This window comes from Microtus pennsylvanicus, chromosome 16 (assembly GCF_037038515.1).
Source record: "Microtus pennsylvanicus isolate mMicPen1 chromosome 16, mMicPen1.hap1, whole genome shotgun sequence".
NCBI lineage: Eukaryota > Metazoa > Chordata > Mammalia > Rodentia > Cricetidae > Microtus > Microtus pennsylvanicus.
This window is the reverse complement of record NC_134594.1, coordinates 43,824,523-43,896,611: the sequence shown is the minus strand read 5'-3', so window position 1 is coordinate 43,896,611 and position 72,089 is coordinate 43,824,523. Positions and strand designations below refer to the sequence as shown.

The following is a 72,089-nucleotide window of genomic DNA, read 5'->3' as shown; positions in this document are numbered from 1 at the left end:
TTCCTCCAGTTGATCTAAAGGTCCCAGCACCTCTGAAATAGTGACACCAGCAAAGGACCAGTCATTCCTGTAATGAGCCTATAAAAAGCATTTCATAATCAAACCACAGTAAAACATAGTCTCGTCTCCGTGCTTGGCAGTGGAGAGAACACCCTACAGAGAGACTACGGGATTGTATCCAGTAAGCAGAGGAGGCACGGTTTTCAACCGCCTGCTAATAAAGTTCGGGCAGACAAGTTTCTTGAAATGGAGTCAAGGGTTCCGGGAGGCAGCTGTTGTCATTGGCCTCCAGTGGATAAGAGAGTCTAGTTTTCACAGCTGGACCAAATGTTCTTAAGTTTGGAGGCTGCTTCCCAGCACAAGGGCCAAGGGGAAATAGGAAGATGACGTTATTGTATCCCTTCTTTCTGTAAATGAGAGGAATGGCTTTTCCCCCAGAATCAGACTGCAGTTTAGAAAAATTACAAGTTTTCTATTTTATATGAAATATGAAATATATTTTATATAAATATTTATTTATTTTTCAATGTTTATATTTATGCAGGGAACCATAAATATTTATAATAATAAAATCTATATCATAGTGATGGGTAGATATAGCTTCTCACCTCTCTCTCCTCCTCTCCCACTCTGTGTGTGTGTGTGTCTCTGTGTGCGTGTGTGTCTGCGTGTGTCTGTATGTGTGTCTGCATGTGAGTGTGTGTGTGTCTGTGTTTTCTGTGTGTGTGCATGTGTGTGTCTGTTGTGTGTGTCTGTGTGTGTCTGCGTGTGTGTGTATCTGCATGTATGTGTGTGTCTGCATGTGTCTGTGTGTGTCTGCATGTGCACATGGGTGTGTGTCTGCATGTGTCTGTGTGTGTCTGCATGTGGATGTGTGTGTGTGCGTTTCCTGGACGCCCAGGTACTAAAATATCTTCTGCTCACACCTATCTTGTACTTCCTTTCAACTCCTTGAAGTATCTCAGACATAAAATATCCAAAACAAGCTTCCTTCCCTCACCCCCACCCTCGCCACCATGCCGTTACCCATCTGGTTCTTGTTTCTCATCAGGTTTCCTATTTCCTTTACACCAGCATGCACCCAGTTAGCGCCATCTCCAAATCGTGCTCATAGTCTGACCATTTCTCTTTTACGCCACCGTTCTTACTATGCTCCCACCATGGCTCAGCTGGGCCACTTAAAACGGCGTCCTCAATAGCTCTACGCTTACCCCTTGGTTCTCAGATTGGATTCTCCCCCACATAAAGGCCACTAACAAAGGGTCAGTTAGCTAGTTCTCAGCCACAGCCCCCTTCTAAAAGAGAAGTTGTCCACAGTTACACTTGCCATGCTTTGAATGTCACTGTCCCCCAGAGCGCGTATATGAAGATCCAGTCCCAAGCACGGTTCTGCCGAATGCTGGTGAACTCTCCAGGAAGGAGCCTCGTGAGAGGTCTTTGAGTCCTTGGACGTGTGCCCTTGACAGGGACTGTGGAATCTCTGTGTACTTCTCCAAGGTCATGTAAAAAATGGTCTCATTGCTCCCCTTGAAAAGGCAGGGACTCCCCTTTTCCACTACAAGCAATATTCTCTCCTTGGTGCTGCTTTCTCTCCCTGGATTACCTCAACCAAAGTTCAGTAATAAGGTCCCGGGCAACACCTGTGTTGTCATAACGACTGCTGCTTTTCTAAGGATCTCAAGACGACCCTCTACTAAAGTCAAGGAAATTGCTCTCTGCCTGGAAATACCCTTGCTCACGCTCCAGCATTGCTGAAATTCCACCCAGGAGAGCTTGCCGCCACTGACTAGAATTCCTCCAAGACGCAAGGTCCAAACCAAAGTCAAGAATGAAAATATGTTTTCATCCAAATCAGAGGACGATTGCATACTTCCGAACATTTTAAAGTTCAGATTTTCTTGTTTGCATAGTAAAAACAATGTACCTTTTCAAGAAGATGCTAAAAATTAATTTGAATATTGTTTGGAATATGTAGAGCATACAGGCAAGTATGTGCTAATGAAAAAAACAATCTGTAGACTCTAGGAATTAAAAATTAGTTAATAAATGAAATACTCAAGCGCTTGCTGAAGCTATGTGCACACTTGTCATCTTGACAAGTCAGAGCGGGATGCCAGGCATTTCTGGACCTGAAGAGACTGGCTGGGGAATGCCATGGGCTCCCTGGAGGACTGGAGATTGTAAGAGAGGCCTGCCTGACCAGGGGAAACTCTGATGCAGTTGCTTCTCAAAGACAGCACCAAGGCCCATTCTCTGAGCCGATCCTGTGCATCGACGATTTTAATGAATTATTCTCTTTAATCCCCACTGCATCCATATCAGCTACATTTGCTGATTCATCTCCACCTTCCACACGGAAAGCCTGGAGCTCAGAAGCTTGGCGATTTGTCCAAGGACACAAAGCGAAGAGTGACCTGGCTGGCCCTCAAACCGAGAGTCTGCAGACGAGGTCAGGTGTTTGTCTTTGCACTCTGCTGTTTCTTGGCCAGTACTGAAAACAATTAAATTAGCAACTAAAATGCTGCTTTCCCATCATTTCCTATGGGAACAGAAGAACTACCTGTTTCCCTATCATCCCTGGAGGACTAGAACACCAGGATTGAGTTCATTGACTCTGGAGAACAGTTTCCTTTCCTGGGTGTCTTTTCTTTCCTTATAAAATGTGTCAATGCCAGCATAAACAAATGTAATGAAAACGGAGTGGATATGCAGACAGGAAATAACCTAGCAGGAAAGCCCACTGGCCCTACCCCCCCCCAGCACTGACCTCACCTTTTCCTGCCATCTGAAGGGGGGGCTGACTGCTGGTTCTCAGTCTGGTCTCCTGCCTGTTTGTCAGGAATTGTGGAAATCCTTCTCTTCTAGCAAGCTGCTAGCAGCGTTAAGACAGAAAATCCTTACACTAGAAAATGTTTGGTAAATCTGAGCCTTGACTTTTATTACAAAAACCCATCTGGCAACCACAGACGCTGGCTGTTAGTGTTCTGAGTAAATAGAAGATAGCTGTCTGAAAGGATGGCAAAATAAAAATGCTACCTCAAATAAACAGGTCACACCAAAATTAAAATCACACCAAGCGAAGTGATCTTTATAACACATAAAATAAAATAGCATACATGAAAGTAAACTCTCACCAACTAAACTGCAAACCCAAATTTAGTGATTAGCTACACGAGGAAACACACAGAAGTTAGATAACAAGGATAGAGTTCAAATAAGATGAGCTATGACAGTAAGCTTTGTAGTTCACTAGTAGAACAGTGAAAGCCAAGAACACAGAATGAATTTATGTGTGGTTAGAGGAGAAAGCAACTGCCAACTGAATGGTATCAGCCTGTCATGAAAAATTAAAATTTAAGTCAAGAATTCTAAAAATTATGTTTATATTTCTTAGCATGTGTGTGTGTGCGTTTGTGTGTGTGTGTGTGCTTTGCATTCAAATGAGCACAGAAATCTAATGTCATCATTGGGTGTCTTTCCTTCATTACTCTTCAACTTATTTTTTGAGACAGGCTCTCTCCCTAAGTATGAAGCTCATTGACTTATCTGGATTGGGTAGCCAATGAGTTTCAGGGACTGCTGTGGTTACCCCTCCATCTGGCCCCAAGTTTCAGGTGACAGACTTCCACTGCCATGCCTGCATGTTCTGGGTTTTGAATATCCAAACTCAGGTCCCTGTGCTTACGACACAGGCTCTTTAGGACTCCACAATCTCTCCAGCCTTGGTTGGCAAGGTTGCTACTGACAGATCTGCCTAGGACTTGCTCAGATTCAGAGATCCGTCACTTACCAGTTCTTGCCGTGTTCAGCAAAGCTAGCACCAGGCAGAGAATTCTTCTAACTCAAACGACTTTGCAGGCCATATTTGATTTCATCAGAAGTTCATAAAAGCAGAAAAAAAAATATTGTTCCACATATAATTGATTCTTGACTGCTTTCATAAAATAAAATGAAAAAATTGGACAGCAACTTCTCTTAATGCCGAGTGACAGTTTGGAGACTGAGGATCTTTGATGTGATTTATGTTATCAAAAGAGAGTCCCAAGATCAAAGCGCTTTATGAAGAAGCAGACTGGCTTCAGGCGAGGTGCGCATGCTCCGCAAGGCCAAGCTTTGTTTAGTGGGCTTCATGGCATGGGGTAGTCGAACAACCCTCCCAAGAACAACCTGAGAAGAGTCGGGTCTTCAAACACCTCCTGTGCTCACCAGCATACCTGACAGTCACCAGCCTAAGGAGTGGGTCTCTGGCCTGTTTTGTCTGGTTCTATTGCCCTTGCCTGGGTTATTTCTCTGGAATTCGTGCTCATTTTAATGTCCCGTGGCGCGTCCACTGTGTTTGTGCTGAACTTTTTATCTAAACTGAGGTCTGTGTTACGCTGTTTGTTTCTCTAGTTGGGAATATGTGACTTTTGTCTACTGTGGGAATGAAGACAATTGCTCCTCCCACACTGGCCACCTCTCCCTCTTTCTACTACGTCTTGGTAGATCTCCTAGTAGATACGTACAGGTCTTCCCCAGCCTTCCTTCTGATAAAGCTTATCTTCGGCACTCTTTGAGAACAGTTCCTCGTTCAGACGGCCAGCCGTTCTCTGAGCCCTGTGCTCTTAACTCGGCTTACGTAACTGTTATTTTAAGAACTCAGTTTTGAAAAACAGAAATTCATTTTGTCTTTTTTTCTCCCATGGTCTCTTGTTCTAATCTATATAAACGTCCTTCGACAAGGAAAGTTCTCCGACTTTCTTCTAGTATTTGAGGGACTGCGCACATTGTCTGGGTTGCCCCCCTGCATCGCATATTGGACCAGTTGATTGGAGGAATTTCCTGCTTCTTTTGTCTATAAACTCTGGCGCATGGCAAATGATCTCTTTCCGTTTGGATTTAACTTATTTTAGGGAGCCTTATATTTTCAGTAGTGTCTTCACACAGATGACTACTGAAGGTGACCCTCCTCAAATTTGGAGTATCATTTTTTTTCACACCCAGGGGTACTTGAGAACCGGCTTTTATATTACTCTCTTATCTGGTGATTCTACGCTTGCCACACACTGAAAAATTTGAACTCCCACCCAAAATGGCATATCGGTAGAGGGTTTTATTGATCTGAAATATTTTTCCCCTGGCAACAGACGGAGAACTGAGCTTCCTTGTCAAGCACTGGGTCAAAGGGCAGATAGTTACTACCCACCTGTCATGGAAGCTTCACAATTCTCTCACCCATGCTTTATTGGAAGTTTTTTTTCTCCATAAAGAAACTTTTGCTTTCTAAAGTTCATGTGCAGATATTGAAATATTCAAGCCTGGGGCTGTTTCCACTCCCTTCCACCTCTGCTCGGGGCTCTTCTGTGCTCACTGACCTAAACTCTAATCCAGTTTTGAAAAAGTAAAATGTTATTGGAGTGTCCAGGCCTTTCTTTGCTATGTTCTCAGTGTTAACTTTTAATGCCAGCATAAACTTTATCAAGCAGCTTTGGCACAGTGGGAGGGTTTGGCACCTATTTGTCACATCACTTAATGGATCTGAAACTCTGTGGGTGATTTCTTCTATTTATGTGGATTTAAAATCCACGTGCATATTAACTGCTCCTCAATTATATATACTCCAAGATCAGTGTGGCTGTCAACGGGGTGGCTCCTTGGCCATCTAGAGGGCATTTGGTCATGCCCATGGGAATTTCTGGTTGTCATAACAGGTGAGGCCACTCCTGGCTCATTGTGAGTAGAAGCCAAAGAGCTGCTAAACAACCTATAAGACCCACAGTAGACGTTTGTCACACACCAAATGCCATCAGTAAGAGCCTGGTGGCGTTTGTGTACTTTATACCATTCCTCTATTTTCTAGACCTCCCCCCCCCTTCCTGCTTGAATTCATATTTACATGTATTAAACTAAATATTGGTTAAGGTTTTATTCACCAGATTATTCTTCGTTCATCTATCCCATCCTGCCGAGTGGCAAGCACGATTAAAACTGACTGCCCAGCTCAGAAATGTGGTGACCATTCTTAAAATCTCATTAGCCTTGTTCTGCTGATCAGACTTGTTAAGTATGAGCTCATCTTTCACCTCTTGTCCTCCGAGCTTACCTACCTTGTTCCCTCAAACGCTTCCTGGCTGCCTCGTCCAGCCTTGCCAATCCCGGATTTATTTTCCATGTCATCTGTATGATTGTCTCTCTGGAAAGCTACCGAACACTCGGTTTCCTCAGCAGGATGTTCATGACCATAGCCCCCCGCCCCCACCCCGAGCTCTTGAACCCTCACGCGTTTCATATGTGTCCTTAGAATGGTCTAATCATTTCTGAGTCTCTTTCCTAGAACTCAGGACTTTTGGGGTTGCCTTACCATTAGTGTTTTTATAGCTTAAGTATTTTGCTATTCTGAGCTGGAAACCAGGTATGTCAAGGCTTTTTATGGAATGAGATTGGAAAATTAGCAAATATAAATCAATTACTGTTCAAGGAAGACAATGGATAAACCGAATTTACAGAACTCTGTGTTGTAACAATTAACTTTTTGTAAAATGATTTCTCAACTATTCCTTTGAAAAAGAGAAGCTCTCTCTCACTTCTGTTAAGGCAGAAGTCTGGACTTTATAAGAAAGAATATAATCTTCAGAAAATGTATTTTATCCAACAAAATAAAGCTGTACGGAGTCATGAATTTTACTCTACTCTGCCTATCACAAAGTAAACTCAGCTGCGTTTGATGCTGTGTCCTGCTAATACCAGGATGCTGCATGGAGAACCCCATATTCTTAAAATCTGTGCTTATCTCTACAAGAGTTATGTATATATTGATAATTCAACTTCCTCCAATCCTCAGTAAAAAGGCTCTAAAACTTAAACCCACTGAATAGACTTTGAGTTGTTGAATATATATTGTGCTGTCATAGTTAAGGCTGCCATTGCTCTGATCGCAGATCACGAGGCTATCACTCCAAAAATATTTCAATCAAAATAATAATATCAAGTTTTGAAAAGTATCAGTCCTTAGTCTTGAAAATAAACTGACTTCTTGCACTCTAAGAAAAGACTTCCCAGTAGAGAGCAGGTTTTCTGAGTGTAAATCTGGCCTGGGTTCATGCCTACCTCTTGCTTTAAAGCACACTAACTGGCCAGTCAACCAGGGCTGCATTGGCCATTATGTCTACTTGCAAAATAGCAAATCCAGCTTTTAACCTAACAACACAAAGGAAAATGAAGTGGAAATGCTGTGATTTTAAGGGCGCTTTGGCCTCTTTTGTTCTGTGAACTTTGACAGCTTTCACACCATAGCAGCCCCACAGTCCTTTGTCCGAAGTCACATCAAATGTAAAGAATGGCTTTACGTTGTGATTTCCATACCAGAGCAATTCAAAGGAATCAAGGAAAATGCTCATCAAGGCTTGGGACAGAAAGAAGTATTTGTTTAATGGGTGCCCTCGTTTTGTGCAACTCAGCATCATGACAGACGGATTGGGCTTACACATCCAAGTCTATGCTCTCTTTGTCTCTGTGAATCAAGAAGCCCAAACCCATGCAGAGCATTTATCCTGTTCAGTATCAGCAACTGGTAGGAGGGGACATCGAAGGTTATCACCTCACAAACCTGGCTGGTGTCAGACAGGAAAGAGATATCAGAAAAGTCACGGTGACTCCCGCAGGTGTCAATCAGTTTTACAAGTGGCTGTGGTAACTGAAAAATATCTCATTGCAGGCACCAATACAGATTCTCTCAGGAAAGCCATGGAGGCAAGGTTGAAAGAGCTCAGGGTGGAGCAAGGAAACTCTTGTGACCTAATTTTCACAAACGTAAGTGTGTCGGCTTTGCAACTAAGTTTCCCGCTGTGTGCCTCTTTGCTCCTTGTATTCATTTTAATGACATCCAACATTTGTGTAAAGGACCATTAAAAATTTGGAAGCACAAACAGACAAAAGCCAGACACAGTGGTATACACGTTAATTCCAACACTCAGGAGACTAAGGCAGAAGGATCCTAGAGACCGATCAGAGCCAACACACCCTAAATACTGAGGTCGTATCTCAGCAACACACACACACATGCACACACATGCCCGTGCTCGCATGCCTGTGCTCATACACAAGATATCTGTGAAAATAATGAAGCCAACACTGTGATTTCCCTCAGAGGTAGAAGCAAAGTTGCATATCCGCTTGTGAGCACTAACCTAGAAGAAACACGGCCCATGTGTTAAGGGAAGTAGAAGCCTGGGAATGGCAGAATGTCAAAGGGCACACCTCTGTGGCCCAGCAGAGAAGAGAGCAGCTTTAGTGAAAAAAGAGAGGGAGAAGCCCTAGAATTTGTACAGAGATGAAGTGTCCAGACAGTGCAGAGAAATTACTTCAATAAGCAGAAATTGCACTGAGGAGGATTCTAGAGAAAAAATGATGAAATAAAGGTAGCAATTCTGCAGTGTACTTAGGCACAAAATATAAGGGTTTCTGGCAGCAGGGAAAGTTCTGGGGCAGGGTTGAGCTCACGGAGGACAGCTCTTGAACTTGACTGTCCCCCATTCGTCATCTTTTTCACAAACACCATCCATTTCATTCAGAGGAGAGCATCTTGCCAAGTATGCTCTTTAAATATTGATTTTTTTTTAGAACATTTCCTTGATTTGAAAGTTCCCTACCAAGCCTGGCAGCAATCCAAACACCTTCTTTCTGTAGTTGTTGTGGTAATTTATAGGGAGCTCTCCCTCCCAAAGACTAAGTAGAAGAAGACCAGATGGTGGGAGATTGCAAAGCTCACCACTGCTGACAGGAAGGTGCCCATCAAGAGGCTGGGGGGAGCAGCCACAAGCATTTGACCCAAGAGATCCTCACTGTGTACACAAAGACGTCTGGACATTTACTGACCCAAGAGATCCTCACTGTATACAAAAAGACGTCTGGACATGTACATTTCCTCTCCTTGTAGGGACCTTTGAAGACCTGGAAGGCACAGCTAAGGGAATGGACCATGAAATTAGTCTTCATGATGTGTGCATAGCTTAGAATGAGCGCTCCTAACTCCTGTTATTCCACAGATGCACTGGCGTTCGGTTGGAGAAAATAAGCGGCCAATGAGGAAGACCCTAACTGCCTGTTTCCTGGTTTCTTGGCCGGGGGTGGGGGGCGCAAAGCAATCCTGACAGACAGCTTGGCACTCAAAAAAACACTGGTTATATGGATGGATAGATAAAAAAGCACTAGAGAAATCACATTAGCAAATGAAGTGAATTCTTGTGTCACAACCTGAGAAGCCGCTGCATCAAAAGAAGCTCTGAGAAATTTGAGGAATGAGTTTTATCTCATGGTTCCCGGCACCTCAACCTGAGTTCACAGCTCCAGTTAGAGCTCGTAAATAAAGCTGGTTTGTCATCAACCATGAGGAGAAATCAGTTATTCAAGAGGAAGATAAGAAAAATGATCTAGCTCACTTGGATTTGTTTGTGTGTTTGCGCTCACACTCATGTCTGTTTCTGTGTCTATGTGCATCTGTGTGTATGTGTCTGTGTGTCTGTCTGTGTCTCTGTATGGATTTGCATGAGCACACATGTGTGCTTGAACAGGTGCACGTCCTTCTGAATCTTTCTCTTTGATGTGTCCTCAGTGACCTTCTCTGGTTTACATAATTCTCTTTAAAGACTACTGGTATGAGAGCTGAAGAAATATATCTAAAGCCTGAAGCAGCCTCCTTTTATCTGTGCTTCTAAAATATTTTTTGAACTTTTATCTCTTCAACAGCACTTTTATCAGAAGTCACTATATTTCCTATGGATTTTTATATGACCCACAATTAAAAATAAAAAAACTCTTGAAAACTATACCTTATCCAGCCTCTTCCCTTGATTATCTCATGCCTAAAACTCCTCCAGAGCTTGCTAAATTACTTTCCCACATCTCCTGCTGGCCCTTCCTGCAATATGCCCCAGTCTACTGGAACATGGCCCATCACATAGTGACTTTTCTGAAAAACACATTGAAGTCTCTCAATAAAACATGACCAAAAATAAATAAATAGAACATTTAGTGGGAACCTGGGTAGGGTGGAAAGACAGGTAAATTTATGGGGACATGGAAAGGGAAAGGAGCCCTCACTCCAGAGGTGGATTGAAGCCAATAGAGAAACAAGAATTTCAGTACAATGACCATTTGCCCACACCAAGTTACTATCTCTCTGTTAATGGATATTTTGTTAAGGTTATAATGAACAGGCTTAAGACTGAATGTACATGACCTTGGGAAAGGCCTCAGTCCCTTCCCCAGACATCACCTGAGGACCCCAAATAAGACTTATAATGAAGTTATCCTGCCTTGCTGTGACACTAGCTTTTTACCTTATCGATTAGAATTCTATCGGGTGCCTCAGAGATTACCCTGGGACCGTATGTAGATTCCTCAGAGCCCTTTAAGCTAGCAACCTTGAACTCTACCAGAATCCTGTCCATGGCTGTTGTAAAGAGTAATGAGGTGGTGCAGCTCCTCCTTGCGAATCCCGTGCCCATGATCGCCAGTGCGTCTTACCTCCTTCAGAGCACCTGTGTCTCTTAGCCCTGGTACCTAAGCCGTTATCAACAGGTTTACTAAACCTCATCTCTGCTTTATTGGCTGCCTAGACCTGAGGTTCTTCTCAGCGTTGAAGCCACAACTCCCACTTTGGTTTCAGTCAACTTGCCCTTAAAGTTTAAGGGCACACCCCAGGTTGCTGAAGATGACAGTCGGGAGCTATTGGGAGCTGTTTCTCTTGTGCCTATACCCACAAATGAGGACAGAAACACTAAAATTAGCTGAGGCCAGAAACGCAAGAAAGGCGTTGGCTGCCACCAAAACCAGAGACAGAGAGCATCAGAGAGTCATAGTGAACTGAAGGAGGACAAAAAAAAAAAAATCACGTGATCACAAGCTTATTCTCCAGTCAACATGAGGCGAAATAAAGGGTTTTGAGAGACCTAAAACAAGACCTTCACTCACTCCTTCTGTGGAGAGTGGAGAGAAGGGAGAGGGCTAATCTTGGTTGTCATGGAAACTGCTCGGGGCAGCTAATCTTGGTTTTCAACCCTACACACCTGGGAAGAGACAGTCTCATAGAATTACCTCCATCAGATTGCTTGTGGGCATGTCTGTGGGGGTCTTTTCTTTATTGCTGACTGATATAGGAGGGCCTAGCCCAGCAGGGGCAGCACCGTTCCTAAGCATGTGGACCTGGGCTGTGTAAAAAAGCTCACTGAGGGTGAGCCTGGGAGCAAGCAAATAGGAGCATTTGCCTTCAGGTCCTGCTTCCTGGCTCCTGCCTGAGTTCCTTCCCTGGCTTCAGTGATGGACAGTTACCTGGAAGTGTAAGCCAAACTCAGCCTTTCCTCCTCCCCAAGAGTCTTTTGGCACAGTGTTTGCACCACTAAACCACCGCACTGCACCTAACTGGTGTCACAAAGGCCCTCAGGCTTAAAATGTCTCCAGTCCAGACAAAGCACCCTACGGTTGAGGTTTGACTAGGAAGTTTTGTTTTTAGTTAGAGGCTTGCTACTCAGGATCCTGCCATGCACTCCTGTTAAAACGCACCACCTCCCTCCCACAGAACACAATGCTTTTGACATCCCCATAAGAAAGGAAGTGGCACAAGAGACTAAGACGGGAATATCATAATACGAGCAAACAATTAATATTGTCACAAGAGCTGCCAGAATATTTGGGGCTGTCTTACATTTTAGCTGTCATGTTAACTGATTAAAAGAGATTAATATTGAGTCCTGCATGGAGACAGCTATAAATTATTCCTTTCCCCTTTTTAAAAATGTCTGAGACTAGCAAGCTTAATCATAACTTATTCTCACCAATTTAGAAAAAAATATCTAAATCATGGTTTGTGCTTGTTATTAAAATGCTACAAAGATTTAAAAAAAACCAATGCAGTGACCTCAAAGTCTAATATTCCTGAGATTAAGACCCAAGTGTCTTATTCTTTTAACTAGAAGTTGAGCCAATAACAAATGACAATTTATAAACCAAATCACGCCTATTGTCTTGGGTCTAAAGAGACCACTGGCAGCCCTGCAGACTCGCAGCGTTGAGCCTGGCTTATAGAGCCATGCCTGTCTCAGAGCCCCGTCTCGCCTGCCGGACTAGAGCGGCAGCCTGCTATTCTGCAGCATGGCGTGAGAGCTTGGGGGAGGCCAGTTTCAGTTTTCAGCTCTGTATTACAATGCACTAGAAATTCCTGGTAAGTACTGTTATGAAATGCAGATTGCTTATTTCAGAAAGACCACATATGAGGGTCCCTGAATGCACACAAAATTCTGCATCATTTTATCAAAGGAAGCGCCTTTTAGAAGAATAACGAGAGAGGGTACCCAAGCTTCCACAGTGCAGAGAGCTGCTGCATTGATTGCACACAGTGCCCTGACCGGAAGGATCCCTGTGGTCCATTCTCTCAGCGTGTGAGTCTTCAGGCTGTGCAGCAGACTGCCAGCAACTCTGAGTCAGGCCCTTCTTACAGCAGAGCCCCATCCCGGGGGACCAAGAGCTTAAAAAGTAGGGAAGAAGTCATATTGTGACACAAGACAGCTGTGTGTAAGCAGGGACAGGGCAGAGTTGATAAGGGCAGGAAGCCCAAGGCCTCTGAAAGACAAGGGCGTGGGTCACATGGCATTAAAGCTTTTTGCAATGTCAAAGAAATAACTCCATTGGCAAAAGTTCATTAATTTGTTTAGAAAATTGTTTTATTAATGTTGGAACATTGCTAGTGTTCAGTAAACTATTGGGTAATAATCACATAGCTTATTTTAATACTGCACATTAACATAGCTTCTCTCCTACTCCAAAACAGGCCATGTTTTGTTTTCTTTTGTTTTTAATAAGAGCAAATAAGTCAGGTAATAGAATTTTAATAAATTAAAGGATTAAATAATACAAATAATACAATTGGTGTCAGTGGATTGGGAACTAATGGTGTGGACTAAAAACATTTAAGAATTACTAACAATAACTGGTTCTTCAGCTTTCATCCAAAAATAAAACAGTTTGTAAACTATTTCTTCCAAAAATCAAAGTTTCAGATTATGTATATAAGTAATTATTTGCTTTATTAAGTGACAATCTTTATTACTATAGGTAATATTTCTTATCCTCTTTATTTCGCTGGAAAACAGGCATTTTAACCCTCAGAGACTGCAGAGCAAGAGCTAAGTGATCCACCCATAACTGGGTACCTATGGGTATGAGATCCCACTGGGATCAAAACTTTTCGATGCTAGTGTCATAAGACAGAACACAAGTGAGTGGGGTTTTTACTAGCCAAGGTATGGCTTGGGCTCACACCATCATGATGCCACAGGCTGCTGGATGCCTTGAATTCCCCTAGCTTGATTTTTGACTATATTGCTTAATTTTTACAAAAAAATTATCAAATTCATTTTCCCTTTATCCATATATAGTTTCAGTATATTTTTCAAACTAGCACATTAAATGTGTCTTACCTAAGTCTGTGTTCAAATAGACACTAGGATTTCATAAAGCAATGTGCCTATAAGTTTCCATCTAGATATTTTATTCATTACATGTAATATAATGCATATTTAAAGATATAGTATAATAAACACCTCATTATTCAAGTCCGGAGATAAAAATAATTAAGAATAAGTCTAGGATATTTTACATTTTTATCAGTCCCTAAGTACTTAACAAATTTATTTAATATAAATAATAGGAAAGAGACTTTAAACATACTGTAAGGATCATGCCAGCCATGGACAGTTAAGCAAAAGTTAAATCTCTTCCTAAGATGTATGGTACCTGCTAACTAATTTCTTTTGTCAACCCTATAGTACAGTGCTTATGAACGCCAAGAGAAAGCATAGTGATCATGACTTATCACATCAAATGTGTGCGCACATGATCCAGGCAGACGTCTTAGCCCTCAAATTGTCTCTTTTTTCACATCCTTCCCACAAAAAAAGTATTGTTTGTTGTTTTCCAATTTAAGCAAATTATTTGCTCTTCCAAAGGACAATATAAAGCAGATTGGTGGAAAACTCATTCACACACATGCACACACGCACACACCCACACACATGAGTATCTCACAACTTTAATTTGGAACATTTTATTACAGAGTCTAAGATGTGTGCATTTTCATATCCGCTAAAAGGAAAATGTCACAGGAGAATAAACCCTTGTATGTGAGCCAAGGCCAATTCTTCTATTCTAAGCCTGCTGTAACAGAGCAAATAAACCACAATATGGGCTAACGCAAACCAAATCACAGTAGAATTTGAGCACGTCTGAAACGCACAAAGCATTCTCATCATGTCAATAAAGGAAGACTTGTTAGTTGTTAGAACGCAAAGGTTGGCTTGGAGCTATTTTTCAAAACTAATGCACCATTGATTGCTTCCTGCTTACAAAATAAAATGCATTGTTAAAGGGTGACTGGAAGGACTGGTGAGAAGCTCAGCTGATGAGGGCACTCACTGCTCCTCCAAAGGACCTCAGTTCAGTGCCCAGAACCCACGTCAGGTAGCTCACAACTGCTCCAGAGGTTTCCATGCCCTCTTTCGGTTCCCATGAGTACTGCATACACATGCATGTATATACATAGGTAACATACACATAAAAAGTAAAAATAAACCCTTAAAAGAAAAATTATAAAAATAATCAGTGTTTTTGAGCTTTCTGTTTAGTATCAAGCATGTTGAAATAACTAGGAAAAAACAGTCTGACCCACCTGTGGAAGGCCAGGCTGCGGCCCAGAGGCAATGTAGATTTAGACACATGAAAGCAAGCTTTTAAGATTCTCACAGTGCCTGAAATTAATATCACTATGTGGATAAAATGGTAAATTTTCTAAAAATAAAGAAATATTAAAATGAACACAGCTCATCTTGATAAGGCATGGGACAACTTGGTAGAAATTCTTTTAATTCTAAGTCAAGTGGGGTGTACAAGTGTTTGCAAGGATAATGAAGACGAAGATTAATGAGATAAAACTCATAGACAGAGGCCAACATAAGGACTGACCAGGGCCACAGTCAGACTCAGGTCACAGTCTGGGGGATTGAAGAGATGTGACAAAGGTCAACACTCCAAGGGAAAGGAAACACACATGACATTAAATGCGGGTTTGGAATAAGAGAGTCAGAGGCTGCCTCTCCCCTTGGTCTGTCTTTGGTTAAAGTTAAGATTCTGTTAGCATAGTTTGGGATGTTTGTATCAATTAGCACCTACACAAATGTTTTCCTTCTATGATGTAGCCTATACTGTTGTTTTTTTTTTAAGTTCATGTTGTATTAAATTACTCTTCATTGGAATACAGAAAATGTTGTGCAGGTTAGGAACAACAACTGAAAACAAAAGAGAAGACAAATATGAAAAAAAAATTGTAACGTTTTATTTTTAAATTTCCAAAAGAAAGAAAAAAATCAGTAAGTCAGGTTTGTGAAGGGAGGGATACATTTCAGACAGGATGTCACTATGCAGACCAGACTGGCCTTGGAGTTGCAATCCTCCTGCCTCAGCTACCTGGGTTCTAGGAATTCAGGTATGCATCACCATCTCAGGTTAATCAACCAGCTTTTAAATAAGGGGTAGGAGAGCTAAATGTGAGAGAGAAATAATTGGTTCTGGGTTCAGAGCTTCCCTATAAGTAGAAAATGTAACATCGTTGCACATTCCCCAAGGACAGAACAATTCAGAGCATAAACACCATATCCCTCAGTCACCCCAAACAAACTAAAAAAGCTGGTAGAGGGATTCAGAGGAGAATTGTTTGAGGTTAATTTTGCCAATTTGTTGCCCCATGTTCTCAAGTCGTGTGCTCGTCTTAAAAAGATCCAGTCACGCAGGTTGGGTTTCATTGAGACTTCTCATATTGAATTGATTGACATAATATATTTAATATGTGAACTTATCATCAATTCCTAGATAACAACAATTAAATCAGATGAAACCTAATTATACAAAAGAAGTCTTCTATGATTAAAAAAAACTACAGAAATTACAGCATATCCTTTATAAAATGGCAATTTACTAAACAAACAGTCATTAAAAGAGGGCTGGGAGCCAGGCGGTGGTGGCACACGCCATTAATCCCAGCACTCAGGAGGCAGAGGCAGGCAGATCTCTGTGAGTTCAAGGCCAGCCTGGTCTACTGTAGTAATAAGGGCGGCGGGGCTACGTCCGCAGCACCCCGGCTGCCTGGCTAGCTTATGCCCGAAATAACAACACACAAACTGTATTCATTTAATCACTGCTTGGCCCATTAGCTCTAGCCCTTACTGGCTAATTCTGATATTCCGATCAACCCATTTCTAAACTGTGAGCATGGTCTTACCGGGAAGATTCTAGCCTAAGTCCATCCTGGGTCAGAGCTGGGGCATGGCGTCTCTCTGAGGCGTCTGCTCCAGAGAGGAGAGCTGTGGAGTCTGAGCTCACTTCCTCTTCCTCCCAGCGTTCTGTTCTGTTTACTCAACCTACCTATGTTCTAACCAATAAAATGGGCCAAGGCAGTTCCTTTATTAGCCAATGACCTTCCTCCATCAGTCTACAGAGGGAGTTCCAGGACAGCCAGGGCTACACACAGAGAAACTTTGTCTTGCAAAACTAAAATCAAACCAACAAGAGAGGGCTGGGGTCATGGGCTTAATCACACAGCACCTATCTAGCATGAACGAAGCTCTGAGTCTGAGAGCAGGCACTGCTGGGCATGGTGGCGCACATCTGTAATCCTAACACTTGGGGGATGGAGCACCAGAAGATCAAGGGCATCCTCAGATGTATAAGGAGTTCAAAGTCTGCCTGGACTACATGAGACATTATAATCATTTTTGCAAAAAACCAACCAACCAACGTATAAGAACATTAAGAGATGCCACAAAATAAGTTTTCAAGTAGGTAACATCATGCCTTATAGCGGTTTAGTTTTCTAAACTCCAGACATAAATTGAATCAAAATTAAGAGAGTAAAGTGAACTAATATAGCCATTGTTACATACAGATATTTCTATGGTGATGGTTGATTTCTTAAAAGGAATAGGTATGAGATTTTGGTTGATCAGAGAGACCTGATTATTTATGGACTCTAGGAAAATACACTGCTGGTTTGCAAATGAATCTACTACCATGTCTGCTTATAAGGTGTTTTAAGACTCTGCTGCTTTCACAGCCCACGTGTTCCAGTTTCCCGATGTAGAATTGCTTCTGGAGAGGGTTAGGGAAATGGTTGTAATATCATCATCAGGATAACATCAATAAACTCTCTGCTGGGAGCTGGTCAGATTGGTCAAACGGCATGAGAATGGTTTATGAGAAGAGTCAGTGCCTCTGGTTGATATTGCTCCATCAAATGGCAATGACAATGGTTTAAATATTAGTGGGAGTAATAATTGGGGCTGTTGTGTAATAACAAGGCTGAGACACACATGCCAGAGTGTTAGGCAAAAAAAAATACCATCAGGCATTTTGCAAGCAATATGCTATTCCCATACTCCTTGAATATGCATATCTTTCAACTCTGCAAACTTTTTTTTAAACTGGGTTTATGATATATACTGGGTCAGTTTTGTATATTCAGCTACGCGGCCTCCCTCCTAGAAACACTTATGGTGGATGTGCTGTATTTAAGAAAACCCAAAAGTCACACACGTGCAGCCCTCGAGGCAGAAGGCCCTTCGTCACTCGTTCATAGGCAGTACTTTGACGCCATGCGCATTGATGTAGGTGACAAGGATTCTGGCTCTCTGCTCCACCACGTCAATGAGCTTCTCGATGCCTGGCCTGCCTCCTTGACTCTCCCAGTAAACCTTATCGAGGAAGAGAGACTGAAGGAGCTTCTGGCGCAAGTGCTGGCTCTTCAACACAGAAACGGCAGAGTCTGGAAACCTGAAACGATAACACAGTGTTTCGCTCTTCGCGATTGCTCAGAATCATTATTTTTCCCCCAGCTGCTCTGCCTTCATTGATCTGGCACACATCACACTACCAAATGGGACCTTGAGAACCAGAAGGCTTTGTCACCGTCAAGCAGACACTTCTCTTAAAAATAAAATACAAGAAAATTCTGTTTCAATTGAACCAAATTATCTAAACTAGAACTTGACATCCTAATTTCTTACTTAAAGGTTGTTATAGACTAGCAAAGAGAAGGAACAGAAGCGAGATCACTTCATCTCAAGCTCCATACGTCCCACAGAAAGTCTTTTATCTGCTTTCTCAGTAGTAAGGTGGATCCAATAAAAGAAAAGGTGAGAAGCAAAGTGTGGGTATTCTCCCTGAGCAAAACCTAGAGTTTAGAGTTCAATTAGCTCAAACTTGTAAGAGAACAAAAGGGAAATTATTATTTTTTTACGAAAGCTCAAGAAGAATTCCCTCTGGTTCAGATTACACTTTTGGAACTTCAGTGTTTGCCAGTACTTATCTTTTTCTCTTCTTTTTTAAGTCATTTCTTTTATTTTTGAGATTATAATATAATCATTTCCCCTTTCCCTTTCTTCTTTCAAATTCATAGCTTCTTTTGCATTGTTATTACATAAACATATGTGTATTGAATTCATATCTATTCTTAAATAAGATCTGCCCAGTCTACATACTATTACTTGTGTGTGTTTTCAAGATTGACCATTTGGTAGTGGACAACCAATTGGTGTACTCTTCCCTGGATAAGACTGTTTCTCTGGCTCTCAGCATTCCTTTGTTTCCTGGAACTCTTTGAGTAGGGGTGAGGACTCATATAGCCAAGTTCTAATGGATTATCTATTAAAAACAACTCCCACACCTAAGGCTCAGAAAACATTGCAGAGGAGAGACTGGAAAGATTAAAAGGCCCAGAAGATCAGGGAGTTTGGGGGCTGGAGAGATGGCTCAGAGGTTAAGAGCATTGTCTGCTCTTCCAAAGGTCCTGAGTTCAATTCCCAGCAACCACATGGTGGCTCACAACCATCTGTAATGGGGTCTGGTGCCTTCTTCTGGCCTTTAGGCATACACACAGACAGAATATTGTATACATAATAAATAAATAAATAAATATTAAAAAAAGATCAGGGAGTTTGTAGACAAAAAGTCTCACCAGCATGACATGATCTGACTAAGGACAACAACAGTAGACATGACAGAACGGAAGGGAGAAAGGCCAGTGTTTTTCTTAAATGATGCTCTAATTTATATCTTGAAGGTCCCCCCAAATGTCCAAGTATTAAAGACTTAGTCCTTAGTCATAGAGTACTATGACTGGAGATGGTGCTCATTTCAAGATGTGAGGTATAATGGAGGGTGTGGTCATTGGAGCATGCCTTGAAAGGAATACTGGGACTCCACCCTCTCCTTTTCCCTCTTTTAATTCCTGGCCATTCACTGAAAAGGAACCTCTCATCCTTGATTGCAAACATGCTGTTCATAGAAGAAAACAAAACCATTACTCTACTATTGTTTTTTATATCGCATTGGTTTATGAAAGTGTGGTGACATTTAGCACCACTAAAAGATCAAAGAAACAGAGTCCGGGTGGCTGTGGACGGAAACCTCTGAGGCTGTGAACTGAGATAAGTCTTCCCATTTTGTAAGGCGGTAGCCTCAGACATTAGTTGCAGTAACAAAAGGGTGGCAACTGTAAACTTTCAGAGCAATGGCATTTAATGACATCTCACTAGACACTCCTGAGGTCACTTAAGAAGGATCTGGGTGAATCACCTTGAGAGAGTTCGCTGGACTTGCTTTTTCTCGTGTAGAAAGAGTAGAGTCAGTGTCTAGCATATATAGGATCTAGCAGTAGATACAGAAATCTTAAAAAATTTCTCATTTAAATCATAGATTATATTCTGCCACATGTCAACTTGGCCTCCTCCAGCTCTTGTTAAAATGCTGCTAAAATCACCATATAATCACTGGAGTTCAAGAGTAACTTTCAAATCTATTCAGCTGTACCTCAAAAACTACATGGCAAGAATGTGCACTTATTTAAAGACAAACCTGGAGACAAGATCTGGGATGCATTGGCACTAGGGACCCAGGCCAGCTGGCCTGGGTCTGAAAAAGCATGGGATAAATCCGGACTAGCTGAACATAGAGGACAATGAGGAATACTGAGAACTCAAGAACAATCGCAGTGGGTTTTTGATCCTACTGCACGTACTGGCTTTGGGGGAGCCTAGGCAGTTTGGATGCTCACCTTAGGAGACCTGGATAGAGGTGGGCGGTCCTTGGCTTCCCACAGGTCAGGGAACCCTTATTGCTCTTAGAGCAGATGAGGGAGGGTGACTTGATTGGGGGAGGGGGAGGGAAATGGGAGGCGGTTGCGGGGAGGAGGCAGAAATCCTTAATAAATAAATAAATAAATAAATAAATAAATAAATAAATAAATAAATAAATAAATAAATAAATAAATAAAGAATTCTGAGGATGCTAGAAGACCAAAGGTCACAGAGCCGAGTATGCTTAGTAAATCTCACAAGTGTGAAGTTAAATAAGGTTTATTGTGTGTTCTGGGTTCTGTAAAGACATGGACCATACAGTCTTGTGGGATATGAATTAACCAAGCAGCATTTTGTTGTATAAAGTATTAATATTCATAATTAATCAATAATTAATTAATTATACTTAATTAACTATATATTTTATAAAAAGTATTCACATTTATGTGAATGTTTAAGATAGATAGATGTATGCCCTTGGCACTCTCAATTCTCCTAAGAAATTTAAGCTCCTGTAGTATCAATTTACTAAGTGATGTCTTGAGAATGTCAATTTTCCTATGCAATAAATTCTCCTTGCCTTAGACATTTAAAAGGGAGACTCTGTCACGTGTTCTGCCTTCAATTCACAGAGCTGTGAAGAGCATCAACAGGGAAAGACGTGGGGAAAAATAGCCTCATGGGACTCTCAAAACTAACAGGAAGAGTATGCTTTTTCAGTATTGAGAGTCTATAAAATCCACATTGTCTAAGCGCAAAGTCAAGGAGAAGCAACTGCAATGGGCTGCAGACAAAGGTTCATGGGGGAGTCCTACCCTTTTTGTGTTCTTCTGGGTTTGCCTTCAAGCTCTGGGCATGGAACACATTGAGTAGTCACATCAGAACACAAGGACAAGTATCCGCAAGAAAAAAACAGGGGGTGCAGGCTTGGAAAAGCCGAGATCTATCACTAACTTCAGACTTACTGGGGTGTTTTCCTGACATTGCTCTGCTCTTGGGGAGCTGTTGCTATCTTATGGACTCTTAAGCTTCCAATCTAATTATGGAATCTTATTTCTGACTAAAATGGGTAATGATCGTGGGTGGCTCCACAAGCTATGAAATTTAGTCACGACTTATATAACTGGGATGGGACTGATCAGACTCTGTGGCCAGTTCCTGCGACTCAGGAATCTGAACCTCCTCTATCCACAAATGCATGAGATCGGCTGTGTTCTTACTTCCACTGGGCACAACTATCTTCTTTAGCTTCACGCTGCTGCCTCTCTTTACTCTGTATCCTTCCTAAGTTTCACCAAATGTCTCCCAAATTGTTTAGATCACCTCTGAGTTTTTGGTCAGTAGTGTGTATAACAGTACTTCATGGTCTAGCCTTCTACAGGTCTTCCTTTGCTCAAGATCCAACCCCATAGTCTGTCTACTGTAAAGATTTCTGAGTCCTCCAAAGTCCTCCTACCCAACTTGGAGGGTCTGCTGTCCTGTTGTGCCCTGTTCTTCAGAGAGTCTTTCTTCCCCTGTATTAATAGCAGTCGTGTGGATTTATCATGAATCTGACATCCTTCCACACTTATCAGTTCTATTGACATGCCAAATCATTTATTATTGATCTGGACATCTCTGTTGTTTCTCCCATGCCCTAATCACAGAGTTTCTGCCACCTGATTCTCCCTATTCCTGACAGAACCGAATCTGTCCAACCTCACCCACACAGGTTCTCACAACGAAGGCTTAGCAAGGCGGTGAAGGTAGAATGTGGTAGGAGCTATGTAGGCATTGTGGACTGTTGATAGGTGCACTGGCTGCTTTGGGAAGGTTATTTTACTCCCTTAGGTCTCTCTTCCCACACTCACAACTTCTTTGGAAATCTATCCAACATCAGGCCTGAGTTTTCACGGAACGTGTCTAGTCGTTTACCACACATGTGATCATCCAAGATGTCAGGTCCTTAGAAAGTGCACTCTTTGTTCTGGGTGTGACAGCTTCTTCCTGTAATCCTAGCCCTCTGAAATCTGAAGCAGGGGGCTGACTGCAAGGTTACAGTCAGCTTAGAAGTCAGTGAGTTCCAGGAAAGCCTGAGCTACACAGAGAGTTCCAGAACAGACCAGGCTAAAGAAAGATGGGACTTGCACAACAGACCAAAAACTTACTCTCGGATGCCTTCTAGCAGTTTGAAGTTTAAGTTGTCTTCGCTTCTGTCAAAGAAGCCCTTATTGTTTATGAAGACCAAATGCCTTGGGTCATTCTTTCGCTGGACAATGTGTGCTAAAGTCACAGAATTCTGGTCGTCACAGTTTGGCCTCAGTCCATTCTGCATACAGGCATCCTCCTTGCGAGGTCTGAATCCACAGCAATTTGTATCTAAGCGATTATAAATCTGAAAATGGAAATGAAAACAAAATCCAAGATGCTGAGTAAAAGCTTGGGAAAGTCAGAACATTTCCAAAGAATGGGAGTTTTCTGAACAGCTGACTTGCCAGAATCCCAGCAGGCCAGGCTGGCTTAATTGAAAGCAACTGTTAGAAAAGTCCACAGTTCAAAGTCCTCTGACTCAGAGTCCTAAGCACTTCCAGCTTCTGCTAACAGCTCCAACGTCAGGTCGTCCAACTCAAGCGCCTCCACCCTTGGTATCCGCAGTTCCCACGGAATCACATTCGAGCATGTGGCCAGCACAATCTCTGACTCGAGACGCAGCGCCATACTTGTACATACCCAGGGGTCTAGCTCTTGTTTTCTCCCTAGGCTGGGTTCTGTAGATTCTGATGATTTTGTTGACTGTAAAGTCTACTGTACAGACTTCAGTATTGTAGTAGCTAACCAGAAATAAGACAGAGGAAATCTCTAGGAGGTATATGACCCAATAATGAAGCATCAGCTAGATCCTGAATACGTGCCAAAGCTACTGAGATTTCAGTTTTAATGCAGAGGTAGAAAGATTGGTTCCAATACTGTCCAATGTCACTTCTTTTGATCAGGACAGGGCTATTACATAGAGCAGCCCTGTCTCAAACAAAAACAAAATGAAATGATCAATAAATTTCTTCTAAAGAGTTAAACTCCAACTAAAATTCCAATTATATAGTCTAGTATAATCAAAACTATAAAACAATTCATTTCCCCTACAAATATTAATATAATTGAGCATGAATGTATGATGGTAATAATGAAAAACAGGCTCCAGGCAGTTTAACCCTAACTAACAGTTTTGCAGAATTTGGTCCCTAGTTGGCTGTCCTCCTTGCTTTCGGACTTGTGGGAAGGCAGAGGAAGCTGAGAACCAAGGAGAGGAAGAGGAGTGATGAGGGTTCAAATCCCTTCCTATGATCTAACCTGATTACTTTAAAACTCCTACTGAACACATCCTCTTAAAGGTTCTATTACCTCCCAGCAGTGCCTTCAACTGGGGACCAAGCCTTCAATACATGGGAATGTGGGAGAGAATTATGATCCAAACTATAACAAAAACCATGAATATTCAGTGTATTCATGTTTGATCATAAGCTCTCGTAAATTTAGGCCTTGTCGACATTTCTGAAAATATATTTTATGGTTTTTTATTTTTAAACCCCATGAAAGCATGGGCAATTAGAGGTGGAAAGGAATGACATAGAACAACTTTTTATTGCTTTCCCCAAGTTCAGCTGTTCCCTGCAGTGTGTTTTAAAGCGTCCTATATAATCTAATTTAGAGTCATGACACATTCTGATGATTTCACCAATTCTCCGACAGCCTACTGTGCCAGGCAACTCTGACCAACATCACAGACGGTGACCAGCATCTTCTAGGAATGTTGCCACAGATGCTCTTCAGATTCAAACATGTGCTTGGTGAATACATTACCATGTGCTGAGTGTATGCGAATGTATACCTAGGGGTATAATATATAACATATATCAGTCAGACTTCAGGCCCCAAATGATTTCTTTTTCTCTGTTTTCCTTGCTTTCTGACTAGAGTAAAGTATGCCCTTCTATTTTTGTACTTGTTTAGCAATGGTTTATGTAGCTATTAAATCATGCCGTCTAACTCTTCAGAAGTTTGTCATAATTTTCCTTCTTAGTCCCCCATTCAATATACCAAGGACCATTTGACCGCCGTAACCCAGACCCTTAAGGTCAGCACCATTTGCCTGGCAGCTGATTTAGGTATAGACCAAATATAATTCTGCATGCTTTTAAGACAGCTCACCAATTTTTAAAGCCTAATGAAGCACATCCCACACAGCTATGAAGCCCAGATGTCTTTTTAATGAGCTTGTTTAGTGCACACATTAAAACAAACACTGAAGGATTGTGAAGAAAAGCACCCGCAATGCCCATCTGTGTCTCTCTGTTCTTAAGCGGGTATCCTGCAAAGAAGCCTATCGGAGGGTAAATATTTTCAGGTAAGCAATAATGATGCTAATCACATTGGTGTTTGAGTTCGTATTACTTTATTAATTTACTTATTCTGTGTGTTTGCGGTGGTGCGGGTGTGTTTCCATGACAACCTCCACATGTGGAGGTCAGAGGACAATCTTTGGATATGGGCCCTATCCTTGCACCACGTGGGTACCAGAGACAGAATTCAGGTCATCAAGTTTGACAGAAGGCACCTTTACCAACTTAGCCATGTCACTGGCCCTGACTGAATTCACACTTTCTTCAACTGTAAGACAAGGAAAAATCATTTTTGCAAAACTGATCTACCGCTGAAGAGGACTGCCAACTGTCATTTTTCGTAAAAGTGCTCTTTCCTTCTTTAGAAAAATAATATCTTTTTAGTGTTTACCTAACTAAAATTACACTCAGAAAAATCCAGGTATTCCACCCAATTTTTTAAAGAGATGGGGATGGATATTTTTAGGTATATTTCCTTCAAAACAGTCCACCCTTAGTTCCATTTTCGTTTGGTAGCAATAGTTTTGTCTGTAGGAAAAAAAAATACATCATCCAAGTGACTTAAAATGCCTGCTATAGCACGGAACCAAGGGAACCTCTGCCTAGCTGCATGGCTCCTCAAGAGCCACTAGACAGCTGCAGAAAACCGACTCCTTCTACACAAAGGGACGAACCCCACCCAGCTAGGTGTTCAAGTCCCCCAAGGACTCAGGTTAGCTTATTCATCTCTCCATTGTCTTCAGAGTAAGATGATTAACCAAGTCTTGCAGACAATGTCTCAACAAAGCAAGAGACGCTAAATGAGGAGACTGAGCTAGGAAGCAGAGCTAGCTAACATCTCGGGGTCCCTCTTCTCACACAGGACAGAACTCAGTATCTCAGCTCAGAAGTCTAAGCTGCTCTCACCCACGCTCTTATCCACACTGATCGTATCATTCCGGTACTGTCTCCCAGTGGGGACAAAAAAAAAGCATTTGTTTACATTTGCATAAAATGTTAAATAATTCAGTATTCAGTAAATACTGATTACTATAAGAAGTTCAGAAGAAGCCCAAGAACCTCAGCCCAGAACTGCAAAGGAAAACGCATGAAGGAGTGCTCCTAAAACTTGAGTTTAAAGAATCAGGCAGCATTAGCTGGAGAAGAAATATTTCATTACACTTGGTGGACAAAGTGCTCTCCTGAAATGCTATGGAGATCTCTAAAGAGCTCGCACGCACTGTTTGCATGGCTGTCACAGCCTGGTCCTTGAGACACATTGCACAGCACAGTTACAGTGCCCTGTTGGGAAGGATGGGGACATTGAGCCTATAATTCGTGATCCTAGAGAAACTAAATAAGAAGGTGAACCCAAAGAAAAACATATAGTCATCCTCCTGGATATTAACCTTTATCAGGCGATGAAAGCAGACAGAGACAGAGTCCCACATTGGAGCACTGGACTGAAATCCCAAGGTCCAAATCAGGAGCACAAGGAGAGAGAGCACGAGCAAGGAACTCAGGACCGCGAGGGGTGCACCCACACACTGAGACAATGGGGATGTTCTATCGGGAACTCACCAAGGCCAGCTGGCCTGGGTCTGAAAAAGCATGGGATAAAACCGGACTCTCTGAACATAGCGGACAATGAGGACTACTGAGAAGTCAAGAACAATGGCTCTGGGTTTTGATCCTACTGCATGTACTGGCTTTGTGGGAGCCTAGGCAGTTTGGATGCTCACCTTACTAGACCTGGAAGGAGGTGGGAGGTCCTTGGACTTCCCACAGGGCAGGGAATCCAGACTGCTCTGCTCTTCGGGCTGATGAGAGAGGGAAAGTTAATTGGGGGAGGGGAAGGGAAATGGGAGGCGGTGGCAGGGAGGAGGCAGAAATCTTTAATAAATAAATAAAAATAAATTACTATCCGTGTGTGCCCATTCACAAACGAAACTCTAGTTTATCACAGATCACAACGAAAGGCATAGTAGCTCATCTCTGTTCCAAGTGCAGTGCGGGGATGTATTGAGATCATCAGATGTAATGTTGTAAGTTTTACTGCACCACAGAAAGGCTCTGGAGAGAGGCACCAGGCAACTAACAGCCTATTTTAGGGAAAGAAATTCACTTCCTATAATTTGAATAGGCAGAGCTGAGTAAAAATAACCCCTGCCAGAGACACACCCACCTCCCTGCAATGACTTTTAAAAGGCATGCCAACTAACAGAAGAAGACAAGTATTTTTGTATCTTGTAAACTCTTGGTTTGTAGCCTGAATTTATATTAAGCAGGGAAATCTAACACAGAAAGGAGGGGACTGGAGAGATGGCTCCGGGATTAAAAAAGTATTGCTGTTCTACAGGACTCAGATTCAATTCCCAGCACCCACACAGTGGCAACTCCAGTCTCGGGGGATCCGATACCCTCTTCTCTCCTCCCGGGGTACCAGGCACATAGGTGATACACATACATGTAAACAAGATGTTCATACACTTAAATCACATGTTTAACATTAAAAAATAAACAAATTGAGAATGAAACAACCTAAATTTTTTCCTTAGGAATTTATACTGAGCAAAAAAATTTTAAATTAGAAATGAAGTATACCTAATCTAAGAAAATCCTCTTAAAATGCCTTCCTCTAATGAGAAATGAGACAGCACTTTAGCTTACATGAGCTAGGATAATCAAGGAGCTAAAACTTCCACCTGTTCAGGTATGAAGGGATAACATCACTGGAAAATGGTCTCTTGTACAGTGACCTTGTCCATAGTTAGCATTTGCATAGAATTCCTGTCGATTTTATTTTTTTCAATAATAGGAATTTATTAAAAGAAAATTAACAAGAATAAAGACCAACTATGTGACAATGCTCAGATGCCATTCTGATCACAGCTGGAATTGGCGTGACGAACCCAACAGCTGGCTAGACCCATATTCTTTTTTTTTTAATTAATTTATTTATTTATTTATTAAGGATTTCTGCCTCCTCCCCTCATCCGCCTCCCATTTCCCTCCCCCTCCCCCGATCAAGTCACCCTCCCTCATCTGCTCGAAGAGCAATCAGGGTTCCCTGACCTGTGGGAAGCCCAAGGACCGCCCACCTCTATCCAGGTCTCCAAAGGTGAGCATCCAAACTGCCTAGGCTCCCTCAAAGCCAGTACGTGCAGTAGGATCAAAAACCCACTGCGATTGTTCTTGAGTTCTCAGTATTCCTCATTGTCCTCTATGTTCAGCTAGTCCGGATTTATCCCATGCTTTTTCAGACCCAGGCCAGCTGGCCTTGGTGAGTTCCCGATAGACCATCCCCATTGTCTCAGTGTGTGGGTGCACCCCTCGCGTAGACCCATATTCTTAATGGAACTCAGAACACTAACCAATTCTGACAAATGGACTGTTGTTCTCTAGTCTTTCAAAATATTTTGTTTTTGCCTTCTACATTGACCTTGCTTTCAAAATTATTTTTACATCCACTATATGTGGAATCTCCCAGTCTAACATGGATTCATTTCTGTGCTTCTTATAAATCAAGGCTTTATACATAACTGACTAAAAGTCTTTCAAAACATTAAGGCTTATTACATTATAGATGTTTTAATCATTAAGACAATCCAAACTGGTATGTGGATACATACCAATGTTACATACAAATGAAGAGAACCACTCCAAGAGGGTAACTCAGCTGCCTAGGAGGAGAAGCAAGAGCCGGTTTTCTCAGCAGCTTGCCTTGGCGTCTCATGCTTACAGACCAGTGTGCTTACTGCCGTGATGTTACAGCCTCTTGTGCTAGGCATGGTTGGTTTTGTATGTCTTTACCAGTGCACTTCCTATCTTAGAAAGAATGTGTACTTGATAACTGTTTGTTAATGAAAAACACGAATTCTCAGTAGTCCTCATTGTCCACTATGTTCAGCAAGTCCAGTTTTATCCCAGCTGGCCTTGGTGAGTTCCCAATAGAACATCCCCATTGTCTCAGTGTGTGGGTGCACCCCTCGCAGTTCTGAGTTCCAATGGGTTTTTGATCCTACTGCACGTACTGGCTTTGTGGGAGCCTAGGAAGTTAGGATGCTCACCTTACTAGACCTGGATGGAGGTGGGTGGTCCTTGGACTTCCCACAGGTCAGGGAACCCTGATTGCTCTTCGGGCTGATGAGGGAGGAGGTTAAAATAAAAACATAAAAAAATACTCAAAAAAAAACCATGAAAACTGTCTCCCCAAGGGTCCACTCACCTACCTGACATGAACAATACAAAACCCCTCCGACTGGCGATGAAGCCAGACATCCATGTTCCTCCATCTATTGTCCTATTAACCATCTCAATATAACAATTGAGTTTTGAGATGCAATACATGCGATTTCACTCATGGTATTTAAAAAGTATGAGCTTATAGGCAGACATTTAATAAAGCATCATTTCATTCACCATGGCCATTCTTGAGAAAATCTGGTGTTTATGTGTATTTTCCTGAGACATGCAGATAGACACAGACTCGGACTATTACTGGTGGATTACTGCCTACCCTGATTCATGCTAAGACGTCAACAAATCCATGTGGGGGATCTTCTTTCCTTCTCGCTCTGTCAGTCATCAGTTCAAGACAGGAAAGAGGCAGAAAGGGTGACAGAAAGCTTTGCATGCAGCCGAGAACAGGAACAGAGACAGTCTTCCGGAGACAGATTTTAGCAAATCAGCTCAACTTTACTCCAGAGTATAAGGAATACATGGGATTGGGGAGCCTGCGGACAAACAAGTGTGGCAGTAGGGTCCTATAGCAGAACTCCCAGCACAAATCTCCTAGCCAGAATCTGTGCCATAGGTCAAGCTCGAGATGAATCAGGCATCTAGTTTAGAGACAGCTTTCAAATAAGGTCAGTCCTCCAGGCCCAGGGACATTCTCCAGATAAGGACAAGTCGAGGCAGAAAGTTCTGCTGCAGGGAGGGAGTCCCCAGCTGTCTAACTTTGAGATAAGCTGCTAGACAGTGTGGAGGCTGCCGCAGCCTCTGACCAGCCAGCAATATTTTCCGACAAATTCACTTAAGAGCGTGAACACTAACAGAGAAAACGGCAAAGGGAGAAAGCAAACAAGTCTCGGTATTATGAAAATATTTTGACCTTGTAGTTCCTTGGAAAGCCTGTAAAAGCCATTGCCCCAGACCAAATCTCACTTGATCTGATCCCATCACAGTAATGGTTTTTTGGAAGCTCCATCCATCTCTTAGAGAACGATGTCTATAAACAACAACATTAACATGACTGGGGAGTACATAATGGACCAAGCAGCTCCTGGTTCACCCTTAACACTGTCTCTGAGTCTATATCCTCAGTAACTAATACCAAACAGTGAAGGTTTTTAAATAGCCATACACTAGTATATTGACTAGCAAATGTGTGAGTAGATGATGACACTCTATGCATTATAGTGGTTCTTTAGGAATGTCTGGGAGAATGGGCAGGGCATATCAATATCCATCAGATTCAATGACAAGTTCAGAGTTTTTAATTTACTTCACAACAGATCAACCCAGAATCGAGACCAGCCTGGTCTACAAGAGCTAGTTCCAGGACAGGCTCCAAAACCACAGAGAAACCCTGTCTCGAAAAAACAAAAAAACAAAAACAAAAACAGATCAACCCAGAAGTCCAACTCACAAAACTCCTGTCTCCCCGAAACATTAACATTAGTAAGTGGGTCTCGCAAAGGAGCAGTGATACCGGGAAGAAGGTGAACTCTAGCTCACAGAACGTGTTAAAGAGGCTTTGAGTCTCAGACATAGCAGGCTGTCTCACACTCACCATCTTCCCATCACCCCATGTATGACCAGACACATGACTGAAAGATTCTAACTGTGCATTATTCATATCAGTACTGTCTGGAAAGTTCACAGCAACTGTGAAAATAGATTTTAAAGTTGGCCCATAGCTAATCAATATGTTCTTTACTTCTGACTAACAATAAAATTAGAATTGAACAATAAATATCTGGTTGGTTATCACAAAGAAATATAGGATTATGTATAGCATAGTTTTAATCAAACATTTCTCTCTTTGACTCAATATAAAAGCAATCACTTGGGTCAATTGATCTCTTAGTTTAGAGAAATAAAAGACAGGGGTTTCTGGGATATGTGCAAAAGCATGTACAAAGTTCTGCTACTGTATGACCCAGAAATCCGAGTCCTATGTACGTACCCAGAGAAGATGAAATCAGTGTGTCTACTGGGCATCTACATCCCACGTTCACTGCCATACTCTGTGTATGACAGTCAAACCATGGAGTTATATCAGGTGTCTACGCGGATGAATGGAAAAGGAAACCATGAGTCACACATGGAGCATTATTTATAGAAGAGAATAAAATCCTGCTATTCTGGACAACATGGACAAAACTGAAGAACATTCTATTACATGAAACTAGTCAAGCACAGAAAGAGAACTCACATGTGCCCCACTGATCTGTGAGAGCTTGAAGCATTGATGCTGTGGAAACTGTGTGCAGACTCATGTTCACCAGACACTGGAAGGGTTGGGAAGGGATGGTAAGAGAAGATGACTAAAGGGCACAGGGTTACAGCGGGGTAGAAGGAAGAGTGAGCTATTCTGCAGTGCAGTAACGCAACTGCGGCTAACAACTATTAACTGCCTCTTTCAAACGAACTATTAGAGATGATTTTGGACACCCAAAAATGAGAGATGATGGAGATGCATCCTTCTGCCAGCACAAATCGCATATACATAGTAGAAGACTGCACTCTCAGGCAAATATGGACAATGAATTATTTTCAATATTTAGAAGAAAAATATATTAACATTTTTAAATATTTCATGTTGGGATCAGACATCTTGGGAAGCTATGTGTTCCTTCCCAAGGGGCATAGGTTTTTTGAGGCACAAATTATTCAGAAAGTGAACAAAGCAGACGTGGTGGCAGCAACACACAATCCTAGCATACAGGAAAACAATGAAGGAGAAGGATTGTGAGTTTGAGGCCAGCCTGTGAGACCCTGTCCAAAAACTGTTTTTTAAAAAGTGGGGGTGGGACTGGCTAGTCTCCAGAAAGTTGGCTCCTGAGCCAAGTGTGAGTCGATGTAGTTAAGGACCGCTCTTCTTCCTCTCCCCCTCTCTCGTTTCCAGAACAAAACAATTAAATAGTTTACATGTTGTGAAGTGAGAGAATGTGGTTTCTAAACCTCAAGTCTCCAGCAGAAGACGAGGTCAAAGCCCAGATGGGAAAACCATCACAGCTCAGTGCACATGCATTTGCTTTCCCTCCTCATACAGTCACAAAGAGGACGTCAGCACCACAAGTATGTTCCTTTTAAGACCCATCAAAGTGAAGCATTTGCCCCTTGAATTAGAGACCCTATAATTCCACTGTCTCCTTCCTCCCATCCTGAGGTCTTGAGAAAACCTAATTCTCAGAGGAAATCCTGTCCATTTCTGCCGAGGAAGATTCTGTAGACCTTCCGATGAGACACAGTTTGGAGGCAAGAAATCGAAAGGAGCTGTCCTGTTGAAAGGAAATATATCCAAGAATGGTCAAAGAGGAAGATGTGGGATCAACCCAAAGACACCTGGGGAGGAGTCTCACTGAGAAACAGGGCAGGGCAATGATGTTTTGCCAGCGTCAAGAGGCAAGCCCTCAAATCTCAAATGATAATTGAGGCCAACAGAGAATCAAGAAATCCCTCAATCGAAATACATTGACTTACATAGAAACCCATCGATGGTTTTCTAAATGTCTCTAATTCCCAATTTGGATTCTACAGTAAAATAAGAAGTGCTGAAATGCACTGTTTACTCACTTCGGACCTGAGGATAGGTGCTGGGGCCTCACCTGTGTCAAGCATGTCCTCCATCGCTCAGCTATACCCCTGGCTTCCACAATAATTTTTAAAGCACGAATGCATTTAAACTTAATTATCCAATCAAACGGAAGTCCTTACAGATATAGTTTAGCTTTCTGAATGGTAGATTCAGCGACGCTTCTCACGGTAAATGGCAGCTAAGAAAGACTACCCACAAGATCAATTGGGAGCTCTGGGTGGCATCTGGCTCATAAAGGAGTCTGTTAAAGGTGGCGTGGGCAGGAAGAGACAGGCTTTGGGGGCCGTTCTGAGGAAGTGTCAAACTTTGCTGTTGCTTGACTGTGAAACTCTAAGGAGAGGCAGGCTAAAAGGTGGCTCAGGATGCACAGACCGGGCAGATTTAACTCAGTAAGGAGGAGAAGCAGGTAGGTCAAGAGAGGAAGCCTTTAGGGATGAGCTGATAAAAATACCCTCAGGCAGTCTGAGAACCTAAGGGACCAGCTGCTCCTGAACACAAATTCGTGAGCTAGGCATGCATAAAAATAATAACTAATCGAATGTGTGGTTTACTTTTAAATAAACTGTCTTGAATTAAATGTAGTGTAATGAGATAATTGAGTAAAGTCTGTCAGCTGGATGTAATGAGGCAGACTTGGAGCCCCACACTCAGGAGACTGAGGCAGGAGAACTGGAGGTTTAAGGCCCATGTGGGTACATAGCAAGACCCTGTCTCAGACAGGAAAAGAATAAGATCAATTCTTCCTAGAATTAATATAAAATAGCCCCAAACCTTCCTTAATAGCAATAATTTTTACATAGTTTCTCCATTGAAGGCCCAAACCCTCTGTTTCTTATTCTTTTAATCTCACAAGTAATCCTTCTTTTTATACTACATCCAACGTCTCTCTTCCACTAAATAGTAAAAAGCAAGACACATTGTGCGCGCACAATAAACAGCGAGGTTTCTGGTCAGTCCACCCTGTTATTAGAAACAGTATTGGATATTTAGAATTAAACTGCACTGTTGCAAGATAATATTAAAAGGAAGGGAGACCTTGGGAGGACTTTTAAATAAGATAGCATCATTATCATCCTAAGCATAGCCATTAAGTGTGTTAAGAAGCCTCGGCAATGCTGAAATAGTGTCTTCTGAATTTCACGGACAAAATGAGACAGTTTAATAAAACTAGAATTCTGTAATAACCATAAGATATGCACGTCCATCCCGGTGAAGTTTGACCTTGGCAAGTTTTCTAAAATGTATCTTTTTTTCCTAGAGAATTTCATACATGTATATAAATCAAAATCATATACACCCCATTCCCTGACTCTAATTCCCCCCAGATGCCCTCCAACCCATCCCCCTTACAACTTCACATCCTCTCATTTGTACATTTGTCAGTGACTCATAAAGTCCACTGAGGGGTGCTAATATGAGTGTTTGATCATCCACTGGAGACCTACCAGTTACCACACTCTCAAAATGTGATTCTCCTTTACCGAAGACCTCTAGCCTGCTAAACAGCTCCTCAGTAAGGAAGGCCTGGGGTCCCGGAGAATACATCTATGAACCTCAGTCATTTATATTGTGTAGAGAAGCGTCCTTTACCTGAGCAAGTGATGGATGGCCAAGGAAATCAACCAGGTGATCTCAATCTCCCCATAAGAATTGGGCTGCTTTCTCAACAAACAATACGAAGCAAGAATACACACTTCTGTGGCGCCATTGTTCCTCTCCCTCTTCACCCACTAGGTCTAAACCAGTTCATCAAGATAATTAACAGCTATCCCTGAAGCTAATCCCAGACTTTCTTTGCTACTTGATCCCAAGACATGACTTGAAGCCGCCATCCCTCCCTGTTTGCTGTCGGGTAAATGAGAAACTGCACCGTTTGTTGGAACTTCCAGTAATAATACACAGACAGAGGTCATTTACATCGATAATGCCGCAATACTGAAAACCAATTAGGTTGAGCCAAACTGTGTTTGGGAGTCCTTTTTCATCTATCAAGGGGCCATAAACAGAATCTTTCTTTGCCTGGCAGAGAAGGTTCAAAATGAGTAAAACACTGTTTTGTAAAAGAGAGTAAGGTTCTCCTTTGCATAGAAGATGGTTGAACGCTCACGGGGCAAAGTGTGTGTACGTGCATGAGCACCTGAGTTCAGGTCCCAGCACCCACATTAAAAGCCAGGAGGCTCACACTTGTAATTCCAGTACCAGCAAGCAAAGACAAGAAATTCCCAGTGCCTCAGTGGCCAACCAATGAACATCTGATCTCCATACACTAGGGCATACACACACACACATACAGATGTGTTCACATGTGTGCACTTGCGTGTACACACACACACATACACAAAACGGTTGGCATTTTTAGTTTTATCACACCACTAAGTGAGAAACTAAACAACCCACAAAGATCAAAGCAAAGGGGATGCCATGGAATTCATCCCAGAGCGAATTCCTTAGGCACCAGATGAGAAGGGGAGAAAAGGTAACTGGAGGAGACAGCTGTCATGACAAGACAAACTGTGGCTAATTGCTGAATTGATGACCTGGGCTTCATTACTCACAGCCAGCTAAGAGGGAAAAAAAAAAACAGGAAGCGCTTCAGGCGCCCTTTTCCCGCTCGACAAACTTTTTCACACATTGAGCTCATTGCTAAGATTCTTCTCCATTAAAATTTCTTTCTATGGAGTCTTGTTTTCTGGTTTAAATGTCAAACTCCCTAACTTCATTCTCAAGCCAGCCATTTGAAAATAATCCACCGCTTCTGGTTTCTTTCCATAAGACTTATTATGGTACCAGGTATATTCTATGATAGCTATCTTTCTCTCATAGGAAATCTCATGATCCTTGAGGCAGAAGATGGCCTCTTTCAACCTTTTTATGCGCAGAATTAAACTTCCCTGTGTCTAGGACAACAAATGAGAACTTGGGAAAATATGTGACAGTGCAAAGAAATATGCTATAACTTTTGGTGACTGTGAAACCAACTATCCCTGAACACACAACTGTTGCTCCCTTAAGGAAAATATCCATTCATTTCTCATCCTACAAACAGTCTCGGAAAGTGTAAGTCCATCAAACAATACAAAGTGCTAACCATTTTCTGTTCATTCGATTCTTTGCATATCCCCCAATCCCCTTCCTTTAACAATGTTACTTACTGTCTGTGTCACAAGCAGCTTTTCTTCTACTTATAACAATCCTAATTCGACACATCAGATCTAATATTTTAATATAATTGGATAGATTTCCCTAAACAAAAACAGGGCCCAGATACTGTGACATTTCCAAACATTTGGCTGCTAACAGGATGGTTACAAGTCCAGTAAGACAGGAACTTGCCCTTGAGGAAATCAGACTTTATAAGAAAAGACAGAGTTGTCATAAAGAATTAAACCTCAATAACAGACAACCTAGAAGAAAAATATATTGGTCCATAAGTGTTCAAAGAAATTAAATTATTTGTCAAATTACATTCAATGAATAAAATGAAGGGAAGATTGGTTTACTTAACTTCTACTTATGTCTATGAATGTCTAGGTGCTTAACTTGCAGAGTTAATAAATATTTATTAATAATAATAAATTAATAAAATAATATTAATAAATATTTATTAAATATGTATCAATTATCATTCTAAATACACAAAGTTATGTATAAAAGCAATTTGTTCTTTCAATAGCCCTCTAAACAGTGTCCTATTTTACAGGTGGAAAAGCCAAAAAGAGGGAAGCTGAAGGGATTTCTCAAGGCTAAGAAACAACTAGCGGCAAGGTTGACAATCATCTTCCACAAACTAATCCATCTCAGTTTCTTACCATGATAGTAAAGTCTCCCAAGTCAGAAAACAGGGATTCCACGTGCTGAACCTGCTTCTGTTATTTTATCTAATCTTTTGAGAGAAATTGGGCCAAGCCTTAGAAACAAAATAGTCTCTAGAATGCTTAGTTTTCTCGTCCCTGTGGTGATAAATTTTGGCCTGTGCAGTTCATACCCCCACACTTCAAGAAGAAAAGATTGCCTGTGGCTCTTCTGCACTTTCCAGAGGCAGAAATATGGTCCGGCCTTTCTGACTATAGATTTGTTAATTGTGTGAAACTAATGGACAGTGTATGCCAAGAATAACAACTGTCCTGTGTCCCCTGGCCCTTGCTCTGACAATCACAGAGCAAGTGACTGTAATTCGCTCCAGGCATGACATCTAAAATCGTTCACAAAAGCCACTAGCTACATTCCCAAGCAACACTTCGATAAGGCATATTTCTGTTTCAAAACCAACCTCCATGTGAATGAATAGAAAAATTTTACACCAAAAAATGTTAACTATTACAGCACTCATGAAACTGGCCAGTTTATGTAGACTTTGTTTCATAAACTCCTTCAAGTGCATTAGCCCTGCTGTGGGATAAAGCAGATATGCACAACTGATTCAGATGGTTGGTACAGTGCAACCTTTCCTATCCCTTATACGGAATCCAAGCACTTGAGGTGTGAGACACTCGGGGACAGAGCTCCAAGTTTGTTTTCTCATGTTACTGAAACTGGGAACTTTACCCAGTAAGCCACAGCCACGTAGCATATACAGATTAATAGAAATGGGTTAAATTAATATGTAAGAGTGAGCCAATAAGAAGCTAGAGCTAATGGGCCAAGCAGTGATTTAATTAATACAGTTTTGTATGGTTATTTTGAGCCTAAGGTGCCGGGAACTAAGTAGCGGCTCTCTCCTCTTACACCTGCTCACCAAGCCTTATGGGATGGGTTGGCTGAGGACTAAGGAAGAAATTCATTCCCAGAATGTGTTTTTACTTTACTGAGCCCCAGGTGGGGCATGATCTTGATGAGGAAGAAGAGGTTATGTCAGATCGGAATGACTTAAACATTTAAGCTGGGAATTATGCAAAGGGTGTACCCAGGACACCCAATATCCAATGGAACAAGGTTTGTGTAAACACAGAGTTCCTAGGGTAAGTTTGAACAGCGAATGTTTGGTGAGGCACCAGCTCACCAAAGACACGAAAGAAAGAATGGGAGACAGAATGGTACAGTTAAAAGGGATGCCTTGTCCTAGAAGTGGGCATATATTACTCCCCACAAGAAAATATACTGGGGGTAGAGATTATATACCCAGCCCAGGATTCTTCAGTAGTCAAATATGATTATATTTGAGATTATAGCCATGGCACTGGCCCACAGCCTGTGCTTGAGCAGCTGGTCAGAGCACACCATGACCCAGGCTTAGCCAAGCAGCTCGAGGCAGCCCAGTGGAAACCATGTAGGGTGGAGAGATGCATAGGGGTCACATGGTAGCGCCCCAGGAAGAGTGAGCAAGGACAGCTAATGGAGAATAATTGGATTGAAGAAGGCTAAATATGGTCCTGCCTCCCATCCTTTCTACTCTATTCAACAGTGTTCTCTTTCTAAAACAGTTGATAGAAATAGTAAGATCTTTTAGTGCTTTTTTTAAAGGACCTTTCTACATTTTGAAAAGTATAACCCTAGCTACTAAATCCAAAGACCAATTGGCACTTGCTTAAGGTGGACAGAGGAAAGCCTTAAGACATCTTGCCCTCCATAAAAAGGCTTCATTACACAATGCCTGCGAGTGTCTTGGGTAGGCTACAAATGTGGAAACACATCTAGAGGGAAAGTGAAAGCAGATGTTAAAGATTCTGAGTGAAGACTCTCAGAGAGGGAAAGGGCACTCTCAGAATCCGTAAGTTATTAAAGAGAATCCTTGGGGCCAGGAATAGATTCCCCCCTATTCTAACTACCTCTGTGGCTAGGATAAACACTCTAGCCAAAAACCAGCTTGGTAGAGGAGGGGGTGTGCTTCTTCTTACATTGCCAGGTCACATCCATCACTGGGAGAAGTCAAAGAAAGGGCTCAATGCGGGAACCACGAGGCAATGCTGCTCCAGCTCACTCTGAGGCTCACCCTCAGGCTCATACTTAGTGAGCTTGCTTTACTCAGGACCACCTTACAGCCAGTAACAATCGAGACAATCCTTCACTGTCAGGCCCACAGTCCACCTGATGGAGAAAATTACCCAGCTGAGACTCTTTGCAGCTGAACCTAAGCTCTGTGAAGTTGACAGCTACATCTAAGTAAGACATAGACCTATAAACCTATAAACTGTTAGCTAAGGAGGCCCCTGAGTTCTCACAAACCTCAGAGTCTATTATTCCTGCTGTTGGTTAATGTTGGAACTAGAGAGTAAGTCCCTATTGCCGAAGACATTGCAGGTTTTGGTTTTAGGATATTGAAAATTCAAGCTGGAACTAAAATGGAAGCTCCTTCCATATTGCCCGGGTTTTACAATCCTGGAAAGTCCTATGCGGTCACTTGGGAAGAATTATCACCAAAAGCCCTGCTGTTCTGGACTCTATATAGTACACCACCAACAAACCAAGCAAAATGTGCATAACTGTTATAGGTCCAGTCAACTGTTTTCCAACTGGACCTAAGACTGTCTCCAGAGTATTATTCTTAAATGTTCAATTTTTATGAAAGTGTTGTTGAAAAATAACACTGGAGCCAGGCACGGTAGGAAGTGTGTACCATTAATGGCAGCGCTTGGGAGGCAGAGGCAAACAGATCTCTCTGAGTTCGAAGTCATTCTGGTCTACACAGTGAGTTCTAGGTCAGCCAGGGCTACACAGTGAGGCCCTGCTGAGAGAGAGGAAGTGGGTACTAGATAGAAAATACAGGAAATGGTGGTTATAGCATTCCACGGAGTGCTGGAACACGACTAAGGAGTACGATAAGAGGATAAACCTTCAACACCGCCAAGCCCCTGCTGAGACTGAGCTCTCATTCTTAGCAGTTGTCAGAACCTGAATGAGTTACCCATCCGCACCAAGATTTAGCTGGCCCGGGAAATATGTAAAACACACCCCTGTGACTCAATACCCTGTAGCTATGATGAGCAGTAATAGTGCAGGCTAGCCAGTAGCTTGCTTCTTCAGAAAGTAATTTTATAAAGAATATTCACAACCATTTCCCAGAAGAATGTAAACTTTCATAATACGGGTGCTGCACTTGGCCAGACATAGCACTCCAGGACTTAAATACAACTTCACAGAAACTCCAGGTACTGATGATCCCTTTGAGGCCTTACAACACCGTCAATCTCAGAGAACCACTTAGGCAACTGGATAAACTTACCTGTAACAAGAAATCGAAGAGAGCCATTTTGGACCACTCGTGGTGATGGACTTCAGAGCAGCCCCACTCAGGTCTGGGAACCCGGCCGTTCAGCCAGCACTTCTGTTTTAGCAACTGCTGATAAGTTCCCCAGGTGATCTTAACAGAAGAATGGCTATCATTGCTCGCTGATGCTAGAGATGAGTCCCAGAGAATGAAAGGGCGAGGGCGGCCGTCTGCGGGATGAGAGAAGCAAACATTTCACTCAGCATGCTGCCCCATTGAGAGGGCAAGTGTCCTAGGGAAGGTCACTCACTCTTCCACACCCTCTCCCACCTGTCCTACGTGAAACAACTGGTTAAACAAATTCCATCGTCCCTGCATCTCCACAAGTTTTGATATTCTTGTATCAATGATACCCCTGGTTAGTTATAAGTCTTATGAAGTGGGAAATTATTATAGACAATGAAAAGAAAATTTAACAAGGTTTATAGATGTGGCAGGAACAGGATACTAACCACTCACTCAAGCCTCCTCTGGTTTGCATGGTTTTATTCCACATCTAAAAGCAGCCACCACAAGGAAGGAAGGAATCCAGACATTTATAATTGTCTATTCAGGGTCTAAGCAGAGCGGTCTCTGTTTGTAATAACAGCTGTCTGATTTTTGAAGGCTACACCAGGATGCCGGGGGTGGGGAGAATTTTTAGAAGTCACAAATTTCAAAGAGGAATTGGATGCTTCACATCAATTACTGGAGTCTCCAAAGAAGGAAAGATGTGTGCTTGTTTCTGTTTTTCTTTTCTGATAGGAGCACAACGGTGCCCTTGGAAAGGAACAGACACACAGAACCTCATACGGTGTCTTTCAGCAAATGCCACATTCTTCAACTGTGTGTGCACAGATGTTTTGTAAAATGTCACTCAAGTTGTTTGGATCTCAGGCGCTAGATAGAAATGCCATTTGTATCATTGCTAAACTAAATAAAGTATGCTAAACCCTGGTGGAGTCATCATCAACAGGAAGGATCATGATTGAGTCCATTGAACATTTCAGGGTTAAAGCCAGTACTGTCGCTGTCAGGACCCCTCCCCACCAAATAAAGTCACAGAGATGGTGATGAGCGGCTTTGCTTTTAACTCAGAAATCCGCGTGGGGCTCTTGAAAAAAAAAACAGCTCAAACACAAGCATCTAAAAAGCCCCCTTCACTCATTCTGAACAAGCCTGAACAATAGAGCCCTGAGGAATTCCTGCCAGGATGTCCAGGCATGCCCAGGGAGTTTCTGAAAGCCCTTTGAACAACGGCCTTGGGTGTTGGGAATCTACAACTTTCTTCGCCCAGCTAGCAGCTCAGAGTGTTCTTATCTGCAGGAAACAGTCAGCTGCTTGACCCGTTTCTGAGGCTGGTGGCACACCAGTCGTTTCAAACGCATGCACTTAATCATTCCAATTGCCCCCACCTCAAGCTGTTCCCAAGAAAACTCGTTATCCATTTCATCTACAGTGTGGGGTAGCCATTGTATCCCTTCTTTCTGTTTTCTTTTACTAAGTGACAGGGGTTCCTAAGACCTAATTACATTCTAAGAGGATTAAGACAGTTCTGTATACCCCAAATACTGTGCTGATTTAAAAAAAAATGAGAGAAAAAGAGAGAGAAATAAAATCTTTGCAAGATCTGTCTATCATGTGGGGAAGACACATCAGGCCTGTGTCACCAAATATGAGTAGAAAATGCAGCTTCCAGAGACAAACACATGGGACATCTGGACTGTGAGAGGCTATGAGCCTGTACCCTTCACGTGGTGACTGACAAACAGCACTTTTCATCTCCAAGCAAGGAAGTGTTCAAAAGTATAAAACTAACACCACATGTCACAGCCACTACACCGGACAGGCAGGCAGCCATTTCCTATACAACCCCAGCCCTGGGAGGAGCAAGAAGTGATCTATAGAAATCAGAGAAACCTTCGTGGCTAGCTCCTCATCTTTAAGAGTACTCACGCCTTATGGTAAAACTAAATAAAAACAAGTCTCCTCAACCCAGGAAATGAGGAAAATTCTGCATGAGAAAGAATAGCTAAGAAAAACACTCACCTGCTGCAGCCCACAAACCACCTGTAATAGTCTGTCCTGTTCCTTTAAGAGACAAGCCCTGCCCATTCCCACCTCTGTAGACCACCGAGGCAAGCAGATCTCCCTTCTGCTTCCAGCCTGAGCTCCCTTCCTTTCTGTCTCTCTCCCAAAGAGGTAACTGCTGCCATGGCTCCTCTCCTCCCCTCCCTCTCTCTGCCTCTCTCTGCTCTTCTTTCTTTCCTACCCTCCTTTCCTTTTCCTTCCATAACCCACTAAATAAATACCCAGCCTCACTCTCCTGTTCTGTCTCTCACCCGCTGTGGCTGCGGCTCCTTGTTATCATTACACCACCACATTCAGTTTGTTTTCCTTCCCCTTTCACGCTCCCCTGAATAAATAAAAAGCTATAGACATTTAGGAAGAGAACATGATTGACTCGTGGCTGAAGCTTAGACTATCGAACCCAACAGACCCTGGCTCTCTGATCTATGACCCCCTTGCTCTGTAACATCAGACAAGAAACAAAGCTCCTCCAAGCCTGCCTCCTCCTCTGCAACAGAGGTGTGATCATGTATCTTTGTCAACTAACTTTGCTATTATTAAATAAGGCTGTGCTTTAAAAAGAAAAATCTATCCTCAAACTTTTATCACTTCTACCTGGTGTAAACATTATAAATCCCTTTCTGAAGATTTTTGGACATATTAATTATATAACTGTTGTCTATACCCGCCCACAGACCAGCACTATAGATAGGTCTACCCTGATTTGAACATTGTATGTTGGCATGTATAAATTAAATGAAAGAAAAAAAATAAGGTGAATAAATAAAATCATCATCCTAGTGCTTAGAATAAATGCATAACCAGGAAATGTTTTTATCAGCTTTTCTATACATGCACCCCCTCCAGGCTCATAGCTCATCAGCCTCCAGCCAGCCTTCACTGCTCACTGGGCAGCTACTAGACACCATGCAGTGTTCTAGAGACAGAAGCTAAATTACAAACAAATGGGTGCCAACTTTTGTTTTTTGCTCTCATGATGCTTGACTTTTTTCCCAGGATAAAGAAGCAAAAATTATAGAAAGGAAAAAATAGGACTATTTCATGTAGACAGATCCTCATCATTGTTTCACTAAATATAGCACACCTGTTGGTCTTACAATTAAATCTTTAAGTAGCAGAGCTATAACCATGTTAGGGTAATGTAGCCTGGTGGTCTGCACACCATGCAAAGAGCAATGAATAAAATACCTGGGGCTTTGTTAGCCACGTGGTCTCCATCACAGCCATTCAGTGCCATGCTGGCTCGGTATCACCAGGGCACAAAAGGGTGACAGCAAAGCGACAATTGGTCACGACTAAGCCAATACCATTTGACTATAAACACTAAAGTGTGACTTCCATATGATTCCCAAGTATCGCATTAACATCATCAATCTTTTTATTATTTTCCAGGCATATGAAATGCAGATGTCATCATGTAGAATTGCCTACATCAGTTCATGAAATCAAAATAGGTAGTAGGCCACCTTTGGCCACAAGCTGTAATCCTTACTAGCCCATGGGTTTCCCATTTCTCTTCTGTAAATCACCAAATTCTTTGGTGACTTTGGTTGTTTTGTCTTTGTTTGTTTTGAAACATGGTCAGACTATGTAGCCCTGGCTGGCCTAGAACCCGCTATGCAGACCAGGCTGGACTCAGCTCTATAGAGATCTCCTGTGTCTGTTTCCCAAGCACTGGGATTAAAAGTGAGCATCACCACGACTCGTGGCTTTCTCCCCTCATCCAGCTGCACGTTTTCAGCCACAGCTGGACTCCAGTCTTCATTCCTCTCATTTCACAAGCGCTGAGACCACAGGCACACACCGTGCTTGGCCATTTGACATACTTCCTATTTGGATTATCAAGAAGTCGTTCTCTAACTGGTGCTTCTGCAGAAAAGCACAGTTGGGGTGTCCCCACAGCCATGCATGCTTCTTCAGCAAAACAGCACTCTTCCCTGCCTGTCAGGGAAAGGGATTCCCAGAGGACAAAGAGAGCTGGTGATCTGAGGCTCTGTGGTTGGTGAGTGGAGCCAGGGCCTCTTTTCCGTCCTTGTGTCTCAGTCTTCCCACTATACCTGAGTGTGTGTGACCCCCACAGATATCTGTCGGTGTAGCGGCAGATCCCAGAGCAGGGGGTATCACTGAGGGGAGAATTCCATTTTTATAAAATATAGGTTTAAGGGGAGTAGAGGCACATTGATAGGTCTGAAGTGATGATGGGAAAATGGTCTCTGGAAACAGGAGCCTTGTTAAAGCCAGGCACCCTGAAGTGTTTTCGAGCTGAGCCGTGTCCATCTCCTCCCATTCAGATTTGTCAAGATGATACAGTGCCCTTCTCTCTGGAGAAATCTTAATGGTGAAGAGATAAAATTCTGGCTGTCAGAGTGGTGGGAAAGCAGCCTTTGACAGATGTATGGATGTCCGTGTGAATTAAAGGTTACACGGCTGTCGTAAAAATGAGACTTGCCAGTAAAGTTCCTTTCTTCCCATATCTAAATATCTCCTCAGAATTTTGATGTTCTTTTAAGTCATTATTTTTTTTACTCCCCAGCACAAAGAAGACATTCTTCGGAGAAGATGGACGCGAAAATTAACCAAGAATGTATGCTTTGCACAATCTCCTTTGTCCACGTGTATTAAATTCCTTTCATTTTAAACACTGTCTGACTGGTTCTGCTCCACTATAAGGGAAGGCCAAGCATGCTGCTGGAGTGCAAATGTCTCCCTGTATTTATCACCAGGCAAAAGTAAGCAAAAGTCTTCTGAGCTGTGGATCAAAAGGCTTTTCTATCGCACGAGCCAAGTTCCCAGACTCCTTGTGAATGAGACTGAAAGGGAGTAGTAGTTCAGCTCCGGGCCTTTCACTGAGCACAGCTCTACAGAGCCATGAAAGAGAAGGTGGCCCAGACAAAGCCAGAGGTGCATCTTCATTGTGGGAGGCGAGTTCCAACTCCATGAACTCAGGCACCAGCGAGACACGGATAGAAAGGTTTATAGTACAGTGTCCCTTGCCAGAAAGCAGTAAGAGGTCCATGCATGCTGCTCCAGCAGTCATGTCGAAAACATCGAGGTATGAAAATTCACTAAGTCCTATCAACTCCAGCAATCTCCAGTGCGGGCAAAGCAGGATTTGGACAATTACATACATATGTGTGTATTTGGGCCTGGAAAGAGGCTCAGTTGTGTAGCTCTTGCTGCTCCTTTGCAGGCCTGGAGCCCAGTTCCCATCACCTATGTCTAGCAGCTCACAAGCTCTTACAACGCCAGCTCTCAGAGGTCTTATCTCTTCCTGCCTCCAAGGGCACCAGCACGCATGTATGTCACACATACGTGGACATTAGAGGACACGCAAATAAAGATTAAAAATTAATCTTTCCAAAACCGGCAGGCTGGTGCTGGGTGTGGTGCTGCCGCCTCACCCCAACATAAAGAAATTGAGGCTACGGTGTTTTAAGTGCATGACAGCCTGGTTTATATTACTGTCTTAAAGACAGCCTGAGCTACATGAGACAAACACTATCCCAAAATGCCAAGGGATGGGGCTTGAACTCACTGGTAGATATTTGCAGCATGGCCAAGAATTTTGAAATCGCTTCTCTCCTCTCTCTCCTCTCTCTCTCTCTCTCTCTCTCTCTCTCTCTCTCTCTCTCTCTCTCTCTTTCTCTCTCACTCACTCACATACACACACACACACATTTTTCCACATATCTCTTTTTTATTATAAAATGTAATTCCATTTCTCCCTGCCCTTTCCTCCCTGCAAACCCTCCTACATGCCTCTTCCCACTCTCCTTCAAATTTATGGACTCTTTTTCTCATTAATTGTTACTTCACAAATTTATGTGTATGTAGATACATATGTATTCCTAAATACCATCTCCTCAATCTGTATAATGTTACTTGCGTGTACACAACTTGACAGAAACGAACAGGCAGGTGGACCCTCTCAGCTTGAAGCTAGTGGGTGTGACAAGATAACACACATAAGAGAAGCCCAAATAGAAATTCAGACTCTGTGGTAGCCTTGAGAAAGGAGTCAGTAGGAAGAATAAGAGGAAATTTTACACATATTCAGGATTTTAGGGATTGTTAATTCATTTATCCATTGAAAGTACTTTAAAAATGTCATTTACTGGACTTACTTCTCTGGTCCCAAGTTTGGGTAGAAGAAAATATAAGTGAAGTATATTTTTAAAAAGAGAACTTATTAGGAATTTCCCTAAGGTTCCAGGCAAGAGCTGAACCTTGCAGATCTTAGAACATAATAGTGTCAACCAAGTATACACACACGGCGTGTTAAACAGCCACGTGAAGAAGTGAGTGGACAGGAACAGTGAAGCCCTGAAGCCTGAGCTGACACACCTGGTCACTAGGACAAGTTTGCTAAAAAGTGACTCAAGGCTTGAAAAAAGGCACATATGGTTGATGTTATCCTGACGCCACCACATGCTCTTCAGGACCAGAGGCAAGACCCAGCCCTCTGAGGAAGATACCAAACTACCAAAGACGCATAGAGAGAAGTTCCTCAAGCCATCTCCTAAGATTGTGTGAGTCCAGCAAAGCAAACTCCAGCACACTGAGTCTTAAAAGGAAACAGATCTCCATACAGTTTTAGGTTTGTTCATTTTAAAGGAGAAAGGGTATAGAGACAAAATTATGGAGCTTCCTTCTGTATGTATAGATGCTACAAAACTAACCAAGTAGTGGGCTTCAGGACTAGTCATGGAAATAGATTTCTCTGTCAATTGAAACATAGAAGACATCATCACACATCTATTGGAATGGCTATTATTAAGATGTAAAATAAGTGTTGGCAGAGTTCTCGAGAAAAGAGAAACCTCAGACACTGTTGGTGAAAATGCAAATGAATACAGTCTCTGTGGGAAACTCTGCATGGTCCTCAGAAGAAGGAAAAGAGAATACACGACCCAATAACCCCACTTGTAGATGCTGTCCAGGGACGGAAACCAGGACCTCACCGAGGAGCCTGCACTCCTGTATTCCCTAAGCATCATTCCCCGCAGCCAAGGACAGAGGCAATCTGCCTGACCATCATTATATGCTACCACACACATGACAGAATACTATTCTGCCTATACGAGGGGAAATGCTGCCACATAAGATAACATGAAGGGAAAAAGGAAACCTTGTGCTGCCCAGATAAACAGAAAGGAAAAGACAGACATTGTGTGATCTCGTCTGTAGACTCTAAATTAGTTGGATTTTTAGAAAAGGATAAAATGCTTGTTACTGGAGTCTGGGGAGAAGAGAAAGTCTACTTGATGGGCCACACTGATTAAAAGAAGAGGAAGAAGGAGGAGGAGGAGAAGAGGAGGAGGAGGAGGAGGAGAAGAGGAGGAGGAGGAGGAGGAGCTTGAAGTTTCAGTTATATAGGACAGAGAAGATTCAGTAATCTCACGGCAGGGTGATGGCTCAGTGGATAAGGTACTTGCTGTACAGGCATGAAGACCTGAGTTCTGGGTGTGGCTGCCTGTGCTTGTGAGTGGGGTCAGGGTGGAGGCAGAGAGAGGGAGATCCAGATAGTCTAGCCCAAACAAGGAGAGCCAGTGAGAAGCACGGTCTCAAAAGAGCACCATGGAAATCATAAAGGAAGACCCAAGCCATGTGCATGTGAGAACACTCCCATCTGCATTCATAGAAGAGAGACAGAACTGTTTTTAAAATTAATGATCTGTTGCACGGAATGGTGACTAAAATAAGAATACATTGTGTATTTCAAAATTGCCTTTAAAACAGGGGGCAAAGCTAAAATGTTTTTATTATGAAGAAATACCAAGTATCTGACATGATAGATTTAATTAGCCTGTTTTAACCATGCCCCTTCAAAGCAGCAAATTATAACCCACAAGTATATACAATTATCAACTAAAATTAAAGAGGCATTAGATTTCTAGGTAATTTAGACCACTTCTGCCAGCAAAATAAAACATGTCTGTGTATTCCGGTAACTAGTGCTCACCCATAGCTCATCTTCTCTGGGCTGAGCAGAGCTCAGTTCATCATAGGCATTAACTGCTCAGGGAAATGTGTAGCCTGGGAACCAGGAGGAATGCTTTATGACTTACCCACCTTGACCTGCCTCAGCAGTCTGAGCCACTGCTTCCAGTTTTAAAACTACCCTTGGTTCTGAAGGTTGTCTGTGGTGCTACCCTGAACACCTTCTCCCTAAGTGTCTCTACTTTACCAACAAAAACCCCTAGACTCTTCCTGCTTCCAGGTTTGTGTTAAAACATCAAGAATCAGGCACCTTTATCCCAGCACTTGGGAGGCAGAGGAAGATAGATCTTTGAGAGTTTGAGGCTATCCTGATCTACATAGTGAGTTTCAGGACAACCGGGGCTATGTAGAGAAGCCTTGTCTCAAAAAAAAAAAAAAAATGTAGGCTCAAATTGACTTTTGAAGGTGGGAGTAATGTGGTAGGGGTGCCAGACTCAACAGTGACAGTTGGGAGGTGACACCCTCCTTATCTTTGGATGACCTAGTCTGGAGTCTTGGGTTTATGCTGTTAAAGGAGCCATGAGTGACTGAAAAGAGTAACCTTAGAATACAAGCCCAACCACATCACTCTCTTCTCTAAAACTGTTACTCCTCATTGCCCACATACTGGAGACAAAGCTCAGGGTCCCGATGGGATAACCATCACACTGCACATCTAAGAAGACTTGCCTCCCTCCATGCTCCAAGCCCCAATCTCCAGTTTAAAAGTATACTTGCATTTTCCTGAGTCTACACTGCCTTCACGTGTCTGTAAGGCTTTCTGCCTTCCTACACCTATCCCAGCTCCTACTCTACCTATAAAGATTTGTAAGAGACAAGCCTGAGCCAGTTAGATAGCTCGTTGGTTAAAGCACCTCCAGGGCACATTGGATGATCTGGGTTTGAGCCTTGGATGGCGCTGTAAAAGAAGAGAAGCGACTCCTGAACATTGTCCTCTTACACACACACACACACACACACAACTAAATAAATGTAAAAGCAACTCTGATACATGAATGATTTGCTTCATAATCTCCCACTGTTCTCAAAGGACTCTTATATTCTATGACATAGCTATTGGGCTCAGAATAAACATGTAGCTGCTGCAAGACCCCAGTAACCTCCCATTCCAAAGACTCTCTGAAATTGAATGAGGGTTAGAGAGAAACTTGAGAAACAGATCTAGTGTTGTATAAAGATTTCCATGCCCTCATTCTCTCCACCTGGTACTTGATTCTCACAAATTCATGATGCCAGAGAACTCAGGGACAAGAAAGGTGGGGTGGAAACACAAAGAAACAGACATACACATGCACATATGCAAACACACGCACACACACACACTCCTTCTGACCTCAGTCTACTGATATGAGACAAACTATAAAGACATCAGCACTACACTCAGGACAGACAAGAAAATAAGGCTGTTGAAATAAGGAGGTTGCAGCCTGCATGGCTGAGGAATGGGGGTAGAATCCCTGCAGGGCCTCCTGGGACATGACTGATCACAGAGGCCACAAGGCAGGATGATGAAGGATGAGCTACTGAGTCCTCCCAACTCACACCTGTAGTTCAGCTCCAGGAGGCATCACCTGGGACCTATGTCATCTGTTAGGCTTCAGTTTCTCCACAGGATACCTGTACCGTGAGATTTTTGCAGGACTTAATGAGCTATGGAGTGGAAAGTGTTCTCTTTCCAAAACCTAGAGACAATAGTATCATCCACTGCCAGCTACAGGGTTTGCTTCAAATCAGTTGTAGGTGCCCATTTACTGATCTCAAGTGAAAATATAGAGAACTAGAAAGCACACCACAAGATGCTAAATCAGATTAGAAACTAAATGAAAACAAAGGTCACATTATAAGCATAAAGTAGGTACTATACTAAATATTTGAGTCTATAGATATGACTCAATTATATTTATATCAATTTTATATACGTTATGTGTGTTAATCAATTATACATATTGATATATATGTGTGTGTGTTTAATCCATTTTAATAACAAGGCCAGGTTAAATATTATTACAAATATCATTATTCTAATCTCCATCATCATTATTATGCTAATAAAAAGGCTCAGTAAACGAATGGATCAGGAATCAGACTCAGGCAGTATATATTGCCAGTATACACCCTTAGCCTCACACCTACTTGAATGAGAAGCCCTACTCCCTTCCCCTGTTCTGGACAGTGCTCCACGAACAAAGTTAAATGCCAATAGATTAAGATGATTAAAGCCAAATTGTGCTGGAGTCATAAGCATTGCCCCTTAGGTTGTCTGGTCCTGCTGAAGCTATGCAGCCCCTCCAGCAACCCAGAGTTGCAGAGCTATAGAGAGAGATCATGACCTTGAGCTTACGGGGACGCTGCCTGAAGCCTATAGTCAACGGCAGTAAGAGTCACTCTCACAAGATTCGGTGATGTCCGGTCCCCAGGGACAACCACCCTGAACTATGGTGTGTAATCTTCCAGTCCAAAGGGCCGGAAGGGAGACTGCTATAAAGTGGGAGCTCCATAAACAGTTGTTAAAGCAATGGACGGAGCTAGAAAACGTCATTTTGAGTGAGGTAACCCAGACCCAGAAAGACAATTATCACATGTACTCACTCATAGGTGGTTTTTAAACATAAAGCAAAGAAAACCAGCCTACAAACCACAATCCCAGAGAACCTAGACAACAATGAGGACACTAAGAGAGACATACATGGATCTAATCTACATGGGAAGTAGAAAAAGAAAAGATCTCCTGAGTAAATTGGGAGCATGGGGACCTTGGTGGAGGGTTGAAGGGGAGGAGAGAGGCAGAGAGGGGAGCAGGAAAAAATGTAGAGCTCAATAAAAATCAATAAAATTTTTTAAAAATGAAAAAAATACATAAATACCCCACATATACACTATTCCCAATATACCATACAAACAAAAAAATAAAGCCACCAGTATTCAATGAATATATATATATATATATATATATATATATATATATATATATATATATATATATATATTTGAGAAGATTTGTGTGTAGTAGAGACACATGTTCACAGTGTGAACACCATGACAAACACTCATTATCACTTCTGTTCCAATCCAGTGTGAGATAAAGGAAAAATTTCTGGATGCATAGCAGAAGGTTGCCAAATCTCCAGTGTGTCTGGGAAGGTATGTCATAAACAAATAAGAGGACACTGCAGCCAGCCGGTGATGCTTGGACAGGATGCTCAGGAAACTTTTGTCCCCAAATGAATGCAAGTATTAAGCCAGACAGCTCAATTCGATTGCTAAAGAAAGAGCCTTGGGACTTTTCTGATAAAGAGCACAATGTGCTTTTGAGCAAAATAAATTAAGAATAAAGCATGATTGCACACTCCCTAAATAAATATTTTAAGAAAGCTTGCAGACATGCTGGAAGTTTGCAGAATTCAGAACCACTGTGTTTCCAAATCGTGGAGGGATTCTCAGAACTCCAAGAAATGGACTCCATCTCTACCTGAGCCCTGAAACAACATGAAAAGTAGAGCTGCCATTCTTCCAGCCCAGCGGTTACACCATCAGCTAGGACTCCCCAGGTTGCTCCAGTAAACTTGAGAAGGCAGGGGGAAAGAAAAACAATACATTTCTTCTGCTCTAAAATAGGAAGAGGCAATGCAAGTTGGGAAACCGTGAGCAACTTGGAATACACAAATTTAAATGGAAGTTTGTGGGGGGCCTGTAGTTTGTCATCTCAGCAGCTTCCTGCACAGAATTTCTGGAACTAGCCTACCCTAACTCAGTATGATGGCTCCATGGCAATAAAACGGCGTCCTAAAAATAAAGCATACATAATGCATCTTCTATGCTGGGTATGAAAAACAGCAAGATGCTTAAATGCTACCCAAATGGTGTTCCCAAGATCCACTCACAGTAACGTGCAGACTCGAGGGAAGCTCTGGCAAAACTACTAATTCAGAGGTCGCAGAGGACACTGGGTTTCCACTCTTCATTCATTCATTCATTCATTCATTCATTCATTTTGGGGGGAAAGGCACACATGTCAGGGCTCTTGTTGAAGTTAAAAGACAACTTTCAGAGTCTGCTTCTCTCCTTGCACTGTGGGAGTTACAGAGATCAAACTCAGGCCACCAAGCCTGACAGCAAACCTGATGAGCCACCTTGCCAAGCCCTGAGTTTTCTTTTTAAATGTGTTGACTTTCACAAGGTCACAGTCTGCTTTGTCTTAGCCTAGACGAATATTTTTAAATAGTTTATTTTCAAAAGTCATCTGAAAATATCAGCACAACACCACAAAACATCTGATGACCTTTGCAATAATTTGAGAGTCTTGTGTAAGAAAAGAGAGGCAGAAAAAAAAAACAAATTGACGTGCTCAAGTATATTTTTATATGCACGCGTTCACACTGTTAAACGTTAGAATTTTAGCTTGCATGTAAAAGTAAGTGCCACCGTGCCCAGAGTGGAGCATCAATACTTTTTCCCTTGAGCAAAGACATTATCACAGTTATATTATTGAGCTGAAAAAGAAGATAAACATGTCGACAGAGCAGCACAATCAGAAACTGTCATGCTAAACGTGTACAGTTTGGTTGTTATCCCATAACTGTGCCACATAGTATTTAAAATATGGTGTTGGTTTACAGAAGAAACCCGGGGGAAGAATTAAGCTGTGAAGAAGCAGGAACAAGTTCCATCTCTACTAGTCACTAGTCATCTGGCTTGCTGGAAAATTCATAACCTTTTATAGCTTCTGAATATCCCTGCTTACAACAGAAGTAATAGGAGCTGGGGGTGTGGCTTTTCTGTCCTTGGATGGGGTTTCCCACGTGCACCATGATGCCAGGGGCAGGGTAGTAAACGGTCTAGTGCACACGGCTAACAACTCCATTATGTTAGCCCTAGCGTCGACACTAGGATCTTTATAGATGACAAGTTAAAGGTTACTGAAAAAAATCATTTTATGTTTTATTTATTTTTATAAAACTAAGTTGTGTTTTATTAAGGAAACGACAGCAGGATGTGCCCAAGGGTGGGTGTTGGTTTCTCAAGATATGGGAAGACCCTGGGAGTTTAGATAACAGATTTTGTAGACAACTTCAACAAAGGAAAGGGTTCTCGTGAAGGAATTCCAGGAACGGGAAGGAATTTTCTTCCAACAGGGCTTTCTACCACTTTCTGTCCCCACATCTGTCAAGGTCAAATACACTAAGATACATTCACTTAGGCATCACAAAGTGACGATAGCACATGTGGCACCTTGTCTATCATAATTTACTACCAATTCCACATATCATATATCACTGATATTTTATTTATTATTTATTTGGTGTTTTGGATTGAATGAGGGCCTTGTGTGTATTAGGCAAGAACACAGATGCCGATATCTTAACAATGAAGTAAAGGACACTGAGGGGTCACCTAGTTGTCCATATTGGTCCTAACAAGTTTTACTGAATCTTAGCTTTGGGATAACATAGAAACCCAAGGCAGAGAATGAACTATCTAAGAGAGCTCTTGACACGAATCAGGGAGAGTCAAGAGAAAGAGTTTGCTAGGTTATTTTTTTTTCCTCACAAGAGAAAATGACCTTTGAGGGCTGAAGGCTCAAAGTAACTCAGAGAACTCAGAACTTCATGTACTTGGTGTAATAGCAGCCATAGCCAACACTTACTGAAGGTTTAGTCTGTGCCAGGGACTGTTTTCCACATGTGAGCCGCTGCATGAAGGAGACAGCCTTGCCGTTCCATAGCTGGGGAAGCTTGAGAGATATGCTAACATTTCAGCCTGGATTTATTTTGTAACGTATGGATTATTCTACGTTCCAACACAGGCCACTGACTGAGGGTACTTCAGATTCTAACCCTGCGGTGGCGTCCTTATTCAAAGAGTGTCGTCTCTGTGGCATCGTCATTCCCACAGACCAACACTGTGACCCCCAACTTCAGTTAGCGGCCACACGCCTAGACACTACCTTTGTGTTCCAGGAAGACACGATTTTGAAAATTGTGCTCCATAAAACATGGAATTAATGGCTAGTTAGTATACATCCTAAGTACGTCAATGATTTTGCCTTATTTTCTTTATATATTAGAAAAAGAGGATGACTCCATTGGTGAGAGGGAAAGTCATTGCATTGACTCTTAGGTGATCAGTTCTGTCTGAAACTCTGGCAAAGATTCTATTAACTGAGGAAAGAACTGTTTCCTCCTACTCTTTTTATTATTGAATCGTTATTTTATGTATAGAAGTGTTTGTTTTCACGTGTCCAAGTGCATTTGTGGTGCCTGCAGAGGTCAGAAGACAATATTGGATACCCTTGTACTGGAAAAACAGGCTGTTGAGAGCCGCCATGTATCTGTCCACCTCCAGACCTTTGCAAGAGCATTGGGTGCTCTTAACCACTGAGCCATCTTTCCGGTCCCCCTACACCCCCTTACTCTTTAAACCGTCCTTGGAAGGAAGTTCCCATAGGACACTGTAACAATATGCAGGGCCGTCAGCAAATCCTGTACCTCCACCCTGGCTTCTTGTCATCGTGCAAATTGTCGTTGCTTGAATTAGATTTAATATGCCACGAAAACGTGCAGTGAGGGACATGGAGAGCAGAGACTGCGCAGTGCAGGCTTACTCTCACATGCCCCGCACAGCCATTGGCTGGAACTCCAACATCACCAGACTGTGTGAAAGAATGTCACGCATATGGAAAGACAGCGCTGCTGTTGCTGCTGCTGTCCAAATGGGAAGTGTGGGTGGGGAAAAATCATTTAGAGAGGGTGAGGGAAAAAGAGAAAATGATTCCCAAATCCCCAACAGCTGCAAATAAGAAGCTAGTAAATCTGTTACCTTGGATGAACTCCGGTTTCCTACTCACAGATGGCAGGGTCCTATTGAGACCCAAAATCCTGTCCAGGTGGAAGGCAAACACTTCACTCATGTCCAGGGGCTGCTTGAGTAGCCCACAGGGGCTAGGCCCGCAGCCAGGCACAGAGCCTAAGGTGCTCCCTTCCAACACCAGCAAGCGGGCACCACTTTTAGAAACTGCTGGGAGGATGCTCGTCACCTCGCCATCAGCCAGCAGGCGCATTCTGCGGATGTCTTCTTTGCTCAGCCATGTGGGGGCGCTCTCACTGTAAATCCTAATGTTGCTCTCTCGCGCCCTAGGCTGCCGTAAGTTTGAACCCCCAGTTCTGATGCCAGGACCACGCAACACCCTCCAGGGTCGTTCTCCAACCTTAGTCAGGGAGCCCTGATCATAGCCAGGTACTTCAGCGTCTACTGCCGGTGCAACTTCCTGCAGGATAAAGGATGGTTTAGCCAGCGCCTCCTGACCAGGGGCTAGAGATGCCAGGGCATACTTCTTCCTGCGCTTGGGTTTCACCGTGCCACGGATATTGGCAGGCTTGCTGCGCTTGGAGCGTAGGGTAATGTACACCACGTTGGGCTGCAGTGTGCTCCCATTGCCCTGCGCATCTGGAGGGGCCAGGGTACCATCCAGGGGGATCTCGGGGAAGGATACCTTGGAGATGTCGCGGCTGTGGGGTGGGCCTCTGTCAGTGTCCTGCCCATGCTGGAAGGAGGCCCTGCCAACCTGGCTCACCAGGAAACCCAGGTAGATGGCACAGGCAGTGCCCAGCAAGAGGTTCCGTCTGGTCCTGGGACGCCGGCTGCTCCAGAGTTTACACACTGGAGGGACGCAGAGGGAGCAGACAAACCAGTTTATGAGCTGCCCCGGCTTGTCTGGACAGGTCATTTCTCTGCCGCTTCCACATGCTGAACGGAGTTTAAAGTCTGCAGCTCGTTTCTGATGACATGATTCATGGCTTCCTGAATCCAGCCGTCCAGTCCGCTTCAATATCTAAGTGGTCTCCAATAGGCAGAGGTGAAAGGGAAGGGTCGCTCCTGGCGCCGGGACCTCTTGGGGCACCGGCCACAGGCCTTTTAAACCCCTGTCTGCCTTTCCCAGGAGAAAGGAAGGCTGCCTCTGTGGATGAATGGAAACAAAGTTGACTGAGTCACGATTTCAACCCATTTCAGTTCCTCTGTGAGAGGAAAGAGGAGAGTAACCCTTTCTTTCCATAAATACTACCGAGTTTGCTGTAAAAGTTTCAAACATGGAAACAAGATCGCTGTGTGAGCCTGATTTCACTTTAATGAAAACAAGCTGCTGGCTCAGGGCTAAACCACTACACCTGACTGGGAAGCGAAGCAGTAAAACGTCATCGACCTGGGCTCCCCTGCACACCCCCTTTGTGTGATTCAGAAATAATAAGACAAATAATAAACACATCTAAAAAATTGTATAAGCACCCTTATTTTTTTATATAAGATATATACTAACTGCTTGGGCAAAAACACCAAGTAGTGAGTTCACATTTAAACATATTCTCTTTAAGTGAAATGCCCCAGTTTGTCCCTATAATATGTTCTAATATCTTACATTGGTATTTAATAGTCTTTAGCGTCTGTAAAACTTGGAAAGAGGAACATTTATATTTTCTCTCTATGTGTGTCACGCACGCGCACACGCACACACACACACACACACACACACACAAATCCAAGTATTTTTATTTCTTTTCTTTCCACTAAAGAGAGAAGAATGAAAGAAAAGAATCTTCATGATTTTTTTTCTTCTTCTCTCTCTCCTCATGTTTAAAAAGAGGAAGAAACTGGTTTAAAAAGAAAAGACCTCTTTACTTACACCGCTGGCCCCACGCTCAGCTCCAGGAACAATGGAACCTCTGACCCTAAGGCACAGAACTTTGCGAGGCTGCGGCAGGGAAGGAGACCATAGCTCATGGTCTACAGGGCTCCACCTTTCAAACATCTCAGCTCAGCCCTAAAAGCTGCCGCCTCCGGACAGCGAAGCAAAACGATTTGTAAACCAGCTGCTGCAGTTTTCAGGCACGTGAGGTTCTTTTTAACGATGACTAAAAAAAAAATAAAAATTAAATTTAAATTTTGAATTCTCAAAACACAGTCCCGGAGCGGAGTCAGTTTTCATTCAAAAAACTTTCTGCCTCTTCCGACTCCTGGGAGCCCCCTAGTGTCCCACTTGCTAAGCAACACAGAAATGTCAGCCTTGGGGAAGCTGAAGGGATCTGAAGTGTTTGCTGAGGTTGGTGGAGACCCCACTCCCTGCCAAATAAATGCCTTGTCAAAGGAGGGGTGCCGCTGACCCTTGCCTGACCCTATGGAGGTGGGGACCAGACGCCGGAGGACCAGGGCCTGCGACTTACCTTCTCTCTGGACTGTTTGCCGACTAACACTTGTCTCCCACCAATTCTGGGAACAGGAGGGCAGGAGCGGAGACCAGGCTAAGAAGGGGGCCCCTGGAAGTGAGGAGGAAAAAAGAAGCCTGAGATAAGAGGGTAGATGAGAAGACATTGGGGGTGAGCAACTACACCCAGCAACAGCGCAGGAAGGCGCCTGGACTCCTTCTGATTGGAGGTCTTTTTGAAACAGGTTAGTGATTGGCCTGGGTCATTTGCATGTCCTGGCACAAAGGCAGGAGCCGACGACCTTGGGGTCTCACTGGGCTTTGCTTCCTAGCTTTTGCAGCACAGAGTCAAACAAGAAGCCACCGATGATGGGACAGGCGTGCTTTTCCCAGTTAGGGAAAAGGTTGTGATGCCAGGAAGTGAGCAGATCAGAATATGGTACTGTCTAATCCTAAAACACTGTGTTAACAATGCAAAAACAAAAAACAAACAAACAAAGAAAGCTGAGAATTTCTCCTTCTCAAACTTTTCCCCCTCTTTAGAAGTTCTGGTACCATGATAAAAAGAGATCAAACGATTCCGAAATGGACAGTAGCCTTGAGTTTCTGACAGGCTTTGGCTAAACACTGGAATCATTTCCTTTATGTTCCCAGATTCTTAAAGCACATACTCCATGGTCTAGAGACTACTTGAGAACTTTCTGAGAGGGGTCAGCGGCTGAGCTGCTTCCTATAGCTATTTTGTGCTTTCCACGTGTTCAAAAGATTACTTGGCCGAAGTCTCTACCAATGAAAGCCGTGGGCTGCCATGTAGCTTACTGATGGCACTCTTGCCTGACATGTGGGTGATCTTAAGACCTGTTTTCAACAACATAAACTATTAAATTAGAAATTTACAAGTAAACACTCGGCAGAAGCCTCTTCCAGACATCTTACAGGCAACTGTACCGGTGCCTGGGAAGCAGATAAAAGTTGTGTGTGCTGCTAAGTTGGCCTGACTCCTCCCTTACCTCAAAATAATGGTCATTACTAGAAAAGAACAATTCGTCCTCCTCCTCCTTCAGTCCCAAGGGGGGCTAGCAGCGGCTAAGGAATGTGGTTAGCACAGGATGGGCTAGGAAGGAAGCAAACATGGTGCTTCCATCTCGTTGTGGCGCATACTCACACCTGTCTAATTCTGTTTCTCATTCCACATCCAACAGCCGTACAACAGCGTTCACCCCGAGAGTTTCCTGTGTTGTTAAAGGAGACAGAGTGATGGAAGGGACCACAGGGAAGAGCTGGTGATGTTTGTCTTCATCTCCCCCTGTCCACACCTTACTGAATTTCTCAAAGAATCTTCCACTGAGGCCCGTGGTGCCGCCAAATCCTGTTGTGCCAAGATATTAGTATAGAATTTGGCACAGGCATGAGAAATTGTTTACGTGGTAAAATAAAACTAATATAACCCATGAGGTTCATTCGATATGATCAGAAATCATTCCTTCCACTGCCCGTGAAACCTGATCTGGGGCCTTGTCACTTTCTTCCAACGCCTTGAGTGAAACTCCAGGGCTCCTCTAGCTACACTGGGGGCATAGGAGGAAGGAGGTTAAAGTTTGCCAGCCATTGTCAATCCTAGATGAATCTATATATTTTTTAAAATATGTGAATCTACAACACAGTCCAAATCTTTTGATTTTATTTTAGAGTTGAATCGTGTATAACGAGTGCATTCTAGATCCATCTAACTTCTCACTGCATGCTAAGCTGGCCCTCGCTATCCCAGTGTCCAAGGGCAGCAGAAGAAGGAAGAAGATCAGAAAAGCTCCCCTCTGACACTGTAGACTCTACTGAGCAGTTCCCTGGGCATGAGGTGTATGAACCCTGCCCTCCAATGGGCATCTTGCAGTCTCTTCGGGGGTGACAATATTAATGCCTCTCTACAGGCTGTTGATGTCTCTTCACACTCTGAAATCCATCAGCCCACTGCTATGCAAGAGTTATTTTATATGTGTGTGTGTGTAGTGTGTAAATATATATTACTAAAACAAATACATATATAAATGTGTGTGTGCACATATAATAATATACAGAACCTCCCGATTGTTTGCTAAGGCAGCATGTCACACGACCAACAAACTGGCTTCCTTACCCACGCCTCATAAGGGACACAACTGAATAGTGACCAGCTGCACGCACCCTTCGTTTACCCAACTGCCCCCATGGTGATCCACACCTCATCTCAGAACATGGAAGTCCCTGCCACCTATGACTCAAGATCTCTGCTGAAACCAAGAAGAGGGATGTCGTAGGGTAGTGTGGGACTTGCGGCAAGCTGAAGTCAGAGCAGTGAAAAACCTGTTGCAATATAACTAAGGCATGTGTGATGCTCAAAGTTATGATTATTATCAGAGATACTAATAAACTCTGTGCCTGAAATATTTTCTCTCCCTAAAAGTAATATACAAGGAAGCCAAGCTTTAAAAAGAAGTAAATTAATTGAAGGCTACCTTAGCTATTAGCAAAATACTCAGGGAATCTAAACAACTGATTCTGTTTCATCAGTGGACACTGAATCTTCAATGTGCTGCCCCAGCCCTGCCAGTCGACCACACATGGGAAAGAACCAGCATCTGCACGCTGGCCCCAGGACACCCTCATCTTGGACAGAAGCACGCAAAAGTCGATCTGCACTTTGAAAGTAGGTAAAGATTCATCAAAGCTGGCTCAACACGAGTCCCTAGCAAGAAATTAGACCAGAATTTCAAATTGTCTCCCCTTGCCTCGGGCACAGTTTATACTATGGGAAAAAAAAACTAAAGGATTGTATTTGAAGGAAGGAAGGTCCCCTAGATATGCTAGATTAAATTTGGCATACTAGAAATGCTTCAGATTATAAATACCATATTAAGTACAGGAGGAAAAAACTGCAAAAATCTGGTATTTTCAGAGTTTATATGCCACTTTCTGTGATTCCAATGTGCGCAGCGTATCCGATGTGTGCATGCGTAACTGTACATACATGTTTTATGAACCCATCGAAACACTGGGTTAGGAAAGACAGCACGGGAGAGATCACAAGCCTTGCTCACCCACCCATTCTTCCTTCTGCAGCCCTAATAGCATCATGGGAGGTATAGCTGTAGGAAGACCCCGATGGGGGTGTTCTGAGACGTGATGAGACACAGCAACACGTTGTGGGTTTTTGCTGAGGAGATGTAACATGAGATCTGAGGGCTCTCTGCAGAGATGCTCAGGAACTTCTGTATGTTGTCTGCTTTGGGAGAGCATAGCAGGACAGCATCTATGGGTGCACCACATCATACTGTAGGAGACAGCAGCAGCAGCAGGGAAAGCCATGCAGCAGAGACAGCGGCGACAGCCGTGCAGCAGAGACAGCAGCAACAGCCATGCAGCAGAGGCGGCAGCGACAGCCGTGCAGCAGCAGCAGGGAAAGCCGTGCAGCAGAGTCAGCAGCGACAGCCATGCAGCAGAGACAGCAGCGACAGCCATGCAGCAGAGGCGGCAGCGACAGCCGTGCAGCAGCAGCAGGGAAAGCCGTGCAGCAGAGACAGCAGCGACAGCCATGCAGCAGAGACGGCGGTAACAGCCATGCAGCAGAGGCGGCAGCGACAGCCATGCAGCAGAGACAGCAGTGACAGCCATGCAGCAGAGGCAGCAGCGACAGCCATGCAGCAGAGACAGCAGTGACAGCCATGCAGCAGAGGCAGCAGCGACAGCCATGCAGCAGAGACAGCAGCGACAGCCATGCAGCAGAGACAGCAGCGACAGCCATGCAGCAGAGACAGCGGTGACAGCCATGCAGCAGAGACGGCAGTGACAGCCGTGCAGCAGAGACGGCAGTGACAGCCGTGCAGCAGAGACAGCAGCGACAGCCATGCAGCAGAGACAGCGGTGACAGCCATGCAGCAGAGACAGCGGTGACAGCCATGCAGCAGAGACGGCAGCGACAGCCGTGCAGCAGAGGCAGCGGTGACAGCCATGCAGCAGAGACAGCAGCAGCAGCAGGGAAAGCCGTGCAGCAGAGACAGCGGCGACAGCGGTGACTTCCCCTTAAGCAGCCGCACGGACAGAACACATGCATGGGGAAGGCTTATGTGTAGTAACCAGAACAGACAGGGCTATAAGCGTATGCGTAACAAGATTTGACACTCCTGGGACACAAGAGCTTTATTGAGAGGTTCCACTGGATTCACCCCATGCAGGGGAATGGCAGTCTGCAATTCAAGTCATCCCTGCTCAGGAGTGCTTAGTAATTTGTACTGCCACCAAAACAGATAAACCTACAAGCTTTTTATGAGAAGTCTGGTGCGTGTCCTAAAATAAAACAGGAATGTGTAGGGAAGGTACAGAAAAAGAGTGTCTTCAGAAGAATGAGCAGGCTTTTCCCAGCTGCAGCCCAACCCTCGTTGTCCGTACACAGGGAAAAACGCATTGGCTTCCAGTCCTTTGAAGGACGGAGCCATCCTTGGCCGCAGTGATCACCAGCTTAGAGGCAATTCCTCCTTCCACGTTCATGCTAATTGCTCACAATGCAGAGGTAGGCAATATCATTTATGATTGCCAATTTGCATCTCATTAGGTTAGGTTGAAGAATCTGTAAACAAAGATGCTTGCTCCAGCTAGGTGCTTTGGGACAATTCTACTCAGTTTCCTCAGCTGAAAAACTAGGCTGGTTTTATCCAGCTCACGGGGGCGGTTCTAAAACTAGATAACACTTTACATGGAAATCACAGTGTTTGGCAGGCTGCTGGAGCTCGTTCGTTTATTCCCCTTTTCTCACAATGGCTAAACTCTAGACGGACTGTCAGAAGCCAGTCATAGCCACGGCCCGTGATCAGCACACAATTTCAGGTTCATGACACGGGTGTCATGTGACATATTAGAATTTGCTTCACTGTTCTGTCTTCTAATCAAGAGTATATTCTCTATGCTGCTTTGGATTCAAATCATGGGTAATTTTCACCTTTTAGAATTAGAAGTAGTCGGTGGTAATCTGCATGAAGCTATAGTTAGCACCTTGGAAACGTAATTGAAATCAGGGATCTTTGTCACAAAAAGACACTAAATGGGAAAGCAGAAATTGAAGCATTTCTTCCAAATAATTTGGGGCTTTTAAGCTAAATGGGACACACTTCTACTAAGCCAGAACTGGAACTGGGGAGATGGCTTGTTAGTAAGGGGCTTGCTGGGTGAGCATGAAGACCCAAACTCAGATCCCCCAAAAGCCAGGTGCTGTTGCACATGCCTAGAATCCCAGCACTGTAGGGGCAGAGACAGGAGGATGCCTGAAATCCCACCAAGCACTGTAGGGGCAGAGACAGGAGGATGCCTGGAATCCCACCCAGCACTGTAGGGGCAGAGACAGGAGGATGCCTGGAATCCCACCCAGCACTGTAGGGGCGGAGACAGGAGAATGCCTGGAATCCCACCCAGCACTGTAGGGGCAGAGACAGGAGAATGCCTGGAATCCCACCCAGCACTGTAGGGGCAGAGACAGGAGGATGCCTGGAATCCCACCCAGCACTATAGGGGCAGAGACAGGAGGATGCCTGGAATCCCAGCACTGTAGGGGCAGAGACAGGAGGATCCCTGAAAGTCTTTTCCTGCTCCTTGTAGCAAATCAGTGTGTTTCAAGTGCAGGGAGAAGCCACCTCTCAAAAACTAAAGTAGAAAACTGACTTTAGAAGGTACCTGATGTCAAGCTCTGGCCTCCACATGTATATGAACACTCATAAATGTGTACCCTACACACATGTACACACATGCACACACACACACATGTACACACACACATACACAGTTACCAGTACAATGATGATTGATGACAATAAAAGTAAAATATTATCAATACTAATTTTACTATTATTAATAAAAGTTCCTATCTTATAGGGTTAGTGTGAGGAGTAAGTGAATCAGTACATGAAGCACCTTGATGTAACGACAAACAAACTAAATCTACTAAAAATAACTTTAAAATTATAAACCTCTGCAGGCAATGACGATCAAATATCTAGTAACACTGAGCACCTGAAGTCCTGTCCAAGGGACTCACATGGAGAAGACCTAACCTCAGAATTATCATAAGGGCATTTTCCAAATTATGGTGAAGAGAATCCAGGAAGCAAACAACCATCTCGTTGATCTCAGGAGAGAGTCAAGCGAGGGAGCTGTGCTGATCAGCTGTCTGCCAACTTGACCCATCTTGGAAGCGGGGATCTCAGCTGAGAAATGCTTCCATCACTGGCCTGCTGGGAAGTCTATGGAGCATTTTCTTGATTGAACATGGATGTGGAAGGGCCCAACCCACAGTGCCTGGTGGCCCCTCTGGGAAGGTGCTTCTGATTGCATAAGAAGGCTGGGCAAGCCATGGAGATCCAGCCTGCCAGTCTGTAAACATCGTTCCTTGTGGTCTGTGCTTCATTCCGGTCCCTGTGTTGAATGTTTGCCTTTGTTTCTCTTCGTGGTGGACTGGAGGCTGTCAGATGAAACAAACTCTTCCCTCCCTGGCTTGTTTTTGGTCATGGAGCTTTGCCACAGCAGCAAAGAAGCAGACTACAACAGCTGTTTATGAAGCTTTGGTCTGAGAAGCAAACTACTTGAGAGAATGAGACCTGAGATGAACCTAAGAGTTTACCTGCATATCAGCCTCCACCATCCCTTTACACTCTAATCTTCCCATGTGCCAGGCAAGCGTCACAGGACCACAGACCACAGCAGACAGAAGAATCCAATGTAGGGATTTCAGCAGATGAGCAATACCATGAAACTGAGGCTGAAATTCCAAGTGGAAGGGACTTGTTACAGCCAGACACCGGTTAAAGAGAAACACCTTAAAGTTAATGAGCATTCCCTAGAGATGTTAACGTTGAAATAAGTGTGGCATAACAAAGGTTAAGACGATGCCTTGGTTGGGTGAAGTCATCCAGTGAAATGCTTCAAGGAACAAGACATTTTAATGGGCAAACCCATGTAGCCTTTGTGCCTTACTGCTCCTAATCTGAAGACTGGTTGAAATGTTAAAACCTACTGAAAACAAATGTCTATCCAAAATGAACTGAAGGAGAGATCCAGATACTAGACAGGCCCCACAAGTGGCTCTTCCTGGTGGCCAGGCAAGTATAGAATAGTGCCAGTGGCTCACTCTCAACAGAGCCTCCACCCAGACACACCACTAGGCCCTAGACAGACTGACCTCTAACCCAAGATGGCTACTCAAAAGTGCAACTGAGGAGCATTTGAATCCAAGCCTCTATAAATGGGGTGTGTGTATGGGTGCATGCATGCATTGTATGCAAAGTGTGTGTGTGTGTGTGTGTGTGTGTGTGTGTGTGTGTGTGTGTGTGTATGAGAGAGAGAGAGACAGAGAGAGAGAGAGAGAGAGAGAGAGAGAGAGAGAGAGAGAGAGAGAGAGAGAGAGAGAGGCTGGCTAGCTGTATGTCCATTTATCCATCTTTCCACAAAACACCTGGCCCATTTTGCCAGGATGAGCAGTTCTGGAGAATTGGGCAATCAGGAGCTGAGCCAACATCAAAGATGAACCTGAATTCTCTGTTCATATGGAGGAAGTTATTCGATGTCAGGAAGTTACTTGCCAGTGGAATGATTTGTTTGTTTAGTTTCAAGCAACAGAAAACAGGAAATCTCTACCCAAGCTGCTACAGAAATAATTTTGCTCGTGGTAGCAAAAGGTTACCCAGAAGCTTCCAAGTAGCTCAACTCACCTCATGTTTCTCTGTTAGTTTGTTTGCTTATTTAGATTTTTTTATTTTATGTGTATAAGTATTTTGTCAGTATTGTGTGTATGTGTACCATGATCATGCCTGGTGCCAACAGATTCTAGAAGAGGGTGTCAAACGCCCTAGAACTGGAGCTACAGACAGTTGTAAGGCACCATGTGGGTGCTGGGAGTTGAGCCCAAGTCCTGGGGAGGAGCAGCCAGTGCTCACAACTCCTGAGCCATCTTTCCAGTCCATCTCTGTAATTCTCTTGGCATTTTCCTTGCCTGAGAGCTGTTTCCCTTCTCAGACTTCCTTTCCCCTTAATCACAAAGTAGCTGCCAGGAGTGACAGATATTAAATGCATCCTTTTGATGTTCAGAAAAAATGAAGATTATGAAAACATTCTCCAAGCACCAAACAAGATCTCGGAGCTTCAAGCAGAAGTCAGTCTCATAGATAAGTGTACCTGGGAGCCTTCCACCTTAGCTCAACGGCCTTAACTAAACTAATAAAATGCTATAAATTGTTTTGAGTTGTCCCTGGAGCTGGGCATGGTCAGACCCAGTGGAAACGTTTAGAATAGCTACTGGATAGAGAGCAAGACATCTGTAAAAATTATGGTAACTTTCCTCGTCTATTGACCCCATAAAACTATATGAGCCCAGGATCAAGCCACTGCTGACTCAAGGCTCGGATCTACTTAGCAGTTTCCTGAATAAGTGATCCAATAAAAGAATGATCGATTCTCCTTCAAGCACACCCATCACCACTGTCTCTGTTCACCTTGGAGCACATGAGAGTGGCGATGAGATCTGCCCAGCATCTCATTGTTCAGCCCCACATTGCAGGGATTTAATTTTATCTATTATTTCCTGCATCTTTCGTTTCAACACATTACTGATTATTTTTAGGGCTGCCATTAACACAGACTTCAATTGCTGTCCTGTTTTCCCCCTAGGCAGTGAAGCAGTTGCCATGGAAACAGAATCCGGTGCCTCTGTCTGGAGCCTCACATCAATGCAACTTGATGAGAGGAAGGAAGGCGCTCCATCCTACCTGTATTTTATGTCTCAAGGTCTATTAACCAGAAAAGATGCAAGTCATAAGGGGGGGAGACATATCTGATGATGCATAGGGTGACACCTTGTCCAAGAAGATGCATCAACGCTCTCTTCTGGAATTAATGCTTTGGTTTGAGATTCAGAACGATTTTTAATGCTTGAATTAACTAAAGATGCAAAGTCACGAGGTAGAGGCCACGGAATAATTGGAGGAAGGTGACTTTTAACTGGTGTTTCTTAACACCAGAGTAGAAGCCATCCTAAGAGAGCTAGGCCTTTTGTTCCGGGTTAGTCTTTCCCCACAACTCCACACTGCAAAACACCGGGATCTGAAAGCTCCTCCAGATAGACTAAGAAGAGAGGAGGGAGTCCTAAGCAACCAAGGAGGAGGCGGCTCCCACCAGTTCAAGGATGCTCTGGTTAGAGCTGCACACCCTTAGTACTTGTTGAGAGGGCACTGCTGTGTGGCGAGCTATGGGGACAATGGTAGCAGCTACGTGTTCCAAAAAATGACCCAGCACCAAATGCTGATTGGTCTTATTGGCAACAATACAGAACCGATTCATAGGAGGTCTTACTACAGACCGGGCCCCGAGTCTAAGCTAAAATCTGTTATCCTGGACAATTCAATTTGACCTCGTTAGCATTGAAGACATATCTGTATTACGGTCATAACAAGAAAAGCTCCTCAAGTCACCAGAAAAGGGGTATTGAATCCCGAAACAGGGCAGGGGGCAAAGAGCTAAAGATTGAAGCAAAGCCAGGCCCATGTAGGGCTGGAACGGGGCCAGTAAACAGGAAGGTGCAGTGAGCTGCAGAAGACAGCCAGACTCCCACTGATGGTTTTTCTGTCAGTATGCTTCTCTTAGTGCGACATTTTAAACCAAGCAAGCCAAATAACTTTTATATTGCTTCTTTAAATTATTATCTGCTTGTTTGGTTTGCAATCCTGGCCTTATCAAAGGGGAGAGAGAAAGAATTCCAGTCGTTGTGGTTCACATCCATAATCCCAGCACTTTGGAGACTGGGGATTGTTGTGATTTTAAAGTCAGCTGTGCTGAGATTTTGTTTGTGCTTCAGCAAATAAAGCTAGCCTGAAGATCAGAGTGTGGGGCTAAACCACTAGTTAGCCATAGAGGCCAGATAGTAGAAGCACACACCTTTAATCCCAGAGATAGAGGCAGGTGGATCTCTGTGAGTTCAAGGCCAACCGGGCTACTTGATATTCAAATCTGTCTAAAAGAGAAACAGAGCCGCCAAGCGGTGGTGGCTCACACCTTTAATCCCAGCACTAGGGAGATGGAGACGGGAAATGACCTGTCAGAGAGAATATTAGGCGGTTGGAGACAGGATCTCAGGATTCAGACTGAGGACTTATAGAGACAGGTTCTTGTCCACTTTGGTTTGAGCATTCAGAGAGGTAAGAACTCTCTGACTGGCTGCTCTGCTTCTCTGATCTTTCAGCTTTCACCCCTAATATCTGACTCTAGGTTTTCATTTCATAAGGCTAATTAGGATTGTGTTATAGTCAGCCTAGACTATGTAGTGAGTTCTAGGCCAACTAAACTGTCTCAATGCTTCCCATCACCACCCCACTCCACCCCACCAACCTCTCTGTGTCCTAGCCACATCCGTCAATTCTCAAGTCATCCTTTACTAGGAGAAAATCAGGTCACTGTTACTAGACTGAGTCATCTCCGCATCTCACCAAGTTTGGAAATAGTGTTTCTGTCCAAACATGCCCAGGCTTCCTAACATAGATTACTGCTACAAAGCCAGACCACAGAGCAAATTTCTTGAACTCAGGGACACTCAAGGCTGTCAGGCTTGCCTACAGAGCCCTTGTTGGAGCGTTTGCTAGAGTTACTCACCCTAGGCCCATGTCCAAGTGGTTAAGAGCTCATATCAGTCTTCCTTATTGTAATTTGGGGGATAAAATGTCTAAACTGCTCATCCTCTCCCTGGCTTCTAGTTGTTCCGTACTTCCTACACCATCCCTCCCCAGCCCCAGGGTTTTCCCCAAGCCTTGCCTTCTCTCCTGCATTCTTGATATTATAATCCTCTGCCTTGCCCTAGAATAACCACACTAGAATTCCTTTGGGGCACATCATTGAAAATAGCATCACAGTGCTGGACAGTGGCACACACCTTTAATCCCAGCACTCTGTAGGTAGGGGAGGGTAGATCTCCATGAGTTGGAGGCTAGGCTGGTCTACAAGAGCAAGTTCCAAGACAGGCTCCAAAGCTACACAGAGAAAACCTGTCTTGAAAAACTTCCCCCCAAAAAAGGAAGGCAGGAATGGAAAGAAGGAAGGAAGGAAGGAAGGAAGGAAGGAAGGAAGGAAGGAAGGAAGGAAGGAAGAAAATAGCACCATAGTAAGGCTCATGAAGGCACAGACAGAAGGGTCATGATGAGTTAGATGCCATCCAGAATACACAGCAACACTGTATCTTGAAAAATTGATCTTAAAAACAAACTAAAACAGGCCAGGTGTAGTGGCGCATACCTTTAATCTCTTTAAGTGCTCAGGAGGCAAAGGGAGGAGGATCTCTTGTGATTTTGATGCTAACCTGATCGACAAGGCGAGTTCCAGGACAGCTATAACAGAGAGAAACAAAAATTAAAAAAAAAAAAAGAAATAAAAAACTATAGAAAAAGGCAATAGTGAAAGCTGGAAAGGAACCCTGTGCCAGGAAAATAATGCAGACCTGTTATTCTTTTTTAAAAAAATGCTGCAAGATCCCCACGGCAATAGGCAGCAGAAATGCTGTAGGTCCCAAATGGTGGCAGCGGGCCATGTGGTGGCAGACAGCAGGGCCCTGGGAGCAGCCAGTCCCAGGCAGAGATGGCTGCTGGTCTCAGAACAGTGGTGGCGGGCCATGTGGCAGCAGGCAGTGGGCCCCAGGCAGACAGCTGCTGGTCCCCGAGCAATGGCTGGTTCCAGGCCCGGAGATACATGGCGGGCGGGCAGAAGACAGAAACATGGATAGACACGACATGCAGGGTGAGGTTGAATGTTTATTCAGGGGGTTATGGAGGAGGAAGGGTGAAGGGGGAGACAGAGAGAGAGGGAGGGAGAGAGAGAGAGAGGGAGAGAGAGAGAGAGAGAGAAGAGGAGAAAGAGACAGAGAAGGGGGGAAGCAGAGAAGGGGAGAGAGGCAGAAGCTGAAGCTGCCTCTCCGAGAGGAAGATGGAAAAGAGAGCGAGCTCAGGCCAGAAGCTGAAGATCAGCCTGCCTCAGCGGATCGGGAAGGGAGTGGGCGTGGCTTGTCTCTTAAAGGGACCAAAACCATAACATTCCCAGGTCTTCCTTATAATAAAAAGCACGCAAGTCAAGGAAGCAGAAAAGGAAGGGCCCAAGATGGCGGCGGGCAGGTCAGAGGTAATGGGAGTGGGCGTGGCTTGTCCCTTAAAGGGACAGGAAAGCACAATAAGACCAACATGATAAGAGCTTGTCTCAGGGAGGTCATTGCCGAATTGGTAAACATAAGGTCATATTGATATGCATAGCTCGAAAGTCAGCTGGAAAAGATGAGATCAGGCCAAATGTAAAGAGCTTAGTCTAAACAATTCCTTCAACAAGTGCATGATATTTCAGAGAGCTGGCACTGTGCCAAACATGAATCCAGTAGTAATTCCCTCACTCCTGCATTGTAGGTCAACTTCACAAATGACGAAGTCAATGCATAGGTCGTGTTAATGACTTGGGCAAAGTCCCTTGCTGTGGCCATTGGCTGAGAAGGTGCAGAAATTGTCAGGCTCGCTCTCTCTCTCTCTCTCTCTCTCCTCTCCTCTCTCTCTCTCTCTCTCTCTCTCTCTCTCTCTCTCTCTCTCTCTTCTTTCTCTCTGTTTACACAGAAATGGATGAGTTTGGGAAAAGTGTTAGGAGCCTAATTTTAGACTTTTTAAAGTCTGGAGACTAGGAATTACCCACCATGGCGGTTCACCCCTGCTATTAGCCAGTATTAGTCCACAGAGACACCATGCAGGGATGATACCAAGCTGGCATTTAGGAGCCCGTAACTTAGTTCTCCACCAGAACTAGGATTACATGGGGAAAAAAATGTGCCACTTGCCAAGTCTTTTCCGACTTCTGTGGTGTAAATACCTATACCACTTCCAAATTCAAAGCACCAATGTGCATTTGTTCAGTGTGGGGATTGCTGCATGCTCTCTGCCCATGCTGCGCTGTGCTGCTGACTCAGGCATTGAATAACTGCAGAGTGCCAGCAATACCCAGCAATGGAAACTCAAGGCTGCCAAGTGGGAAGGAGAATTTATGGTTGTCGATGTGGCCAAAGTAGTTATAAAAATAATTTAGGCTTGGGTTGGAGATTGCTTTACAGATGATAAACAGATTAAAACGAAGGATGTGAGCTAACAGGAGCTGTCTAGCTGCTGATTCTAGGCGCTGACAGGGGTGGAGCTGGAAACAACTGTGTCATACACCTCAAGAATTCAAAGACAGGCCAGCCCATCAGAAGAAGCCCCAGAAATAAATGGAGGAAGATGTCCAGCCCACAATGAAAAGAAGCATCAGAGGTCTCCAGCGTGAGGCAGCAGCAGGGTCCTCACACACTGCCTTTGTCAGATGAGTTCTTTGAAAGCCCCCAGCTGCAGAGCCTCTGGGAGGCAATTAAAATAACTGCCTCAAACAAAAGCAGCCCAGTGCCAGGTGTGGGAACCTCCCCAGGAGGGTTTCGGGCTTACTAAAAACATCACAGACTTTTGCCGTTGTTCTTGGTTGGCTCCCAGAACTTGATGTACAATCCTATTACTGAAGACACCACCTACATTCATCACAGGGTATGGAGATGGTACTAACCTACACGCCTCCTCCCTGTTGACTGGCTTTCCCAGTACAGACAGATGCTATGGAGGCTTCTGGGGGAGAAAAATCATCAATACTCATATACTGCTGTGAACCCTAAGAGGTACAATAATGACTAACCTGGCAGGATATGCCTACTGGAATAATAGTGTCATGGATGTTATTGGGGTAACCAGATACTTTCAGATTGTGTTGGACTCTGAAGTCCAATCACTGAGGAGTAGCAGCCCCAAGAGACCACTCTCACACCACAGTTGATGTAAAAGCAAGAGGATTTTAATTCTGTCACGACAGGGTCACTCAGCATTTGAAAAGCCAAGGACTCCGAGTGGCTGTTACAAGCTATTTTTAAAGAAAAAAACCACAGAATCAAAGGAGGAGTGCAGAATCAAAGAGGGGATGTCAGCTATTGTGACTAGCTCATTTAATGGTCAGCTAACTATGATGAGTTGTTGCTATGGCGATTGCTGGGTTGGTTGAGCAAGGAAAAACACCTGCAGGTCATCTGCAGGTCATTTTGCCCCAGTTCCAGGGCCTGGATCTACTGAAGAAAAACTACAAAGGGGATGGAGAGTTCCTGGGAAAGTACCCAAGGCTCCAGTGGAGGTGTGGGTGATTATCAGGTTCCTAGTTCCCAGGGGAAGGGGAAGCACTAAGACTGAGAGGTCTCAGGAATGGCCTCAGAGTTATTCTAGAGTTCTACAATTGGATCAAGGCCTACACCATAGGAGGGAATGAAAATTTCTCCTGCAAAACTTGCCAAGAACCCATTGCTGGGGAGGTTATAAAGATTATATAGGTTATGGAGGTTATATGCAAAGAGAGAACCTACTATGATTATTTTCTAAAAGGACATAGTATCAGACTACCTTTAAATACTTAGTCTTATACCCTAGTGTGGGGGCCCACAGAAGGTCACCTTGACTGAAGGTCAGAGAGCTAAGCCTACCTACTCTTGCCCTTTCAAAGTTATTGACAAGATTCCTGACTTAAGGTGTGGCTACAAACAAGAAACCCTGACATAGGTTGTAGTTACTTGGTGTTCTGAACTTCAAGATGGCTCATAGAGATAGATCCACTTCTACCTTGAGCAAAGGTCAGAGAATTCAAGCCTATTCCTGCTCCTTCAAGGATGTGACAGAGGTGTGAGCCAGGGAGTGGCTACCTACAGGATGTTTAGTCTAAGGTGTGGTCATTACTTGTCCTGCCAAAAAACTAATACTTAACTAAAGGATATTTCAAATATTGAATTGAATAATTGAATTGAATAAAACTTGATATTTCAAATTTTGAAGCAAGTAATTGTTCTGTTTGTACCTTTTGTCCTGTTAAAGCAGTCTTTGCCTTCTCTCTCCCTCTTTTTGAATTGGGGTATATAAGCATATGGAAACTAAATGCAAGCACGTTCAGTATTCACTGGCTTGCCCTCCTGGTTCTATCCTATGCCTCTGTATTTCTTTCATGTCTTCATTCCTCCAAACTAATTTTTCTAATCCACCCTGGAATGTGCAAACCCCAGAGGGTTGACCTTGACAGGCGTCACCCCAGAGTGTGACTGCTCTTGACACCCTAGGATTGGTGTAGCTCTCAGCCTCAACAGAGAGTTTGTTTGTTTGTTTGTTTGTTTGTTTGTTTGCAGTGGACATCAGTTAACACAGACTCATAACTGGTC

The 72,089-nt window shown here is 43.5% G+C and overlaps 1 protein-coding gene across 2 annotated transcripts; it reads right to left on the bottom strand.

Moving 5' to 3' along the window:
- Positions 1 to 15,343: 15,343 nt before the first annotated feature.
- Gask1b (golgi associated kinase 1B) lies at positions 15,344 to 56,952 on the bottom strand. Of its 2 annotated transcripts, none has more exons than XM_075950660.1 (5): positions 56,820 to 56,952; positions 54,424 to 55,561; positions 39,493 to 39,707; positions 22,301 to 22,527; positions 15,344 to 17,850 (listed from the first exon to the last, which is right to left on the bottom strand). In XM_075950660.1, exons 2-5 carry the CDS (start codon positions 55,328 to 55,330, stop codon positions 17,643 to 17,645), a joined length of 1,557 nt encoding a protein of 518 aa, XP_075806775.1. In that variant the 5' UTR covers positions 55,331 to 55,561; positions 56,820 to 56,952; the 3' UTR covers positions 15,344 to 17,642. The 2 variants fall into 2 exon arrangements, with proteins under 2 accessions (XP_075806775.1, XP_075806774.1); XM_075950659.1 differs by lacking the exon at positions 56,820 to 56,952 and adding an exon at positions 56,282 to 56,512.
- Positions 56,953 to 72,089: the final 15,137 nt, after the last annotated feature.

Coding starts and splice junctions, on each gene's coding strand:
- Gask1b (XM_075950660.1), bottom strand. CDS start 55,330: ATGACCTGTCCAGACAAGCCGGGGCAGCTCATAAACTGGTTTGTCTGC. Junction 22,528..39,492: donor TCTTCGATTTCTTGTTACAG/GTAAGTTTATCC, acceptor TTCCATTTTCAG/ATTTATAATCGCTTAGATAC. Junction 17,851..22,300: donor CTGCTAGAAGGCATCCGAGA/GTAAGTTTTTGG, acceptor TTATCGTTTCAG/GTTTCCAGACTCTGCCGTTT.